The sequence below is a fragment of the Triticum aestivum genome, chromosome 7A (genome assembly GCF_018294505.1).
Source record: "Triticum aestivum cultivar Chinese Spring chromosome 7A, IWGSC CS RefSeq v2.1, whole genome shotgun sequence".
Taxonomy (NCBI): Eukaryota; Viridiplantae; Streptophyta; class Magnoliopsida; order Poales; family Poaceae; genus Triticum; species Triticum aestivum.
Genome location: NC_057812.1, coordinates 696,732,017 through 696,804,105, shown reverse-complemented (window position 1 = coordinate 696,804,105; position 72,089 = coordinate 696,732,017). Strand labels below are relative to the sequence as shown.

General features: G+C 45.1%; 4 protein-coding genes and 1 pseudogene across 4 annotated transcripts; 3 read left to right on the top strand and 2 right to left on the bottom strand.

Annotated features, from left to right (window-relative positions):
• Positions 1-26,237: 26,237 nt before the first annotated feature.
• LOC123154906 (bidirectional sugar transporter SWEET6b) lies at positions 26,238-28,495 on the top strand. Its single transcript, XM_044573519.1, has 5 exons — positions 26,238-26,412; positions 26,497-26,713; positions 26,817-26,978; positions 27,845-27,964; positions 28,062-28,495. The coding sequence occupies exons 1-5, from the start codon at positions 26,333-26,335 to the stop codon at positions 28,224-28,226; spliced, it is 744 nt and encodes a 247-aa protein (XP_044429454.1). The 5' UTR covers positions 26,238-26,332; the 3' UTR covers positions 28,227-28,495.
• Positions 28,496-32,964: 4,469 nt separating this feature from the next.
• Positions 32,965-37,668, top strand: LOC123149431 (uncharacterized). The gene is given in 2 exon segments (XM_044569086.1): positions 32,965-34,235; positions 37,025-37,668. Coding segments are annotated over 2 exon segments (1,878 nt in total). The 5' UTR covers positions 32,965-33,001.
• LOC123149432 (uncharacterized) lies at positions 35,195-36,844 on the bottom strand. The gene is made up of 2 exons (XM_044569088.1): positions 36,514-36,844; positions 35,195-35,618 (listed from the first exon to the last, which is right to left on the bottom strand). The coding sequence occupies exons 1-2, from the start codon at positions 36,626-36,628 to the stop codon at positions 35,386-35,388; spliced, it is 348 nt and encodes a 115-aa protein (XP_044425023.1). The 5' UTR covers positions 36,629-36,844; the 3' UTR covers positions 35,195-35,385.
• A 4,918-nt stretch (positions 37,669-42,586) lies between the features above and the next one.
• On the top strand, positions 42,587-56,556 carry LOC123153763 (uncharacterized; annotated as a pseudogene).
• Positions 56,557-61,395: 4,839 nt separating this feature from the next.
• On the bottom strand, positions 61,396-63,970 carry LOC123154905 (heptahelical transmembrane protein ADIPOR2). The gene is made up of 3 exons (XM_044573518.1): positions 63,156-63,970; positions 62,927-63,074; positions 61,396-62,338 (listed from the first exon to the last, which is right to left on the bottom strand). The coding sequence occupies exons 1-3, from the start codon at positions 63,467-63,469 to the stop codon at positions 61,667-61,669; spliced, it is 1,134 nt and encodes a 377-aa protein (XP_044429453.1). The 5' UTR covers positions 63,470-63,970; the 3' UTR covers positions 61,396-61,666.
• Positions 63,971-72,089: the final 8,119 nt, after the last annotated feature.

Sequence of the window (72,089 nt, the reverse complement as noted above, 5' to 3'; positions counted from 1 at the left end):
CCAGCATACTCAACACACAAATCTGGGGCACTCGATATTTCCTACATATTCTGGCACAAGTCATGCCAAAATTCACAGAAAAATCCGGCATGACCTTTGCTAAAATAGGACATATCAAGCGCCTGAAATTTGCCGGAGCGGAGATGAATCAACACTCCGGCAAAACATAGGCCACTCAGAGGTGTAACCTGCAAACATGACCGGCCACTTGGATATTGAGAAACACAAGATATACATTTCAAAATATCTTATAGGACTCAAATTAGCATGCATTCAATAAGCAAAAGTAAATCATCTCATGCGTCCGTACATCGTCGAATATTATCACTAATACATCCCAAATAGTGTCATACATATAACATCACTAATACAACTAAAACCCTAGCACACGACGGGTATCGGCGCGGGCGGTGGACACCCACAAAGAAGGAACCATCACGGGATCATAGCTCCAGTGAGATCCCTGGAGAACCTGCCAGGTATTGGAGAACCTATGCTCCAACGCAAACAAGTAGCGACGGACGTGCACGTCCTCCTCAATGACACGGTGACGCACCACCTCCGTGGAGTCCTCGAGCCTCTGGACCGTCACTGGCCCACGCGACTGCCACCATAGAAGGTTCGGGTCAACGACAGGCTGGCTCCTCACCAACCTGCGCCCCTCGGTAGGTAGCGCCTCCCAGTACCACCCCGGCGGAGCCCAGTCCCGAACATGGCCCATCTGGTCAAGCAGGTGTCGTCCTCCGCCGACTCGACGACGAGGATGCGGGACAGGCATCGTCCACGTTGATGCGAGAAAAATTGCTTTAACTAAAAAAATAGCAACAAGTTCTTACTAACGAGTTCTATTAATTCAATTAGTTCTTACTAAAAATAAACTTACTATAAATAAAAATAAACTAATACCTAATTAGTACCTAGTTCTTACTAACTAATTAGTACCTAGGAACTACTGCCCTAATTACCGTATAAGTAATTAACTAACTAGCACTAAAAATAGCCTAGGGTTCATACTAACTAGCACTAAATAGCTAGGGTTCATACTAAGCAGAGAAGAGGGATTGGAAGGGGAGAGTGCTTACAGAGGGCGGGGAGAGAGATGGGGTCGAGGGAGACGGCGGCACCGAGGCGCGGCGAGGCGGGGTCGGGGGAGACGGCGACGAGGCGGGGTCGGGGGAGATGGCGGCGAAGCGGGGTCGGGGGAGACGGCGGCGAGGCGGGGTCGGGGGAGACGACAGCTAGATGGGGTCGGGCGAGACGGTGGCGAGGCCGAGGCGAGGCGGGGACGGAGGAGACGGCGGCGAGGCGGGGTCGGGGGAGACGGCGGCGAGGCAGAGGCGACGAGGAATAGTAGAGGAGAATTGGGGGAGGAAGCAGAGGAGAGGGAATCAGGCCGCGCGGGGGGTTAGGTGAAAATAGCTTTAACAGTAGCGTAGGGAGGCAAAACGCGCTGCTGCTAAATTCCATAGTAGTAGCGCTGTTCTGTTCCTGCCGCGCTACTGCTAGGCGGGTAGCAGTAGCGCCTCATTTTAACAAGCGCTACTGGTAACATTCTGTGTATAAGGTTATCCCTAGTAGTGCAAGCATAACTCCAACACCGTGTTCACTTCCCGGACTCAACCGAGAAGAGACCATCACGGTTACACACGCGCTTGGTGCATTTTAATTAAGGTAAACTTTAGGTTTTCTACAACCGGACATTAACAAATTCCCATCTGCCCATAACCGCGGGCACGGCTTTCGAAAGTTCAATCCCTGCAGGGGTGTCCCAACTTAGCCCATCACAAGCTATCACGGTCAACGAAGGATATTCCTTCTCCCAAGACAATCCGATCAGACTCGGCATCCCGGTTACAAGACATCCTGGACAATGGTAAAACAAGTCCAGCAAAGCCGCCCGATGCGCCGACAATCCCGATAGGAGCTGCACATATCTCGTTCTCAGGGCAACACCGGATAGGTCAAGCTAGGAGTAAAACCAACCCTCAAGTTTCCTCGAGGTGGCCCCGCAGGCTGCCTGTTTCGGACCAACACTTAGAGAAGCACTGGCCCGGGGGGGTTAAAATAAAGATGACCCTTGAGTCCGTGAAACCCAAGGGAAAAGGCTAGGTTGTTAGTGCAAATGGTAAAACCAAGGTTGGGCCTTGCTGGAGGAGTTTTATTCAAAGCGAACTATCCAGGGGTTCCCATTATAACCCAACCATGTAAGGAACGTAAAATCCGGGAACATAACACCAATATGACGGAAACTAGGGCGGCAAGAGTGGAACAAAACACTAGGCATAAGGCCGAGCCTTCCACCATTTACCAAGAATATAGATGCATTAATTAAATAAGAGATATTGTGATATCCCAACAAAAATATCCATGTTCCAAACATGGAACAAGCTCCAATCTTCACCTGCAACTAACAACGCTATAAGAGGGGTTGAGCAAAGCGGTAACATAGCCAAACAACGGTTCGCTAGGACAAGGTGGGTTAGAGGTTTGGATTAGCAATATGGGAGGCATGATAAGCAAGTGGTAGGTATCGCAGCATAGGCATAGCAAAAGAGCGAGCATCTAGCAAGCAAAGATAGAAGTGATTTCGAGGGTATCGTCATCTGGCCTGAGATCTCGCAAGGAAGAAGAACGAGTCCATGAAGAAGACAAACGGACATAGTCGACCGGTTCCTCTCAAACGCGGCGTTATTGGAACCAACCCGAAGAAGCCACACCGGAAAGAAGCACACAACAAAGTAAACAACCAACGCATGAACATGGCATGATATGCGGGATGCGGTATGTGGTGCATATGCATGATTTGGAAAGGAATGATTTAACCTGGCCTCAACTTGGAAATCAAAGAGTACCACTGGAAAGGGGAGGTGATTTCGGTCGAAATCGATATAAAGATCACCGGAATCGGATGCACGGTTTGGAAATGGCAAGCAAAACAAATATGGCACCGGTCTGCGATAAACAGCAAGTAGCCATTTAAATGCATCAAGATAAATATGCTACAACACTCAAACATAGCAAAAAAATACATGGTAGGGATCCACTCATGATGCTTGACAAAAGATGAACACTGAGCTACGGCTAATTCAATCAATAGCAGGTTAAAACAAGCATGACAAAAGAGCAAAAGATTACTGGTTTCAGACTTAGTGAAAAACTGAAGAATGGCAAAACAGTTAACAAGTAGGCATGTTTACGAGCTCGATGCACTCACTAAAAGGCATGTCATGCTAAACTAAGCATACACCCAGCAAATAGACATGGCATAGAAGCTAGACATGGCAAGAACAACATCATAGCATGCATGGATCAACAACAACAAGCTCGGCAAAATTGCTAAACAAGTTAACAATCTGCCAGGAACATTTTATAGCAAAAGTAGAGCTCGATTGACTCAAGCTAGGGTGCTCCATATTTTCAAACAAAGACATGGATGGATAGAGCACCACAATATCTACAAAACATCCTTACTGATCATGCTCAAAAGAGGCACGGATCACTAGGAAACAACATGAACATATGGCATAAAAACAATAACAGGACAAGGACTTAGTGAAATTCTAAGTCCCTGAAATCAGCAACATTGAGTAAGTTACTTTGCATGCTTGTGCTAGTCACCACAAAGATCACAAAAATACATGTCATACACCCCTGTAAAGATGGCATGGCATTCTTCAAAACACATGTAGAGCTCAGGATCATAGCATGCACACATTAATCATGGCAACAATGACAAAAGTGCATTTGCTGAAACAGATCTGAAACTATCGTCACATAGCCCTCTTCCAACAGCATTTCGGGCATCAATATGATCTCAAATGAAAATGATGCAATGAGATGAAATGATGTACTCGTCGAGACGACCATTTTGATATGCTACACGCATGAATCGGAGCCACGATGATGAAGTTATGATGCGATGAAAAATGCATAAAATTACTGGGACTTAGACGAAATTTAGACCTCTTCGAGAAAGTCAACGGGATCGGATGGAGCGGGATGACGAGATCCGGATCGGGAGATGCGTGTTTGGATGGATGAAGGGGTGGATCAGATCCACCTTGTCTAGATCCGACGAGGGGCGGTTCCGGCGAGGTGACGGCGGGGCGGCGCCGGCGAGAGGCGGCGCATGGCGGCGGCGACGCTCGGCAGGGAGGCGTAGAGGCGCAGTGCGGATGCCGAGGCGGTGAAGAGCGGCGAAGGCGGCGGCGCCAGCGAGCCGGACTGCGGCAGCGGCGATGAGAGCGAGGCGGCGGGGCTGGAGCTCGGTGGCGGCGCGGGGCGAGGTGCAGCCTCGGGGGACGGATGGCGGCGCCGGCGAGCAGGTCCAGCGACCGCGGGCGAAGGCGGCCGGCGGGGTTCGGACGGGGCACCCGCGAAGCACGGCGGCGGCGAGATGGGCCGGGAGGGCCTTGCCCGGGCCCCGGCAGGCTTCGGCGGGTGGAGGGAGGCACGGCTGAGGTGGCGCGTTTCGATTGGCGCGGGAGGCGGTGGCGGGTGACGTGGCAGGCCCTCATTGGCCGGAGTGAGGTGGAGGGCGCAGCGGACATGTCCGGCCAGCGCGGGAGGAATTGTCCGGCGGCGCGCGGAGGAGGAGGTTAGGGTTTCATCTGCGCAAAAATTCCGGGAGGGACACATATTTATAGGTAGAGGGAGCTAGGAGAGTCCAAATGAGGTGCGGTTTTCGGGCACGCAATCATGATTGAACGACCGAGATGATGGAGGGGGTTTAGGTGAGTTTTGGGCCACTTTGGAGAGGTGTTGGGCTGCAACACACACGAGGCCTTTTCGGTCCCTCGGTTAACCGTTGGAGTATCAAACGAAATCCAAATGGCACGAAACTTGACAGGCGGTCTACCGGTAGTAAACCAAGGCCACATGACAAGTCTTGGTCCAATCCGAAAATGTTTAACACCCGCACACGAAAAGAGGTAGAAAGGGACACCGAATGACATAGGAGCGCCAGATTGCAAAACGGACAACGGGGAAAATGCTTGGATGCATGAGACGAACATGTATGCAAATGAAATGCACATGATGACATGATATGGAATGCATGACACACAAGCAATGACAAGGCAACAACAGCGAATAACTGGAAGACACCTGGCACATTGGTCTCGGGGCGTTACAGTGATCTTCAACTTAAAAGGTTGGAAGAGATTGAAAGCAATGTCAGAAGCTTTATTAATTTACAATTTGAGCATAATAATTTCTTTAGAAACGAGCTCAAGGAACAAAAAGGCTTTATGGAGTACATGAATAAAGAACTTGATGACATGTCTAAGGAATTTTATGGTTTAAAAACTCAAATTGCTCATTTTGAAAAATTAATAGCTGAAATTTCGGATAAACAGGCCACCTTAGTTAATAAGATGGCCGCCAAGCCGGAAAGTTTTTATGAGAATAAAGATGAAGATCTAAAAGTTATTGATGTGTCCTCTATTAAATCTTTGTTTTGCAATATGAGTCTTGATAATGATGGCACTGGAGATGATTCAACTTTAGTTAGAAGGCGTCCCAAAAATTCGGAGTTTTTAGATCTTGATGCTAAAATTGTTAAAAGTGGGATTGAAGAGGTTAAAACTTTAGATAGCAATGAACCCACTATCTTGGATTTCATGGAATTAAATTATGATAATTGCTCTTTGATAGATTGTATTTCCTTGTTGCAATCCGTGCTAAATTCTCCTCATGCTTATAGTCAAAATAAAGCTTTTACTAAACATATCGTTGATGCTTTGATGCAATCTTATGAAGAAAAACTTGAGTTGGAAGTTTCTATCCCTAGAAAACTTTATGATGAATGGGAACCTACAATTAAAATTAAAATTAAAGATCATGAATGCTATGCTTTGTGTGATTTGGGTGCTAGTGTTTCCACGATCCCAAAAACTTTGTGTGATTTGCTAGGTTTCCGTGAATTTGATGATTGTTCTTTAAACTTGCACCTTGCGGATTCCACCATTAAGAAACCTATGGGAAGAATTAATGATGTTCTTATTGTTGCAAATAGGAATTATGTGCCCGTAGATTTCATTGTTCTTGATATAGATTGCAATCCTTCATGTCCTATTATTCTTGGTAGACCTTTCCTTAGAATGATTGGTGCAATCATTGATATGAAGGAAGGGAATATTAGATTCCAATTTCTGTTAAGGAAAGGCATGGAACACTTCCCTAGAAAGAAAAATAAATTACCATATGAATCTATTATGAGAGCCACCTATGGATTGCCTACCAAATATAGCAATACCTAGATTTATCCTCGCTTTTATGCCAGGCTAGGGGCGTTAAACGATAGCGCTTATTGGGAGGCAACCCAATTTTATTTTTGTTTCTTCTTTTTGATTCTGTTTAGTAATAAATAATTCATCTAGACTCTGTTTAGACGTGGTTTTATGCTTCTAATTAGTGTTTGTGTCAAGTAGAACCTTTGGGAAGACTTGGGGAAAGTCTTTGCGATCTTGCTGTAAAAAACAGAAATTTAGCGCTCGCGAGAATTGCTGCCATTTTTTATTGGACAGTGCTATTTAGTTAATTATTTTTTCAGATGATTAATAGATAAATTCCTCACATCCAGAAATTTATTTTAGAATTTTTGGAGTTTCAGAAATATTCAAAACCTACAGATTACTACAGACTGTCTGTTCTTGACATATTCTGTTTTTCGTGTGTTGTTTGCTTATTTTGATGAATCTATGGCTAGTAATAGAGTTTATGAACCATAGAAAAGTTGGAATACAGTAGGTTTAACACCAATATAAATAAATAATGAGTTCATTACAGTACCTTGAAGTGGTGGTTTGTTTTCTTTTACTAACGGAGCTCACGAGATTTTCTGTTAAGTTTTGTGTTGTGAAGTTTTCAAGTTTTGGGTAAAGATTTGATGGATAATGGAACAAGGATTGGCAAGAGCCTAAGCTTGGGGATGCCCAAGGCACCCCAAGGTAAAATTCAAGGACAACCAAAAGCTTAAGCTTGGGGATGCCTGATACGTCTCCAACGTATCTATAATTTTTTGGTTGCTCCATGCTATATTATCTTCTGTTTTGGACATTATTGGGATTTATTATCCACTTTTATATTATTTTTGGGACTAACCTATTGACCCAGAGCCCAGTGCCAGTTTCTGTTTTTTTTCCTTGTTTCAGTGTTTCGAAGAAAAGGAATATCAAACGGAGTCGAAATGGAATGAAACCTTCTGGAGAAGTTATTTTTGGAAGGAAAGCTACCCGATAGACTTGGAGTGCATGTCAGGAAAGAACCGAGGGAGCCACGAGGCAGGGGGTGCGCCCACCCCCCTAGGGCGAGCCCTCCACCCTCGTGGGCCCCTCGTGGCTCCCCTGATGTATTTCTTCCTCCTATATATCTCCACATACCCTAAAACGATCGGGGAGCACAATAGATCAGGAGTTGCGCCGCCAGAAGCCTCCGTAGCCACCGAAAACCAATCTAGACCCGTTCCGGCACCCTGCCGGAGGGGGGAAATCCCGCTCCGGTGGCCATCTTCATCATCCCGGCGCTCTCTATGACGAGGAGGGAGTAGTTCTCCCTCGGGATTGAGGGTATATACCAGTAGCTATGTGTTTGATCTCTCTCTCTCTCCCGTGTTCTTGATTTGGCACGATCTTGACGTATCGCGAGCTTTGCTATTATTGTTGGATCTTATGTTTCTTCTCCCCCTCTACTCTCTTGTAATGGATTGAGTTTTCCCTTTGAAGTTATCTTATCGGATTGAATCTTTAAAGATTTGAGAACACTTGATGTATGTCTTGCCGTGTGTATCTGTGGTGACAATGGGATATCACGTGATTCACTTGATGTATGTTTTGGTGATCAACTTGCGGGTTCCGCCCATGAACCTATGCATAGGGGTTGCCACAAGTTTTCGTCGTGATTCTCCGGTAGAAACTTTGGGTCACTCTTTGAGGTTCTATGTGTTGGTTGAATAGATGAATATGAGATTGTGTGATGCATATCGTATAATCATACCCGCGGATACTTGAGGTGACATTAGGGTTTTGGTTGATTTGTGTCTTAAGGTGTTATTCTAGTACGAACTCTAGGGCTGTTTGTGACACTTATAGGAATAGCCCAACGGATTGATTGGAAAGAATAACTTTGAGGTGGTTTCGTACCCTACCATAATCTCTTCGTTCGTTCTCCGCTATTAGTGACTTTGGAGTGACTCTTTGTTGCATGTTGAGGGATAGTTATATGATCCAATTATGTTATTATTGTGGAGATAACTTGCATTAGTGAAAGTATGAACCCTAGGCCTTGTTTCCTAGCATTGCAATACCGTTTGTGCTCACTTTTATCATTAGTTACCTTGCTGTTTTTATATTTTCAGATTACAAAAATCATCATCTACTATCCATATTGCACTTGTATCACCATCTCTTCGCCAAACTAGTGCACCTATACAATTTACCATTGTATTGGGTGTGTTGGGGACACAAGAGACTCTTTGTTATTTGGTTGCAGGGTTGTTTGAGAGAGACCATCTTCATCCTACACCTCCTACGGATTGATAAACCTTAGGTCATCCACTTAAGGGAAATTTGCTACTGTCCTACAAACCTCTGCACTCAGAGGCCCAACAACGTCTACAAGAAGAAGGTTGTGTAGTAGACATCAATGCCCTGGAAGGCATCCCCTCTTTCGTCTTCGTCTATCGGTAACTTTACTTGGGGCTATATTTTTATTCACCACATGATATGTGTTTTGCTTGGAGCGTCTTGTATGATTTGATTCTTTGCTTTTTAGTTTATCACAATAATCCTCGCTGTACAGACCTTTTGAGAGAGACACACATGATTCGCAATTTGTTAGAATACTCTATGTGCTTCACTTATATCTTTTGAGCTATATAGTTTTTGCTCTAGTGCTTCACTTATATCTTTTAGAGCACGGTGCTGGTTTTATTTTATAGAAATTATTGATCTCTCATGATTCACTTATATTATTTTGAGAGTCTTAAACAGCATGGTAATTTGCTGTAATTGTGAAATTAATCCGAAGGTGATAGGCATCTAAGATGAGCATAATAAAAACTTCCATATTGAGTTCATTGAATATCATGAGAAGTTTGAAACTTGATAAGTGTTTTGAGATATAAAGGTGGTAATATTAGAGTGTGCTAGTTGAGTAATTGTGAAACTGAGAAATACTTGTGTTAAGGTTGGCAAGTCCCGTAGCATGCGCGTATGGTAAAAGTTGTGTGACAATTTTGACACACAAGGTGTTCTTTTATTGCTTTCCTTATGAGTGGCGGTCGGGGACAGGCGATGGTCTTTTCCTACCAATCTATCCCTCTAGGGGCATGCGTAGTAGTACTTTGCTTCGAGGGCTAATAAACTTTTGCAATAAGTATATGAGTTCTTTATGACTAATGTGAGTCAATGGATTATACGCACTCTCAACCTTCCACAATTTTCTAGCCTCTACGGTACCGTGCATTGCCCTTTCTCGCCTTGAGAGTTGGTGCAAACTTCGCCGGTGCATCCAAACCCCGTGATATGATACGCTCTATCACACATAAACCTCCTTATATCTTCCTCAAAACAGCCACCATACCTACCTATCATGGCATTTCCATAGCCATTCTGAGATATATTGTCATGCAACTTTCCATCGTTCCGTTTATTATGACACGCTCCATCATTGTCATATTGCTTTGCATAATCATGTAGTTGACATCGTATTTGTGGAAAAGCCACCATTCATAATTTTTCATACATGTCACTCTTGATTCATTGCATATCCCGGTACACCGCCGGAGGCATTCACATAGAGTCATATTTTGTTCTAAGTATTGAGTTGTAAGTAATAAAAGTGTGATGATCATCATTATTAGAGCATTGTCCCATGTGCGGAAAGGATGATGGAGACTATGATTCCCCCACAAGTCGGGATGAGATTCAGGACTAAATAAAAAAATAGGCCAGAAAAAAAGGCCCAAGAAAAAATAGAGAGAAAAAGAGGGAAGGAACAATGTTACTATCCTTTTTCCACACTTGTGCTTCAAAGTAGCATTGTGATCTTCATGATAAAGAGTCTCCTATGTTGTCACTTTCATATACTAGTGGGAATTTTTCATTATAGAACTTGGCTTGTATATTCCAATGATGGGCTTCCTCAAAATGCCCTAGGTCTTCGTGAGCAAGCAAGTTGGATGCACACCCACTTAGTTTCTTTTGTTGAGCTTTCATACATTTATAGCTCTAGTGCATCTGTTGCATGGCAATCCCTACTCCTCTCATTGACATCACTTGATGGACATCTCCATAGCCTATTGATTAGCCGCGTCAATGTGAGACTTTCTACCTTTTTGTCTTCTCATAACCCCCATCATTATACTTTATTCCACCGATAGTGCTATATCCATGGCTTGCACTCATGCATTGCGTAAGGGTTGAAAAGGCTGAAGCGCGTTAAAAAGTATGAACCAATTGATCGGCTTGTCATCGGGGTTATGCATGATGAGAACGTTTTATGTGACGAAATTGAAACATAGCCTAACTATATGATTTTGTAGGGATAAGCTTTCTTTGGCTATGTTATTTTGATAAGACATAATTGCTTTGTTAGCATGTTTGAAGTATTATTGTTTTTATCTCAACATTAAACTTTTATCTTGAATCTTTCGGATCTAAATATTCATGCCACAATAAAAAGAATTATATTGAAAATTATGCTAAGAAGCATTCCACATCAAAAATTCTATTTTTATCATTTACCTACTCGAGGATGAGCAAGAATTATGCTTGGGGAGGCTTGATACGTCTCCAACGTATCTATAATTTTTGATTGTTCCATGCTATTATATTCTGTTTTGGATGTTTTATGGGCTTATTTATACACTTTTATATTATTTTTGGGACTAACCTATTAACCGGAGGCCCAACCCAAATTGCTGTTTTTTTTTTGCCTATTTCAGTGTTTCGTAGAAAAAGAATATCAAACGGAGTCCAAACGGAATGAAACCTTCGGGAGCGTGATTTTTGAAACAAACATGATCCAGAGGACTTGGACTGGATATCAAGCAATCAACGAGGAGGCCACTAGGCAGGGGCGCGCCTACCCCTGCGCATGCCCTCCACTCTCGTGGGCCCCTCGTGGCTGCACCGACCTACTTCTTCCTCCTATATATACCTATGTACCCCCAAACCATCGGGGAGCACCACGAAAACCTAATTCCACCGCCGCAACCTTCTGTACCCGCGAGATCCCATCTTGGGGCCTTTTTCGGCGCTCCGCCGGAGGGGGCATTCATCACGGAGGGCTTCTACATCAACACCATAGCCTCTCAGATGATGTGTGAGTAGTTTACCGCAGACCTTCGGATCCATAGTTATTAGCTAGATGGCTTCTTCTCTCTTTTTGGATCTCAATACAAAGTTCTCCTCGATTCTCTTGGAGATCTATTCAATATAATCTTCTTTTGCGGTGTGTTTGTCGAGATCCGATGAATTGCGGGTTTATGATCAAGATTATCTATGAGCAATATTTGAATATTCTCTGAATTCTTTTATGTATGATTGGTTATCTTTGCAAGTCTCTTCGAATTATCAGTTTGGTTTGGCCTACTAGATTGATATTTCTTGCAATGGGAGAAGTGCTTAGATTTGGGTTCAATCTTGCGGTGCTCGATCCCAGTGACAGTAGGGGAAACGACATGTATTGTATTGTTGCCATCGAGGATAAAAAGATGGGGTTTATATCATATTGCATGAGTTTATCCCTCTACATCATGTCATCTTGCTTAAAGCGTTACTCCGTTCTTATGAACTTAATACTCTAGATGCATGATGGATAGCGGTCGATGTGTGGAGTAATAGTAGTAGATGCAGGCAGGAGTCGGCCTACTTGTCACAGACATGATGCCTATATACATGATCATACCTAGATATCCTCATAACTATACTCAATTCTATCAATTGCTCGACAATAATTTGTTTACCCACCGTAATACTTATGCTATCTTGAGAGAAGCCACTAGTGAAACCATGGCCCCAGGGTCTATTTTCCATCATATTAATCTCCCGTCAACAAGCTAATTCTTGCGTCGTTTATTTTGCTTTCTTTACTTTTAGTCTTTATCATAAAAATACCAAAAATATTATCTTATCTTCTCTATCAGATCTCACTTTTGCAAGTGGTCGTGAAGGGATTGACAACCCCTTTATCGCGTTGGTTGCAAAAGCGTGGCCTCCTACTGGATTGATAACTTGGTTCTCAAAAACTGAGGGAAATACTTACGCTACTTTGCTGCATCACCATTTCCTCTTCAAGGGAGAACCAATGCAGTGCTCAAGTGGTAGCATGGTCGCTTCTCCTTCGTTCCCGTGTGCTAGACATTTTGGTGTAATGCACTCGGGGAAAAAAGGAGGAGCGATCATCACCAACGGTCAAATGTATACACCACGTGAGCTGAGAGTTTTCAAGAAAAGACTCGGCAGACCGATAATCAACCCGTGATGAATAATAATGATCTAATTGAAGGAAATATGCCCTAGAGGCAATAATAAAAGTTATTATTTCTTTCCTTATATCATGATAAATGTTTATTATTCATGCTAGAGTTGTATTAACCGGAAACATAATACATGTGTGAATACATAGACAAACAGAGTGTCACTAGTATGCCTCTACTTGACTAGCTCATTGATCAAAGATGGTTATGTTTCCTAGCCATAGACATGAGTTGTCATTTGATTAACGGGATCACATCATTAGGAAAATGATGTGATTGACTTGACCCATTCCGTTAGCTTATCACTTGATCGTTTAGTTTGTTGCTATTGCTTTCTTCATAACTTATACATGTTCCTATGACTATGATATTATGCAACTCCCGTTTATCGGAGGAACACTTTGTGTGCTACCAAACGTCACAATGTAACTGGGTGATTATAAAGGTGCTCTACAGGAGTCTCCAAAGGTACTTGTTGGGTTGGCGTATTTCAAGATTAGGATTTTTCACTCCGATTGTCGGAGAGGTATCTCTGGACCCTCTCGGTAATACACATCACTCAAGCCTTGCAAGCATTGCAACTAATAAGTTAGTTGCGGGATGATGTATTACGGAACGAGTAAAGAGACTTGCCGGTAACGAGATTGAACTAGGTATTGATATACCGACGGTCGAATCTCGGGCAAGTAACATACCGATGACAAAGGGAACAACGTATGTTGTTATGCGGTCTGACCGATAAAGATCTTCATAGAATATGTAGGAGCCAATATGAGCATCCAGGTTCTGCTATTGGTTATTGACCGGAGACGTGTCTCGGTCATGTCTACATAGTTCTCGAACCCGTAGGGTCCGCACGCTTAAAGTTCGGTGACGATCATAATTAGGGTTTTTGTGTTTTGATGTACCGAAGGTTGTTCAGAGTCCCATATGTGATCACGGACATGACGAGGAGTCTCGAAATGGTCGAGACATAAATATTGATATATTGGAAGCCTATATTTGGATATCGGAAACGTTCCGGGTGAAATCGGGATTTTACCGGAGTATCGGGGTTTATCGGAACCCCCCAGGGGTTAATGGGCCTACATGGGCCCTAAGGAAGAAGAGGAGGGCCGGCAGGGCAGGCCGCGCGCCCCCTCCCCCCTAGTCTAAATAGGACAAGGAAGGGGGGCGCCCCCCTTTCCTCTTTGCCCCTTCCCCTTTCCTTCTCCAACAAGGCAAGAGGGGGGAGTCCTACTCCCGGTGCGCACCCCTAGGGTCGGCCGCACCTCCCCCTCTTCCTCCTTTATATACGGGGGCAAGGGGGCACCCCATGACACAAGTTGATCTTCGTGATCGTTCCTTAGCCATGTGCGGTGCCCCCTTCCACCATATTCCACCTCGGTCATATCGTAGCGGTGCTTAGGCGAAGCCCTGCATCGGTAGAACATCATCACCATCATCACGCCGTTGTGTTGATGAAACTCTCCCTCAACACTCGGCTGGATCGGATCTCGAGGGACGTCACCGAGTTGAACGTGTGCAGAACTCAGAGGTGCCGTACGTTCGGTACTTGGATCGGTCGGATCGGGAAGACGTACGACTACTTCCTCTACGTTGTGTCAACGCTTCTGTTGCCGGTCTACAAGGGTACGTAGACAACACTCTCCCCTCTCGTTGCTATGCATCACCATGATCTTGCGTGTGCGTAGGAAATTTTTTGAAATTACTACGTTCCCCAACAGTGGCATCCGAGCCAGCTTTTATGCGTTGATGTTATGCACGAGTAGAACACAAGTGAGTTGTAGGCGATATAAGTCATACTGCTTACCAGCATGTCATACTTTGGTTCGGCGGTATTGTTGGATGAAGCGGCCCGGACCGACATTACGCGTACACTTACGCGAGACTGGTTTCACCGCCGTGCTTTGCACACAGGTGGCTGGCGGGTGTCAGTTTCTCCAACTTTAGTTGAACCGAGTGTGGCTACGCCCGGTCCTTGCGAAGGTTAAAACAGCAGCAACTTGACAAACTATCATTGTGGTTTTGATGCGTAGGTAAGAACGGTTCTTGCTAAGCCCGTAGCAGCCACGTAAAACTTGCAACAACAAAGTAGAGGACGTCTAACTTGTTTTTGCAGGGCATGTTGTGATGTGATATGGTCAAGACATGATGCTAAATTTTATTGTATGAGATCATCATGTTTTGTAACCGAGTTATCGGCAACTGGCAGGAGCCATATGGTTGTCGCTTTATTGTATGCAATGCAATCGCGCTGTAATGCTTTACTTTATCACTAAGCGGTAGCGATAGTCGTGGAAGCATAAGATTGGCGAGACGACAACGATGCTACGATGGAGATCAAGGTGTCGCACCGGTGACGATGGTGATCATAACGGTACTTCGGAGATGGAGATCACAAGTACAAGATGATGATGGCCATATCATATCACTTATATTGATTGCATGTGATGTTTATCTTTTATGCATCTTATCTTGCTTTGATTGACGGTAGCATTATAAGATGATCCCTCACTAAATTATCAAAGTGTAAGTGTTCTCCCTGAGTATGCACCGTTGTGAAAGTTCTTCGTGCTGAGACACCACGTGATGATCGGGTGTGATAGGCTCTACGTTCAAATACAATGGGTGCAAAACAGTTGCACACGCGGAATTCTCAGGTTAAACTTGATGAGCCTAGCATATAACAGATATGGCCTCGGAACACGGAGACCGAAAGGTCGAGCGTGAATCATATAGTAGATATGATCAACATAGTGATGTTCACCGTTGATACTACTCCATCTCACGTGATGATCGGACATGGTTTGGTTGATTTGGATCACGTGATCACTTAGAGGATTAGAGGGATATATTTCTAGGTGGGAGTTCTTAAGTAATATGATTAAATGAACTTAAATTTATCATGAACTTAGTACCTGATAGTATCTTGCTTGTTTATGTTTGATTGTAGATAGATGGCCCGTGTTGTTGTTCCGTTGAATTTTAATGCGTTCCTTGAGAAAGCAAAGTTGAAAGATGATGGTAGCAATTACACGGACTGGGTCCATAACTTGAGGATTATCCTCATTGTTGCACAGAAAAATTACGTCCCGGAAGCACCGCTAAGTGCCAAGCCTGCTGCAGGAGCAACACCAGATGTTATGAACGTCTGGCAGAGCAAAGCTGATGACTACTCGATAGTTCATTGTGCCATGCTTTATGGCTTAGAACCAGGTCTTCAACGACGTTTTGAACGTCATGGAGCATATGAGATGTTTCAGGAGTTGAAGTTAATATTTCAAGCAAATGCCCGGATTGAGAGATATGAAGTCCCCAATAAGTTCTATAGCTGCAAGATGGAGGAGAATAGTTCTGTCAGTGAACATATACCCAAAATGTCTGGGTATCATAATCACTTGACTCAACTGGGAATTAATCTTCCTGTTGATAGTGTCATTGACAGAGTTCTTCAATCACTGCCACCAAGCTATAAAAGCTTCGTGATGAACTATAATATGCAAGGGATGAATAAGACTATTCCCGAGCTCTTCACGATGCTAAAAGCCGCGGAGGTAGAAATCAAGAAGGAGCATCAAGTGTTGATGGTCAATAAGACCACCAGTTTCAAGAAAAAGGGCAAAGGGAAGAAGAAGGGGAACTTCAAGAAGAACAGCAAACAAGTTGCTGCTCAGGAGAAGAAACCCAAGTCTGGACCTAAGCTTGAGACTGAGTGCTTCTACTGCAAGCAGACTGGTCACTGGAAGCGGAACTGCCCCAAAGTATTTGGCGGATAAGAAGGATGGCAAAGTGAACAAAGGTATATGTGATATACATGTTACTGATGTGTACCTTACTAATGCTCGCAGTAGCACCTGGGTATTTGATACTGGTTCTGTTGCTAACATTTGCAACTCGAAACAAGGGCTACGGATTAAGCGAAGATTGGCAAAGGACGAGGTGACGATGCGTGTGGGAAATGGTTCTAAATTCGATGTGATCGTGGTCGGCACGCTACCTCTACATCTACCTTCGGGATTAGAATCTCGATAGTAGTGATACACATATTCATAATGTTGAAACCAAAAGATGCAGAGTTGATAATGATAGTGCAACTTATTTGTAGCACTGCCGTTTAGGTCATATCGGTGTAAAGCGCATGAAGAAACTCCATACTGATGGACTTTTGGAACCACTTGATTATGAATCACTTGGTACTTGCGAACTGTGCCTCATGGGCAAGATGACTAAAACGCCGTTCTCCGGTACTATGGAGAGAGCAACAGATTTGTTGGAAATCATACATACAGATGTATGTGGTCCAATGAATGTTGAGGCTCGTGGCGGATATTGTTATTTTCTCACCTTCACAGATGATTTAAGCAGATATGGGTATATCTACTTAATGAAGCATAAGTATGAAACATTTGAAAAGTTCAAAGAATTTCAGAGTGAAGTTGAAAATCATCGTAACAAGAAAATAAAGTTTCTACGATCTGATCGTGGAGGAGAATATTTGAGTTACGAGTTTGGTCTACATTTGAAACAAAGTGGAATAGTTTCGCAACTCACGCCACCCGGAACACCACAGCGTAATGGTGTGTCCGAACGTCGTAATCGTATTTTACTAGATATGGTGCGATCTATGATGTCTCTTACAGATTTACCGCTATTGTTTTGGGGTTATGCTTTAGAGACAGCCGCATTCACGTTAAATAGGGCACCATCAAAATCCACTGAGACAACGCCTTATGAACTGTGGTTTGGCAAGAAACCAAAGTTGTCGTTTCTGAAAGTTTGGGGCTGCGATGCTTATGTGAAAAAGCTTCAACCTGATAAGCTCGAACCCAAATCGGAGAAATGTGTCTTCATAGGATACCCAAAGGAGACTGTTGGGTACACCTTCTATCACAGATCCGAAGGCAAGACTTTTGTTGCTAAATTTGGAGTTTTTCTAGAGAAGGAGTTTCTCTCGAAAGAAGTGAGTGGGAGGAAAGTAGAACTTGATGAGGTAACTGTACCTGCTCCCTTATTGGAAAGTAGTACATCACAGAAACCAGTTTCTGTGACACCTATACCAATTAGTGAGGAAGCTAATGATAATGATCATGAAACTTCAGATCAAGTTACTACCGAACCTTGTAGATCAACCAGAGTAAGATCCGCACCAGAGTGGTACAGTAATCCTGTTCTGGAAGTCATGCTACTAGATCATGATGAACCTATGAACTATGAAGAAGCGATGGTGAGCCCAGATTCCGCAAAATGGCTAGAAGCCATGAAATCTGAGATGGGATCCATGTATGAGAACAAAGTGTGGACTTTGGTTGACTTGTCCGTTGATCGGCAAGCAATTGGGAATAAATGGATCTTCAAGAAGAAGACTGACGCTGACAGTAATGTTACTGTCTACAAAGCTCGACTTGTTGCGAAAGGTTTTCGACAAGTTCAAGGGATTGACTACGATGAGACCTTCTCACCCGTAGCGATGCTTAAGTCTGTCTGAATCATGTTAGCGATTGCCGCATTTTATGATTATGAAATTTGGCAGATGGATGTCAAAACTGCATTCCTGAATGGATTTCTGGAAGAAGAGTTGTATATTATGCAACCAGAAGGTTTTGTCGATCCAAAGGGAGCTAACAAAGTGTGCAAGCTGAAGGAGTTCATATCCAAGCTGAAGTGGAGTACATAGCTGCTTCGGAAGCAGCAAATGAAGGAGTCTGGTTGAAGGAGTTCATATCCGATCTAGGTGTCATACCTAGTGCATCGGGTCCAATGAAAATCTTTTGTGACAATACTGGTGCAATTGCCTTGGCAAAGGAATCCATATTTCACAAGAGAACCAAGCACATCAAGAGACGCTTCAATTCCATTCGGGATTTGTCCAAGTGGGAGGCATAGAAATTTGCAAGATACATACGGATCTGAATGTTGCAGACCCGCTGACTAAGCCTCTTCCACGAGCAAAACATGATCAGCACCAAGGCTCCATGGGTGTTAGAATCATTACTGTGTAATCTAGATTATTGGCTCTAGTGCAAGTGGGAGACTGAAGGAAATATGCCCTAGAGGCAATAATAAAAGTTATTAGTTATTTCCTTATATCATGATAAATGTTTAGTATTCATGCTAGAATTGTATTAACCGGAAACATAATACATGTGTGAATACATAGACAAACAGAGTGTCACTAGTATGCCTCTACTTGACTAGCTCGTTGATCAAAGATGGTTATGTTTCCTAGCCATAGACATGAGTTTTCATTTGATTAACGGGATCACATCATTAGGAGAATAATGTGATTGACTTGACCCATTCCGTTAGCTTAGCACTTGATCGTTTAGTTTGTTGCTATTGCTTTCTTCATAACTTATACATGTTCCTATGACTATGAGATTATGCAACTCTCGTTTACCGGAGGAACACTTTGTGTGCTACCAAACGTCACAACGTAACTGGGTGATTATAAAGGTGCTCTACAGGTGTCTCCAAAGGTACTTGTTGGGTTGGCGTATTTCGAGATTAGGATTTGTCACTCCGATTGTCGGAGAGGTATCTCTGGGCCCTCTCGGTAATACACATCACTCAAGCCTTGCAAGCATTGCAACTAATAAGTTAGTTGCGGGATGATGTATTATGGGACGAGTAAAGAGACTTGCCGGTAACGAGATTGAACTAGGTATTGATATACCGACGATCGAATCTCGGGCAAGTAACATACCGATGACAAAGGGGACAACGTATGTTGTTATGCGGTCTGACCGATAAAGATCTTCGTAGAATATGTAGAAGCCAATATGAGCATCCAGGTTCCGCTATTGGTTATTGACCAGAGACATGTCTTGGTCATGTCTACATAGTTCTCGAATCATAGGGTCCGCACGCTTAAAGTTCGGTGATGATCGTAATTAGGGTTGTTGTGTTTTGATGTACCGAAGGTTGTTCGGAGTCCCGGATGTGATCACGAACATGATGAGGAGTCTCGAAATGGTCGAGACATAAAGATTGATATATTGGAAGCCTATATTTGGATATCAGAAACGTTCCAGGTGAAATTGGGATTTTACCGGAGTACCGGGGGTTACCGGAACCCCCCCCCCGGGGGGGGGGGGGGGGGGTTAATGGGCCTACATGGGCCCTAAGGAAGAAGAGGAGGGCCGGCCAGGGCAGGCCGCGCGCCCCCTCCCCCCCTAGTCCGAATAGGACAAGGAAGGTGGGGCGGCGCCCCCCTTTCCTCTTTCCCCCTTCCCCTTTCCTTCTCCAACAAGGCAAGAGGGGGGAGTCCTACTCCCGGTGGGAGTAGGACTCCTCCAGGCGCACCCCTAGGGCCAGCCGCATCTCCCCCTCTCCCTCCTTTATATACGGGGGCAAGGGGGCACCCCATGACACAAGTTGATCTTCGTGATCATTCCTTAGCCGTGTGCGGTGCCCCTTCCACCATATTCCACCTCGGTCATATCGTAGCAGTGCTTAGGCGAAGCCCTTCGTCGTTAGAACATCATCACCATCATCACGCCGTCGTGTTGACGAAACTCTCCCTCAACACTCGGCTGGATCGGAGCTCGGGGGACGTCACCGAGTTGAACGTGTGCAGAACTCGGAGGTGCCGTACGTTCGGTACTTGGATCGGGAAGACGTACGACTACTTCCTCTATGTTGTGTCAATGCTTCAGTTGCCGGTCTACGAGGGTACGTAGACAACACTCTCCCCTCTCGTTGCTATGCATCACCATGATCTTGCGTGTGCGTAGAATTTTTTTTGAAATTACTATGTTCCCCAACACTAATTTAGTTTTTGTAGTACATATATTTAATTGTACAAGTTTAATCTTTGAATTATGAACATAGGAAATGTCGTACTCGGACGACGAAAGTCTCCCGGGAGAATGCGACAGGTGCAACGATGACCGAGGTCTATGCGACAGGCCTCATTGGATGAAGATCGGCGCTTCAGCATTAAGCTCCAGGGGACATTCAATGTTGAAACGGTACGCAACGACGACAAGTGTTTTTTTCGTAATTAAGCACGACTTCAACTATTTCAACGTGTAATTTTCATCTTTTACAATTCGACTAGCTTATCCCATGCCATGCAAGATGTTATGTCTTGGAGAGGATGGGTTTTGAAGACCATGAAAGTTTCGAAACAAAGAAAATTCACCTAAGGGCCCATCATGGTATGGATTTTGAAGTAAATATGTACAATTCTCAGAGCGTAACCCATTTTGGTTGCTTGGGAAGCACTTTGCAAAATGTATGGCTTTTATAAGGATATGCTTGTCACCATGGATCTTGGTGATCCTGACATCGAGCAAGACAATATGGACATTTAGGTCCTTGTTGATACGCTTTCAATTCTACCGCTACATGGGTTTCTCAAATATAGTTATTAACTAATTTATATTGTTTATTTCAAATAGTTGACAGCTTATTTTTATTCTTCAAACAATGTGCGGAAGATGGTAGACAGAACCTACTACACCGATGGCTCCGACTTAACTTATCAGGAGAAAAATCATCTGATCGCATTTTGTACTGAACTTTAGAATTACAATATCTATTATCAAACTCCTCCACATTATGGTCAATACGTGCCACTAGTGCACGTATTGAACCACGGTAACATTCATGGAGATGCCATGGTAAGATTTTTTACTATTACGACATCCGTGCATCTTTTGCATACTTCTAAAACTGAACTACATTGCTAACTACGAAGTTATTACTATGTTTTTCAACAGAAAATCCCGAAGGATTGTGTGCCTCATCTGATATATCAGAATGGTAGCCTTGATGTTTTGAACATACAGCCAGGTCATCCTACAAATCTCACATGTCCATATCGGATTTCTAAAACTAGTGAACACATGGTAATCAAAGAACGGAAAAAATATATGAACAATTATAAGGAGGTTCTTGGAAGCAACATTGTTCGAAAGGCAAGAATTGGAGACAAGATAATCTTCATTCTCCATAATGGAGAGTCAGGGGCTATCTTGTTTTATACTTTTTTACCTAAAAGAATATAGTACGTCCTAAGAGAATATAGTAGGTCCTAAGAGAATATAGTAGGTCCTATGAGGTACAATGTTTATTATATGGTACAATGTGTTAGAGTTGATGATGAGGAGTAGTTGTGATTATGACTAGTGACCAACTTGCTATGTGATGTCTCATTGATGATCATGAGGAGGTGTTATATGACAATGATATATTATGATGATAAGTTGTTAATGATATGATGATGATGATATTTATTATATCATTGGGTGAAAGAACCGCGGATTAGTTTCAAGTGGATGTCCATCCGCTTGAAACTACTCCACGGTTCTTTCATCCAGTGATGTAATAACTCATTATGATGTAAAAACAAACTCTAAATTGTTGTTGTATGAAAAATTGTATAAAGATGTATGAATACAACATGAAATAAAAAGGAAATAAAATACGGAATAATAGTAGTAGCGCGGGCTGGGAGAAGCGCTACTAGTAATTACCAGTAGCGCTCTTTGGAGAGAGCGCTACTACTAAGTCGATATAGCAGTAGCGTGGGTTAACCCACGCTACTGCTAACCTTTAGCTGTAGCGCCGTACCAGTAACGCTTTCACCCGTGCTACTGATAGGCTTAAAACACGCACTACTGCTAAGCTTTTCCCTAGTAGTGTAGAGTTGCTCTTTTGCACGTCATGCCATGACACAGAGATAGTATTAGCCAAGTTGTAATGTAACAAAATGCCATCCACATATGACTGAAAATTTCCATGGGTAGATGGGTACAAAAATGAGACTATGCTTTCTGTGCCCACTAGCCCCAAACATTCTTTGATGTGTAATGTGATTTGCATGCGGGGTTTTCCTTATTTTGCAAAACAAAAATGGACAGGGCGGTAGCAGCCAGGCATGGAGAATGCCATCGTGAAATACGACAAAACTGGATGATTTGGATTCAACTTGTCCACTGCTACCCCTATAACCAGGGCCGGCCCTGAGGGGGGGCAGGGGGGGCGGCCGCCCCGGGCCCCCAAGATCGAGGGGCCCCTCCCCAGGCATACATGTAAGCTACGGCCCAATATATTTCCGGTCAGCAAAAAGAATCAGCGAGGAAAGGGATCCAGCGATCGATTCGTTCGTTCCTACTAGTTACTACGTACACGTCGAGAAAAAAGGAATTGATTCATCCTTTCCGATTCTTTCCTAGGTTAGTACGTGCATGCCGAAAAAAAAGGAACAGATTGATCCCATTCTATTCCATCACGCACGCATTTCACTCAGCGATTCTCATCTCAGCGGCCACTGATGGTTATTTCTTCGTGACTGCGAGTTCACCGCTCCTTTTCCCTTTCCTTCTAACTCGAATTTTCCACACAAATTCAGATCGACCGCCTATTTCAATTCCCTAACTCCATGGGGCCGTCGGAACCCTGCTTTGCTCTCCGTCCATCGACGATTCAACCATCCGAGGTATATCCTCTATTCATATTGCCTTGTCTTCTAGATGAATAGCTGGCACATTGGTATTTTTCAACAATTGTCAATTGATGCAATTTATTTATTTATTTTCAGCATTGGTAAGAAAGTTGTAGATGAATTAGTACAATCATAGTAGCCGGAAACGGGAAACGGTAGGCCGTCCCTCGATCCCGATTCATCGACCCGGAATAGGATTCGGGAACGAGGTCGGATTCGGTACGATTCGATGAAGATTCGGTGTCCCCGCAGCCTGCCCCTCGATTCAAGTTCCAGGATCCAACAGCCAAAACGCCGTCGTTTCTTTTCTCAAGGACTCTTCATTCTTCCTCCAGTTCATTAATTGCAAGGGATCCATTAACAGCAAGGAATGCTGACCGTTAGGGAGTCGTCGTTCTTCAGGAACTGCGTTCCTCGACCCATGGTACCGTACCGGGTTCATCGTACCCAAACAGATTGGATCGCGTCCCTGCTATAAAAAAATCATTCGAGAGATGTATACCCTCGTTGTACCCTATTTTTTTCAGCCACCGACTCTCGTCCCACGTTCCCGTTCCTCGTTCCCACCGTACCGGAAACATGGCAACTATGAGTACAATCACAACGTGGAAATATTCATATTTATTTTTCTAAGAGAGTTGTCATAGTTGCCATGGAGGAAGGGCAACCAACTAATGGCAATTCAGAATTTGATCAGCGGGAATAAAATATCGAAACCAACAACAACGATAACAACGTAAGTTGCTCTGAGCATGTAGGTAATTCATTGGATATACATGCACAGTCAGCTAGTGATCATGAATAACCAGTTTATACTACTGATATTTATGAAAAATTGGGATAATCTTGATACAAATACAAGAAACATCTTAGTTGAGAAAGGGTCCATGAGAGAGGACAAAAAATGGCATACCATCTAAGATGTTATTCAAATTCTCATTATCATAGGAAATTAAGCAATGGGGAGGAACATGATAAAAACGACTATTTTATTCAAAAGATGTCGACAAAGCTTTTTGCTTCCGCTGTAAGATCTTCAAGTCTAGCATTAGTAGGAGTTTAATCCAAAGATGTTGATAAAATTTTTTGCTTCTACTATAAGATCTTCAAGTCTACCATTAGCGGGAATCAGAGATCCTTAGCACATGATGGATTAGGACATTTTTAGGTAATATGTATAATTTGTTTGATATATACTGATTTTGGATGGTTGTAGGTGTTAATGGTATTATTTCATACATATGCATATTAATTTGTATTGTTATGGTGTCTACATTAAGGGCCCCGGATTTTAATCTCGCCCCGGGCCCCCAAAATCTCAGGACCGGCCCTGCCTATAACGACAGTATGTGAAGGAACATATGATACACGTGTATAGGAGTAATTGTTTGGTGCAAAAAAAAACAAATTTCCCATGTTTACATTGGTTTTTGTTTTTCATGCCGAACAACACAAAAAAGAGAAAAACATAAAGAGCCAATTTCAGTACTGAACACAACAAAATACTTACCTTGCATGTGCATGACATAAAGAGTTTCAGCAGTTGATGTCAGGGACTGGCATGTGACAACTTTCACTGTGAGAAGATGGACTTTCGATAAAAGCTGCATGAGAAAATAATTGCCATGAACATATCATTACAATTGCATAAATGGAAAATACCCATTATATAATTGAGATCATGTAGATTTCCTGTTGAAAACATATTGTTACAATTTGCAATGGAAAAGCTAGATGAAAAAGGGAATTATTCTGGTAATGTCTTTTAAATTTTGAAATATTGGGGAAATTGCCATCATAAATTGAATGAAATTAACAACAATGAATTTTAGTGGGCATTGAGAGAATGTTTTGCCATCTAACTTTGTAAAAATTAGAAACAATGTGTGTGCTCTTCGGCATACAACTTTCAGTCGGTTTGCTTGCACTTGATATCATGACAAAGAAACATTGAATAAAGAGTAGAAAAATATGTTTTGCTACTGTGTACTGCAATAATTTGCCATCACCATGGTATGTTAGTTGCCAAGGGAAAAATAAGGGAGCTTCAGAAAAGGTTTACTACATGGTATTGCAAAAACTTGACATGCAAAAATAACGTTATTTGCCATGTACATATAGTATAATTTGCCAAGCAAAGATGACAATATTTGCCATGTACAGCAAAAAGAACCTAACATTGATCCTTGTAGAAAAATGCAGGGCCTCCTGTTTCAACTAAGGATGCCTGTCCTACACAGACTACAAGGCTAGCACAACCAGTTTTTTCAGCGCAACACAAGCCGTCATAACAGATTGTCGCAAGCAACGCACAAACGCGCACATTGCAATAACATTAGAGGCAACACATGCGCCAAATGAGTGGCAGGCGTCCAACTGGGATGAAAATCACTCTGAGACGGTGGTGTACCCACCGCCAAGCACTGAAATTAAGCTTGGCACCTTTGAGGAAGCTCAAAACTACTATCAAGAATATGCAAAGTTCCACGGGTTCTCAATTCGCATAAATCATCGCCAAAACGTCAAGCCAGGGGAGTACAGCAGGGGCGAGCTAAAGTGCTACAAAACGGGGGGAAACAAGAACGATGCAAACAAAAGAAAAACTAACAAAGGGGATTCAGTGGTCCTGGAGCGCAAAAGGACCGCTACAGAGGAGACATTATTGAGTAACAAAGTGAGTGTGTTTTAGCTTGAAAAAAAGCTACCGGAAATCCTTTAAAAAACTGCCAAAATTCATGTGAATGGAAGCAAATTTTTTTATGATTTTCTTGATAGACTAGCAAATGCATCTGTGTCACACTGCTAGTAACATAGATCTATTACAAAAGTTGAGTGAAAGTACAAAACACCCCAAACATAATAAAAAAATACGGGGTCAAACATAATAAAAATTTAAATCTAGCTTCTTGGACAACCGAACAAACCAGATGCTTTGCTTATTTGCTTTTGCCTTTTTTTCTGCTGTCTTTCCACATCTATGTCAAATCGTACATCCTTGTGCATCACTTTTGAGCGGGCCTTGCATTCATCTATCCTATATTTATTCGGTGTCTTGCAATGTCATGTTATTGGTACGGATGTGGCCGGGCACGGCACTTGCATACGCGGAGGTTATGCATGCCCCCCATGTTCTCTCAGTTTCCCGATCAGGGCATGCACGCGCGCACGTTACACCCAAGGTATGATGCAGTCTGACCCACGAGCTAGACTCGGATTTTACCCAGCCACGAGGAGCCAGTCTAACTAACCATTAACCCCTAGCCATATCCATTGGGGGATAGCTTGGGGAATGCGAACCCCGCCACGCAATAAGCTAGGCCTCTCTCATCGCCCCAGCCAGTTCACAACGAACATCGCTCCTCTTCCTCAAGTCAGCCGTCTCCTTCCCGGCGAGCAAAATGGTCTCCGCCGACGCAGCTCGCAACATCGTCGGCATCATCGGCAATGTCATCTCCTTCGGGCTCTTCCTCTCCCCTACGTAAGCCCCTGCCCTCCTCTCCTCCGCGGCCTTTGTCTGGAAGGTGGCTGTCGGCAACTTGTTTCTTTTGCCTTGCCGGTGCAGGCCAACGTTATGTCGGATCTGCAAGGCCAAGGATGTGGAGGAGTTCAAGCCGGACCCCTACCTCGCGACGCTGCTCAACTGCATGCTCTGGGTCTTCTACGGCCTCCCCATCGTCCACCCCAACAGCATCCTCGTCGCCACCATCAACGGCATCGGGCTCGTCATCGAGGGCGCCTACCTCATCATCTTCTTAATCTACTCCACCAACAACAAGCGGGTACGTACTACGTCCCTCCTAATTAATCCCCATGGCTTGTTGGTTTTTGTATATATAGAAGAAGATGTGGCCCTAACCCATGCCCCTGCGTGTGTACGTGCAGCTGAAGATGCTCGGCGTGCTCGCCACCGAGGCGGTGTTCATGGTGTGCGTGGTGATCGGCGTGCTCCTCGGCGCCCACACCCACGAGAAGCGCTCCATGATCGTCGGCATCCTCTGCGTCATCTTCGGCTCCATCATGTATGCCTCCCCGCTCACCATCATGGTACGTAAAATGATGATCTACTTTTTTTAATTGGTGGGAGGTGTTGTTATTTTGTAGAGTTTTATTTTGCACTCAGTTAGTAGTTGCGTGTTAGGCTACCCGTATCATATCTAGTATCATGCATGTCAACAAGGCAATTTTGTTGAGGTGACATAAAAATTAAATGAAGAAAAAGAGGATTGAGTATCATAATAAATGTTATGCTACTCTATGACATATATGGCAATAAATAAGGTCACCTATAAGATACTAAGATATGATACTATGAATTACCAAGATAGTATCAATACACTAGTATCATATGCATGATACTAACTTATGATACTAGCCATTATAAGCAAACTTAATGCCGCACGTGTGGCTAACCAACATTGTCCTCTCCTTATGGAATGTACTTGTAGTCCGTATGGCTAGCGCTAGCAAACGAAACAACTTTCTGTTGCAACCGCCAAACTCTCGTGTTAGCTATTGAGTGACGTTCATGATCTAACTAAAACCTGTGATCCAGCGCTTCATCACAAATATATGTGCGGTACCTAGGGGATGCAATGCATGGAGATATAGATCATATGTTCCCACTGTTGTAATCTTTGCCTTTTTGTGATCCTTCCCTTTTGCCAACTCTATGAGTTGATGATGACATGATGTCGAAATCGAAGAAAAAGGATACCGCACCAGCCACTAACATCGGGGTTTCATGAATCCCGTGGGTCATGCCTTCTAGGTGTAGGGTTCATCTTTGTACTGCTGTTAATTGACCATGGAATTTGTTTACTCATCATCTTAATCATATATATTTAATGACTTGGCCTTGTGCTTGTAGCAAATTATGAAAGTACTAGTAACTAATACTGTACTGCTTGCAGGGTAAAGTGATCAGGACCAAGAGCGTGGAGTACATGCCATTCTTCCTGTCGCTGGTGAACTTCCTCAATGGGTGCTGCTGGACGGCCTATGCGCTCATCAAGTTCGATCTCTATGTAACGGTCAGTACATACATACACATCCCAGAAAGCTCCAAACCCAGACTTACACTTTGCATAGATCTAATCAATTGTGGTGCCTTCTTTTAACTATGTGCAGATCCCCAATGGCCTTGGCGCTTTTTTCGGCCTCGTCCAGCTGATCCTCTACGCCTGCTACTACAAGTCGACCCCGAAGAAGGAGAAGAACGTCGAACTGCCCAACGCCATCAACAACAACATTAGCGGAGGCGGCGATAACGTCTCCGTCACCGTCGAGAGATAAAACCTGGCTTTGCAGCAGTAGCAAGCCCGCCGTCGCCGATCAAATCCGGCCCACCAACGGCTGAGATTTTAGCCAAAAACATGTTGAATAGTTATGAATTCCTGGTGACGCTTCAGCAAGTGTGGTGCTAGCTAGTACCATTTGTTAGGCAGAGTCGTCTAAGTGTGCCTTTGTTTCGTGAACCATTGTCGTCTGTATAGTGCAAAACTGATGGAACAATGTATACGTAGCTGAGTTGTCCCAGATAGTGAATGAGACCATGCTTGTCACCTGCTCTCTCAATCTACTCTGGTTGGCGCGCAAAACATGTCTGGGCGGAAAGGAGACACGGGCTTCCTGGCTGACTGCTGCCCTTTTCACGTGACGATGCCTGCTTGTTGCTGCTCAACGTACGCTTGTACTGGCAACCTTTTCCTGTAGTGTGTGTCTAGTGTAGCAGTACATCAAATTTGGGCGTTAGAAGTAATAAACAAACCGCTAAGTTAAACTTGGACCTTATGATTTCTACATAATATGCATGTATATATAGAAATCTTGCACCGGAGCCTTGCTTTGTTGAGCTAGGGAGGCAAGAGGGTGTTGCCTTTTTCATTATAAATATCGATATGTTACCCGCAAAAGAAAAACAGATGTCATCTTGGGTACAATATTTCAGAGGGTGGTAAGTGGCATAATCCACAATTTCGGAAAAATTCATGTGTGAAGATTGATTTTGCAGTTGAACTTGAATATCAAATTAAGGCCGGTGCATGATGAACCCATGTTTCTACTTGGCTTCCCATTGCGTGATTATTTCATTACTGTTTCTCATTTGGTGTGATACTATCTTGTCTAATTGGGTTAGTTCGACAAACTCGGGGCACGCACGTCTGGGGGCCCACATGCATACGGCCATCCATTTGCTTCAAGATGCCTGCCCGCACTCGCCTAAAAAAATGCCTGCCCCCACAACTGTTGTCGAGCTCATGACGGCGCCACCTGGTCTCATCGATTCCAGCCTCCCTCAGCCCTACGGCCGCCCAAGATGAGCCTCGCCACTGTCTGCCGAGCTCGAATAGGAGCCAGGCGACGTGCAGCAAGCCACATCGAGACGGACCGAGTTGTCGGTGCTCGTGCGTTGCTGCGCCGCCAAACTATCTAGCATGCCTGGATCCCCTCCTACATCGCCTTTCCTCTGCCTCCGGCAAGCGTCTCGGCCCCGACGACCTCCGTCGGCTTAAATAACCTCGGTTCCTCGGCGGTGATTGGATCCACCTCCTGGCCTCCCCACTATCGGATCTTCATGTTTCATTTGGTTTCGAAAATTTAGATACCCAGTTTTACGTCTGCTGTGAAAAAAAAACACTAAATCTTCTCTCTTCTCACCTAAATCAGTTTTTAGGTAGCCAAATTCTAGGCTATCCCTTGGAGATGCCCCAAAGAAGCGACATGCATGGGAGACCATCATGGCATATGCACCGCATAGCAACATCAGATATTTCTGGACAATGCTTAGTGAACATTCATACAAGTGTCTAGGAGTCATTGCTATTAGTTGCTTATTTAATATTGCCTAATTGAGACTTTTAATATGTTAGTGTGAACCTTTGTCCACTTGGAAATTGGAACCTTAGAACGTCTTCTTCAGGGTCTTATTGAGTTTTTTTAGGCTGCATGGTTGCCTATCTAAGCTATTTTGATATTTCTTGCAATATATATATCTATTTGTCTGCCATGGATGCCCTTATAAACCAGAGAAATTATCTCTAATTTTGAACAATTTTCAGAGGCCTTCTATCTACTTGCCAAAATATTATGGAGCAATGTGAATCTTACACTTGACCAAAATGAATTACAGTCTTCTATGCAAGTGGTTGTGGAAGTTGTGAAGTACCATCGACAATTGGAAAATGATACTTTACTAGAAATATCTTCAGCAGGCGTGTTTTGGCCCAGTGGGAAAATGGTTCCGGTGTTTCTCACTTATGACAGAGCTTGATTGGGTGGGGGTCATATCTTTCCGAGATACATAAGAAAACAATTGGTTATGGAGCTATAAAAATGCATTGGGAAGATGATTGGACGGATGGGGGGATGGGATCTATCTCCCCAATTCTCTAGGCTTCATAGCGTCACATTTTCAAAGAAGAAGACAATCAAGAATATCATGGATGATGATCAGATAGGATACCTTTTAGAAGAATACTTATGGACGAAGTGGCATTATAGTGGTTACAACTTGAAGAAAAAGTTCAATATTTGCAAACGAATGATGAAGAAGATAGTATGATTGGAAATTAAACAATGGCAAGTTATGTGCGAAATCACTTTATTATCTTCAACTCATAGCAGGACTAGTGGCCCACTACAAACATCTTTAGAAGCTAAAGATCCCTTTGAAAATCAGAATTTTCCTTCGGTTGAGACTGAGAAAGAACATCTTAACACAAGATAATCTCATGAGAAGGAGATGGAGAGATGATGAGCATTGCCCTACTCTATGAAAGAGATGGTGAACCATCTTCCGTTTTAGTGTTATTTAGCAATATTCATCTGATAGGTGGTGAATTGTGAGCTTCCAGAGGGCACCATCCGACGTTGAGGATATGCCCGGCAGATGAATTTTCTCTTTTGTAATGGAATCGTGAAGCTTGCTCCTTGGTTGGCAGTTCTCATTTACTAGTTCATTTGGAAGACACCCAATAATTTCTTTGGTCGCAAATTTCTTGATGATCATGCTTCCATCATTTTTCTCTTTGAGCAATTATATTAACTTTTGGACGATATTACATAAAAGGTGTGGATGAAATAATCATGAAGAAGTGGCTTGGGCTTCTTTTGCTAGTTCTTTGGGCATTGATTGTTGAGTTTTTTTCTCTGGTGTTTAGGAGGCTTGAAGGAAGCCCTAGTGTGTCTAACACGGAGAAGGAACAGAAGGGATGGATGAGACTTTGGAAGTATAAAATACTGGGGAAAATTGTAATTTTCTCATGGAGGCTGGCCTGGAAAACATAGAAATACGGCTACAAAATCAAAATGCACAGCCTACGGGAGAGATGATTTGTGAAGACATTCTTTTTGGAGTATCAATTACACAATGTGTGTGGGTACTGGTAGACAGGGACACGTATGCGAGAATTCAGAATTGTGGAGAGCCTAATGCGAAAAATTGATTGTTTGCCATGGAAGAGGAACTGGATCATAAAGAGTACTAACTGACTTTTCATGCGATGAAATTGGGGCACACATATTTTTAGTTGTTCAACATCAAATGTGTCTCACATATATCTTACACCCACATATTCAAAAAAATTGTAAGATTGATTTGATTTGAGCATGGGTAGGGGAAGGCAAGGAAAGTTTTGATTTAGTTGAGGTTTTGGTAAGATTTAATTTTATTTGGTTATGGGTAGGAGAAGGCAAGGAAAGTTGTGACTTAGTTGAGGTTTTGGTATGATTTGATTGAGTTAATGCAAGCACATGGTTTTTGGGTGGACGGGTGAGACCTAAGCCCTGAACGATGTACAAACTCCCCTTTAATTAAAGATGTTACTATGATGGTTACTCTATGAGCGTTACGGAGGGCGAAGCGTGACTTAATTCACGAAAACATCTGCCAAAGTCCTTTGCATAAGCAATTTTATTACATGTTTCTTGGATGAGCTTGTTGCACTGGAGGATGGGGAGATACAAAAAACCATGAGAGAGGTTCGTGAACAGAGAAGCAAGTGGATTCCGCCACCACTAGGTGTGGTCAAAGGGAACTGTGATGGAACATTTTCGACGGAGAATAGAAGATGTGTAGCAGTTGTTATATCCAGAAAAGAAGATAGCTTGTTCATGGGAACCTCAGTACAATTTTTGGATAGGATATTAGATTCGGCATGTGTTTAGGTCACGACATGTCGTGAAGCTTTGTTCATGCGGCAACACCAGAGCATAGGAGCGGTTGTCATTGTATCTGATTGTGCAAGTGTGGTTGGCAGCATCGAAAAAGGAAGTTGAGGCAAAAATTTAGTGGTGATAGAAGAAATCGGAAGTCCGAAGATCGCGGTGGGTGATCTATCATTTCGACATGAACGTGGTGACCCAAACTTTGATGCTCTTCAAATAGCTAGAAACTCTCTTGTTTTAATGCGAGGCCGATACATATGGTTTCTGGAACCCCCTGACTATGTCAACATTGTTGTTGATCAATGAAAGGTCCAGTGTTTTCGCAAAAAATTAATCTAATCAGGTGGTCCTCCTCTCTCTCTCTAAAAAAGGTACTTTTTTTAGTGGAAAAATATTTATCTGGCTTGGGGCTGATCCTTGGTATATGGCTTAGGAAAACCATGGATGATATGCAATCATTGAATACCTGTGAAACAAATGGAATCTTGATTCTTGTACATGGCTTAATAAGATTGAGCAGAATTGAATTCAAAAAAGTTTAGCAGAACTACGTTAGAAATGTACATGTCCCTGCCAAGGTTTTTTTTTCCTCGATTCCGGTTTTTTCTGGGAGGAACCAGAAAAAACGGTTTCCAGAAGATCATGAATTCGATAACACTTGCGTCAAAATATATTAACGTACAAAGAAAGAGATGCATATATGTGAGATAGGAAAATAAAACGGCTCTATACTAAACCTTCCGAGGATAAGGACCGGCTTATAATTAGCAAAACCTTCCACAAATGGCGCGCGATCCACCGCAAAATCCGTCTCTTCTAAACTAATCACGATATTTACGATCTTAAAAATCCCCCCAAACCCAGAGCCAAAACCCTCACCCAGACCAAACCGATCGATCATCATGGCGGCGGCGGCGGCTGCTGCGGCGTGCCGCAGGGCCGTCTCCTACACCCTGCGCGGTCCGCCGGCCGAGAGCCTCGCCGCAACGGTAGCTGCGGCCGCCACTGGCGACCAGTTCGTGGACCTGCTCGACGCCAACTTCAACAAGCCTGCCCCGGCGCTGCCGGCGAAGACGCGCACGGAGAACAACTCCCCGACGTTCGCCACCTCGGGTGACCCCTGCCTCGACTTCTTCTTCCACGTCGTTCCCGACACCCCGGCCGAGACTGTTTCATCTCTCCTCGCAAACGCCTGGGCCGCCGATCCTACCACCGCGCTCCACCTCGCCTGCAACCTCCGCGGCGTGCGCGGCACCGGCAAGTCCGACCGGGAGGGGTTCTACGCCGCCGCGCTCTGGATGCACGGCTCCCACCCCGCCACGCTCGCCCTCAACGCGCGCCCGGTCGCCGAGTTCGGATACCTCAAGGACCTCCCCGAGATCCTCCACCGCATCATCCATGGCGGTGTCGCCACCACCGCCAGGACACCAAAGAAGCAGTGGAGCGAAGACGCGGAAGAGTCCATGTACGGGGGTACTAGCGAGGCGCTCATTGCTGCCAGCCTGAAGCGCGACCAGGAGGAGGCCGCCCAGGCCGCCGTCGAGCGCAGGAAAAAGCGCGCGGATGCAGCGGCGAGAGCCGTCGAGAGGTACGCCCGGGACCCGAACTACCGCCTCCTGCACGACATGACGGCCGACGTGTTCGCCGACCTCCTCGCCGAGGACATGAAGAAGCTCTCGGATGGCAACATCGACCTCTCGCTCGCCGGAAAATGGTGCCCGTCGATCGACAGCTGCTATGACCGCTCCACGCTCATTTGCGAGGCCATTGCACGCCGCCTGTTCCCCAAAGGCTCAGCGCCTGATCTTGCCGAGGACCTGCCGGACGCGTACTATGCCTACCGCGTGCGCGAGCGCCTCCGCAAGGACGCGTACCTGCCGCTGCGCCATGCCCTCAAGCTCCCGGAGATCTTCATCTCGGCGCGCGCGTGGGGCGAGGTGGTGTACACACGCGTGGCCTCCGTCGCCATGAAGAACTACAAGGACCTCTTCCTCGAGCACGACGAAGATCGCTTCAACAGGTACCTCACCGACGTCAAGTCCAGCAAGGAGAAGATCGCGGCCGGCGCTCTGCTGCCGCACGAGATCTTGAAGTCCGCCTACGACAAGGATGAAGTCGCCGACCTGTAGTGAAAGCGCATGGTGCTGTGTTTTGATTTTCAGTTTGTGTTTTTTTTTCGTCCTTGGCCGAAATGGCCGAATTTCGGGAATTTTAAATTTTTCGGCAAAATCTCGGACGAAATTTCAAAATCAAAATTTGAAAATTTGGCCGAAATTCGGCCGAAATTCAAACAAGATTTGAAATAAAACAGGCCACAAATATAGCAGCGCAACAACCATCAGGTTTGATCATGTAAATTTCAGCAAATAAGCTCTAGGGATTAATAAAACTGCATCTGTCCAACATAACAGGCACACATTAGTTATAAAGTGGCCTCCAACATAACCCTTAACAGTCCAACATCAGTTCAACCATCACAGCATAGTTCAGAGTTTAAATAGTCCGGTACAGCCAACAGACTTAAAGTATTACACATAGAAACAACAGCTCCAAAAGGCAACTATCAAAGTATGACATTGAAACAGCAGCTCCAAGCTTGCCTACATCCAAAAGCTTCTTGATATCCTTAGTTATTCTTCAAGTGCCATTTATGGTTTAGAGAAAACATAGGAAGGGTCAGGATGGAGGTAGTTCTGCATCGGAATTATCTTCTGCCACTTTGTGCATTAAAAATAAAATGGACTAACAGGACAAGTGGCTAGTAGAACAATAGTCAAATTTATGCATGCTCATGAATCAAATAACAAATCTACTACAGCAATATAGTTTTTTATTCACCAAAAAGCTTCAGGAGCAAAGGTTAAATGCCTCCATATACTAGAATGATGAATTCTAGTTTACAGTTTTTACTCGAGCACAACAAAACTCTAAGGATACAAAGAAAACAACATAGACACAAACAACCCACTGTTGGCTTGGACTAGCCATTTGTCAATTGTCATACAAAAGGAAAATCAGGATGGATGTAGTTCAACATCAAAATTTTCTTCTTCCACTTTGTGCATAATGAAATAAAATGGACTAACATGGAGGTGTCTAGTGCAACAATAGTCAAGTGGTAACATTTCAGGATAACATAAATACATTGCTTAACATGACAATGAAGGCTAGGCATGGATAGAAAGTGTATACATCTAAGAAACTAGCAGCTCCAAGTAACTAAAAATTTCTAAGCAATTATCATGAATCATAAAACACTAGAAAGAAGAGACTTGCCAACAGATTTCTAAGCAACAGGGTATAGGCTGTTGACGCCCTTGGTCTTCTTCTTGACAAGCCGTACAGATCTACGGGTCTCCAAATTGCCATCTCTTGGAGGTGCGTCCTTTTCCACTTGAATTTGTGTCTCTTTTTCCACTTGCATTTGCGCCTCTTGCTGATCATGCATGGATGGAGCATCTTCCCCATCCTCACTCACCCCATCATTATCCTCACTCTCACTATCAACAAATACATTCTCTTCAAAATCACATGACAAAAGAACAACGGTCAGTTATGAAGAGTAGGTAACTAGAGAAGCAACCCTTGCTTACTTGGGTGTCCTCACATGAATGAGGAACAAAAACAGTACAGCTTAATGCTCTAGTTTAGATACTAAGGAATAAGTAATTTAAATACAACCTGATGCTCTAGTTTGCCAAAAAGACAAGTCAAAAATAATAATCTATTCTTGAGAAAGATACTGCGAAGCTTAGTTCTAGAACCACCACTTAATGGTACCGCTGAACATTGAAATTAACCATCGGTCAACATCTACTTAGTTAAATACACAACACAACTGAATTATTATTGGACGTACTGTAGATCTAAATAAATGATCAATTCAAACATGAGATGCTTCTGCAAACATACAAGCGAGTGGTTGGAGGTGATGAAAAAAACTTTAATATTGCACACAAGCATCATCTCAACAGCTCAAAAACAAGCACACACCCCAGATCTATGGAACGATTATATATTTTAGGATGTTCAGAATAACGTTTGTAACCCACTTTTTTGTTGGACCAAAATAAATAGTACCAGATCGTGAGCATCCTTAGTGAATACCAGATGCATGTGTGTTTCAGATTATATACCAAACCAAAACATTGTGAGACTCCTTGGTGACTACCAGATGCATGTATATTTCAGATTAATAATCTCACTGTTGTACGTTCAACTCATCAAGACTCACTTTTTCTTAACCCCGTATGATATATGCATTTGCCAAGCCATTTACCAGGGACCTCTCCTAAATCTAAAGCAGCACAAGCAGACACAGATTATAACCAAGAAACAAAGCAACATCGATCTGAAATTGCTCAAGAACTGAAATTGCATACACGTACTGAAACTGCATCAAGAACATTTGTACCTTTCCAGTCAAGCGGACGCCCTCCATGCTGCTGCCGCTGCCCCGTGCTACTGCCTCCGTTGAACTGGTCGGCTCGCGCTCCATCAGCTCCGTTGCCGCAGCCGCCGAGCACCATGCTGCAGTCTTGGAGAAGGGCCGCAGCCGCCGAGCTCCGTTGCCGCAGTCTTCGACAGGAAGTGGATGGGGTGGAGGCGAGGAGATGTGGAGGGGGGCCGGAGAAGTGAGCGCCTTGGCCGGAGATGTCGAGGAGGGCGAGGAGATGTGGCCTGTGCGCAGCGGCGGCGCCGCACACAGGAGGACGGACAGGGAAAGAGCGATTTAGGGTTAGGTAGCGTGGGTTCGTGGTTTTGTCTCAGCGGAAGCCTAACTGGAAGGCTCTCGAAGCTGGGCCGGGCAAAAAAAATTCAAACTGGGCCAAATTATTCGGCCGATAGGCCCATATATCGGGCCCTAGCGAGACGGCCGAAATTCGGCCGAAATTCATTTTTTTCGGCCGAAAATCAAAACGCAGGCATGGTGGAGGACCTGCTGGCGCTGGGCAAGCTCAACAACTGCCTCGCCGTGTGCGACGTGTCGGGCAGCATGAACGGCCTCCCCGTGGACGTATGCGTGGCGCTCGGCCTCCTCCTCTCCGAGCTTTGCGACGAGCCATGGCCCCACCGCGTCATCACCTTCAGCGAGAAGCCGCAGCTGCACCACATCTCCGGCGACACCCTCGCGGAGAAGACACGGTTCATACGCGAGATGGAATGGGACATGAACACCGACTTCCAGGCGGTGTTCGACCAGCTCCTGCGCGTGGCCGTCGCCGGCAAGGTCCCTCCGGAGCGCATGGTGAAGAAGGTGTTCGTGTTCAGCGACATGGAGTTCGACCAGGCATCGTCGAGGCCGTGGGAGACCGACTACGAGGCGATCACGAGGAAGTATTCCGAGGCCGGGTACGGCGACGCCATGCCGCAGATTATCTTCTGGAACCTGCGGGACTCAGACTCGGTGCCGGTGACGGCGCATCAGAAGGGGGTGGCGCTGGTGAGCGGCTTCTCCAAGAACATGGTGAAGCTGTTCCTCCAGGGCGAATACATCCTGTCGCCGAGGGCAGTCATGGAGAAGGCCATCGCCGGGCCGGAGTACCAAAAGCTCGTTGTGTTCGACTGAAGGACTGGTAAAAAAAAAGGTGAAGAGTAGGGACGCGTGTGAGTGAGCGTGACTGCTTGCAATGGTTTTCTCTGTAGCTGTTTACATTCCATTCTGCTGAAGAAATTGCAGGCGGCCAACTCTGTCTATAGTTTAGAGCTGTTCATGAAACGAACTTTAAACTTTTCATCTCATATTTGTTATTGTCTTTTTGTTTGGACAAATGCAAAAAGGAAGACGTGCGTTCTTTTTTTTCAGAAAAATGTTTTTAATTTATATAGGAAATTTGCGAAAAAGAGTACAGAGATTATTTACTTAATATAAAAACCCAAAACGTGACAATTTTGATGAGGTGACATAGAAATAAATAAAGAAGGAGAGAATTGAGTATCATATCGTGATACCAATACCGTATCATAATAGTGTTATGCTACTAGTATATGTCATGCATGACAATAAATAAGGTCATCTAAGATACTAATATTTGATATTATGTATTACAGAGGTAGTATCATACATTTGTATTATATGCATTGATATTAATGCTACTCACCATAGGCAGCTTAACCAATCTCCTCCTTACACCTTTTTTGCGAGAAATTTTTAATCTATTCATCTTCAATCATGACAGTACAAAGAACAACAGAGGTAATAAAAATTACAACCATGTTCATGGACCACCTTGCGGCGATTACAAGCATTGGAGCGACCTTGTAGTAGACAGTCGGAAAGTGCTAAGGCCCCATAGGACCAGCGCACCAGACTAGCAACCATCGTCGATGAAGAAAGGGTCAAACCTATAAACACCCAAGCGAAGATGGACGAAGACCGGATCCAATCAGATCCACCGAAGACCAGCACCGACCGAATCCCGCGAGATCCGACGGAGACAAACCTCCACACGCCCTTCGACGATACTAGACGCACCATCAGAACGGGGATAGAACGTGAGAGACATTATTCCTACTAAGGGATATAACATCGCAGTCACACGGCCCCAACAAGACGCTAGATCTAACAAAAACGAGAACGGGTCCCTCCAATGCTTGGGACCGAAATCCTCCACACCTCCATGGCCTAGAGGCCGTCGGAGATGGGACGGACCGGCGGTGGTGCCGACAGGAGAAGAAGAGCTTTTCTTGTAGAGGAGGAAAGAGATGAAAAAAATAGCCTTAATATCCTCCTTACACTTGCAAAAAAGCATCTAAAACAGGCATGGAATGCAAGAGTAAATGTGCAGATTCTACAAAAGTCGTGTTTCATTGATCGTTTTATTTGGTTACGTGCGTGTTTGGCTTGGCCAATATCGCACACTCCTCAAAGCGGCTCAGAGAAAAAGGAATGGCTGAATCGATCATTTCTGATGAGTCAGGTCAGTGCGACTGCAAAGACGGCACGCTGTTGCAAGTGGGAATCAGCGTGAGACTGCGCAGTCTTTCTCAAAGGCGTGCCATAAATGCCCTCACCACTCACTCTTCATTGTCTCCCCCATCACTCTCTTCTCAAGGTCGGCGGTTCCACTAACGTCGGCATCGCGGCAACCGTTGACGGTGGGAAGATCTAGACGGCGAACATGGGCAACACCGCAACAGAACGATTTGGACAATGTTCATCTCAACGCATTTCATCACCACTTCGTCAATGGTGGTACGCCGTGAACCCATTGTATATGTATGTAGGAGACAAGTAGTGTCCTTCAAATCCCAAGCCCATGAGGGGTTGTTTTTTAGCAGAATAAGTGGTCTTTTATACGGTACTAGTAATGTGTTCGTGCAATGCATGTTGATATTAGGTAAATATTAATTGCATGTGGATATCAAGTAGGATATCATCTTGCATGTTAATTATGTGATTAATTCTAATATTTTTATTTGGTATGATATTAATTGCACGCTAAACATGATAAGCGCTCGCCATTGGAGCAGTCTAGGTCATTGGATTGACCTCGGTTGACGGTCAAGATTATTTGGATCTGCCTTTTTGTGTCTTTTTATATTGATATAGATATATCATAGAATAAGTGGTCTTCTTTTTAGAGGTACAATAACTGAATCCCAGGGATCAGTCAAAAACGACCACTTGCAATCAGCAAGACGCTCCAAACTAAACTATGAGCATTCAAATTAGAAGCCGTGTTCATGGATGAAAATCCCATCCGTGAATTGCTTCCTTCCCCAAATGCTATTGATTTCGTGCACCATAGCTAGAGCATCAAAAGTGATATGGATTTTTCCAGGCTTCAAGATCTTGTGGTACCGTCATACGTTGTGCACACACTTCAGTGAGGGCCATGTTTCGCTCTTTGTGAAACAGAGCTTCATCTCGCCTCAAGCGACCGGTGGGATGGGCCGGCCCAATAACATGGCACCTCCCATCAGTTTCGGCCGGGTTTTGGTAAGGTTCCCCCAATAAAAAACCTCAAAAATATTTATTTATTTATATTTTCTTCTTTATTTATTTGTTTCATGTTTTTTTTTGCTTTTGGTTACTTTTCTTTCTTCAGTTGCATGTAGATTTTTCTAATACAAATTTTCTACTTATTCTTTACATGTTGTACATTTTTTATACAAATTGAGAAAAAATTCAAATAGATGAGAACATTTTTTCCATATATATATGTTGGAGCATTTTAGTAATACATGTGAAAAAATCAAATAAACATTGCATATATTTTTAATAGACGTTTACTATTTTATAACTATATGTGAAACATTTCTTCAAATACATGTTTCAGCATATTTGTAATACATGTGAAAACATATTCAAATAAACATTGCATATATTTTTCATAGACGTTGAATATATTATAGTTACATGTGAAACATTTTTCAAGTAGATAATGGACAATTTTCAGTATACATGATGAATACTTTTAAAATACAAGTCAAAGATTTTTGTATACACAAAGAACATTTTGCTGATACATGTTGAACATTTTACAAACACATTATGAATTACTTTTCAAATACAAGTTTCACTATGTTAAACATTTTTAATATATTTTGAACATTATTTTGAATGCTATGAAACATTTTTTATATTGTATTAAAAATTTAAGAATTTTATGAATATTTTTTGAACTGTAAGAAACATTTTTTGAAACTATGCGAATAATTTTTATATTTCATAAAAAATAAACATTTTTGAAATGCAGGATCATTTTTTAATTGTCTGAAGCATTTTATTGAATGGTGTGAACATTGTTTCAAAACTGCATGAAGAGAAAATTTTCACTGTGTTAATATTTTTCACATGCATGGTGAACATTTTTTAAAGGCTAAGTAAATTAATTTTTGAATCATGTGTGTTTATAATATTTAGAAATATGATAAAGGTGAAAAATAAAAAGAGAAAATTAACAAACAAAGAAGTGAAGAAGAAAGAACGAACGGTCACCCCTTTGGCTACTATTGGGCTGGTCCTATAGTAGTGATGTGAGGCGCCGACTGAGGTGAGACCTCCTCCTACCTCCATGCTGGCGAGGCAAAGCTTTGCCCCACGCTTCAACCGTCACGGAATCCATCAGATGATCAACCAATGAGAGATCATAGGTGTGGGCGGCGATAGCCGAAAGACGGAGTGAGGAGTCTAGTTAGGAAAAAAAGGCTAAAGGGGCAACAAGGTAAGGCCCAGAAATGAAAATAGACATAAACCCTAGACATCGCGATTTTAGTCACCTCGATGTTGTAGGGTGTTGCGAGGCTTCCTATTGGATGCCTGTAGGCAAAAAATGGCTGAAGTTTCGCATAGTTGAAGAATAATGGGCCGGCCCGTACTGGCGATGCATGGTTAGGGGTGTGGTGCACACCTTTGAAAAGTTCCCTTTCATTTTATTATTATTTTTCAATGGTTTTATATCAATTTGTCTTCCATAAGAACTGGTTGTTAGATTTTTCATAGAATTTAAAAGTATATAAGAACCAATTAAAATATATATACATTTTATAATTTTATCGCCTGTTAAAAAATGTTTACCATATATTACCAAAAAGTTCAACATGTAATTAAAAAACTTCAATGTATAGTATAAAAATGTTAAATGTGCATTAAAAGGTGTTCACTATATATAGTTTATACAACAGAAATGTCACCATGCATTAAAACAATGGCCACCATATATAACAAAAATGTTCAACTTACATAAAAAATGTTTAATACGTATTTCAAAGATGTTCATTGTATACTAGTAAAATTACGAAAACATATAAAAAGATAAATAAAAACATTATGAGGAAACCGAAACCTGAGGGGAATCAAGAAAGAAAGAAATAATAAAAAAGCATCTAAACCAAAAAAAGAATAAAATAAAAAATTAGAAAAGGGAAAAGGAAAACTGAAATATAAATTGAAGATAAAGAGTAAAACAACTGAAAACAGAACAAACAAGAATAAACAAACAAAAAAGCATTTTTTTAGAAACAACAAGAAAATAGTTAAACCACTCGGAATTAAACGAACGTCTAATTGGGCTAGCCCGGCAGGGAGCGCGCGTCAGGCGTCACGCCAACTATTTAACGTGTGTGGGCATCAAGTAGAGTTTGTTGGGTGTCGCATAAGCTCCTTGGGGCGTCGCCAATGTGGGCACACCAGGTACGGAAAATCCGTCCCTGCATCAGCTCAACAAGATTAACAAATATTCCATTGGCCTCCTGCTTTTCTTTTTGACAAGTTAATTTTATTAATATAAGGTGAACCAAAAGGTTGGGAAAAATTCCACGACCCTTGATGAGAAGCTAAAGGTGGAAAATGTCACTGATAAAAAGAATAACACCAAGCTTTGAAAATATGTTTTTTCTAGTCCTTCAACTGATTGTAAATGAGCCGAAGAAATGTTTTCAGTATATAGACCATTTTGGGTTTGGTCGGCGGCGGCAATTATGTCGTTACCTTCTTGGAGGCACCGCCTTGGAAGCAATGACCTTCGTAGAGTGGTGGTCTCATGGTAGTGGTGCAGAGTTGCGTCGTCGTCAGGGTGATGGAGGCCGGGGCGGCGGCTCTGGACGGTGGATGTACGCCGAGGCGGCGGCCTCGGATAGCGATGCAACGGTGGCTCTATGGGGCAGAGTCGCGGTTGTGCATTGTTTTGGTGGCGGCTTGATGCTGCGTGGGTAGCGAGGTCGTCGGCCCGGTCGATGCGCTCCAGAGGGGGCGGTCTGACTTTACGTCGGGGCGGCAGCCCCGGATGTGGTGCGACGTTCGTGGTCTGCGAGCGGTTGCCCTGAGCAGCGTGGGCTGCGGGCAGCTGGGTTGTGCGGCGTTGCTGCTCAAGGGGAGTGGTGGTATGTCGGTGCGGCGGCCCCGGAAGACGGTGCCGGTTGATTGCGCTAGGCGCGAGGGAGCGGTGGATGTCGGGGCGGCGGCCCCGAGAGAATCACTATGGCGGCCAAAACTTCTGTGGCAAAGATGATGGTAGGAGCGATGTCGGTGACGCGGCAATGGTTGCGATAGTTTGCTCTTCTCCGGCGTGTCCATGGCATTGCCTCAGTTTGTTTGTTGTTGTGGAGTCGAAACTGCGGCGGCGGGGCCCTGTAGTGTATGATGACTGGCTGCAAGTGGCCCTTTCGGCGATCTTCCGTGGCGCCAGCTATGCCTGGTTTCGTTCTTCTGAGTTCTTCGTTAGAGTCGGAGTTGTGTTGTCTGGCCGCAGGTCGGCATGTTATCGATAAGGGTGGGCTTTGCCCTGTGTGTTTCAATCTATGGGAGTGGGCTTGGCCCTTGTTGTTCCGGGTTTTGCCCGGTTTTTCGTAATTAACTGGACAATTATCTTCTGCTTATTTAATAGATAAGGCAATCTTTGCCTCGGTTTAAAAAAAAATACTACTACATTCCTTCTTCCGCAAAATAAAAATGTCCACACATTCCTTTCTGCAGAGTACTTGTCTTTGTACGTTCTCCCTAAGTACTAGTACATCTTATACATGGATTATATGCCCGTACGACCGTAGGTGTATGTTAAATCAGCAAAATAAAAATATCGCTTACATTATTAAATATTCGATGCGTGACAGCAAACTGAAAAATATATGACCTCGGAAAATCAAACTGAAAAATATGCCTACCACACGGCACCACTCGCTTTATATCATAGTTTTAAATAGCCGGCTATAGCCCCGCTATAGCTCCACTATAGCTGTTTGAGCATGTTGCCGCTAAATGATTTCATATACAATTTGCCGCTATAGCCTTGCTATATCTCGCTATAGCCCAGCTATAGCTGTTTTTAAGTGTCACCGCTATATGCTATAGCTTGCTATTTAAAACATTGCTTTATATTCGCCTCCAACAAACCGCGCCATTTCCTCCCCATTTTCTGCACACGATATACACCTCCCAAAAACCCTGAGCCAAAACCCTCACCCGAAAACCCGATCACCAACGGCGGCGGCAGCGGCAGCAACTGCGGCGTGCCGCGGGGCCGTCTCCAGCACGCTCCGCGGCCCGCCGATCGAGAGCCTGGCCACCACGGCCGAGCGCGCCGCCGCCCCCACCGGCGACCAGTTCCTGGACCTGCTCGACGCCAACTTCAACAGGCCGGCCCCGCCGCCGCCGCCCAAGACGCGCACGGAGAACAACTCCGCGACGTTCGCCACCTCGGTCGACCCCTGCCTCGACTTCTTCTTCACGTTGTCCCCGGCACCCCGCCCTCGTCTGTGTCATCCCTCGTCGCCAACGCCTGGGCCGCCGAGCCGACCACCGCGCTCCGCCTCGCCTGCAACCTCCGCGGCGTGCGCGGCACCGGCAAGGCCGACCGCGAGGGGTTCTACGCCGCCGCGCTCTGGATGCACGGCTCCCACCCTGCCACGCTCGCCCTCTGTTTCGAATCGAGATCGAGAGAGGATCGAATGAATCAACTATCAATTCCATTGAATGATTCTCGGTATATATACAAGGGGAACAGACATGATCGAGAGATGCGACTGTTCGTAGAGGGTGCAAGGGGAGAGGTGCGAAGGTTGCCAATGCAACCGAAGTATAGATTACAATGGGAGGATTATCTCTTTAATTAACCTATTAATTTAATCCTAACACTCCCCCTAATCCTTCCTTGTCTTTGCAACCGACCATCTCTGGAATCATCCTTGAATTAACTCTTCTCCAAAAACCCTGTGGGAAAAATGTGAGAAGTATTGCAGTATGATATGTTGCTAAAACTCCTTCAAACCCACTGGGAAAAATAAGGAGAAAATGGTGCAACATATAATGGTTATTTTCTCTTTTAACTCAATACGAAAAAACCCATAGAGTTCAGAGGACAATAAATATGTCGTATATACTTTCCTAAAAAACCCAGTGGGGAAAACTTAAAGTATGACATATGATCTCATGTTGATATTACCTCATTAAAAACCTTTATGAGAACCTGTAAAGTAAACTCATGAAGGGAAAAAGAGTATAATATGATGCACTGAACAGGAACAATTCAGGAAGATACTCCCCCTGATTCTTGCAAAATTCGAAGCTGTCACCTACCAATTCCATGAACACATTTCTGGAACATAGAAGTTGGTAGAAACCCGATGAAAAAATTCAGTCGCATGATTTGACTTGCAAGATATGTAATATAGTGATATTGCTTATTATGTAACCTGTTTGCATCCGGGCAACACAAGAAACATTATCGTTGAGATAATGGTTGGTGGATGTAGCCATGAGATCTGTTTCGAAGACTCTTCATGAGAGGGCTACCACACCTAGTAGGCCCACTAAGCTTGTCTATGATCTGACATAATGGGGATCTGATCGATGTACCCAATGATATCAGTGTTCACATTTTTGTGAAACTGAAAACCAGGACAAGATGTTTGATGCCTTGAAGATATCAAAAGATATTCTTGAGCACCAACCAATTGTGTTTGGTGGATCCAATGACATTTGAGTCCCAATATCTCATTTCCATCATCTCTTGGTCTAAATAGATCATTCTCTATGTCTAGAGAATGAACTACCATGAGAGTTATGGATGGATAAGATTTGCCCACAATGAATTTCTCCAATATATTTTGGATATAGACAACATAGTGTACCATAATGTATGAACGAAGGTGCTCAAGTTGTAGTAACGAGCGGTGTTTTGGTTTACCCAAATCCTTCATTTTAAACTCCATCATTTAGATGATTACATGTGTCGTCATTGCAGACACACAAACATGGACAATCATCATTGTAGGAGTAATCCTTGTGTATAAGGAACTCACTACGTCGGTTATACCAAATGTACCGACAATAATAAGCCATATGGTGACTTATTGATTTTACACAATGTATGTTGCATATTGCATTTCAATTCAGAAGTGAGATTCCATCAGGAATCAACCATATATGTCTGAATCTAGTGATCCACATGGGTATGTGATAACTACATCTATCAACTGCAGAGATAGATGATTTTGTACTGCCAATGATATAAGTTATCGGAAAGAGATTCCACCTCTGGAGAATAGTTGGGTATCTGCGTGAACCCTTGTGCTACAATGCTTGCTCTATGTTTCAATTCTTTTTCCAGAAGAAAACTGGTGTAGGTATTGCTTATGAATACCTTCCCATTATTGAGCAAGATCATTTCTACCTAGATTATACCCTTTGCTTGAGTTCAGTCCAAGTGTTGTTCACACTTTGCCATGGCCATGGTCTTTGGACCTGAATCATGTGAAAGGTTTTGCAATCTAGTTAAGAAATGTATGTCGACAATTACAGACTTTCGGTTATTTGATTCTCCAGAATCTATATATCAATATATAATTGATGGAAATATCATTACCCTTGGTGACTACTCGCAATTTCCCAATGCGATTGAGTCGGGTATTCCGATGTCCCGGTCATTGTGTGCACTCTGACCTGGGTTGGTGGAGGTTTCTCATCCACTGGGTGTATACTACCCATTAGGTGTCTGTCAACATGAAGTTGACCTGCATTTACTGATTCGGAGGCCTTGATATCCTTGCTTGCAAGAAGCTGAATCCTGATGTACTATTGTCATACTTCTCCCCTTGTTGCTTTGAACGAGGAGTTGAGTGGTTTTAGATGGTACCTCCACTCTTTCCGACATATTTTTGCAGGATTGTAGGATTGCGTGACACCTTTATAGTCAGTAAATGAATCCGGCAGGTTATTTGCAATGCGTTGCAAATCTTCTAAACGCATGGTTCAGATCTTTGAGTATGTGGATTTGAGGCAGATAATGTGTTGAACAATCCACTAATTTTCTGGCATTCTTTATGGTACTTGAAATCTCCCCCTAATGCCTGGAAATGTTCCTCATTGAATCAGCATACTAGCCTTGAATAACTCCCCATGCGAGGGGCTCGAGGTATTGACGAAAATACAGTTATTCCTCACATAGATCCCAACTATATGTTGAGGAGCCAATGATGTATGTCGGGTGGTGATATCGGTATGCAACCGAATTACCGCAGATAGGAAATACTTGGTAGATATCCACATATCAAAAACAGAGTGGAATAATATTATGCAGTTCTGTCATGAGCGTGTAAAACTGCATGACTCCAACATAAAGTTGGTAAGTTGCAATTCCAAAGTAAAGATAATACAATGAGGTTAACACTTTGGATAGGATTCTACCAAACCATTTTGAGTCTAAACACTAGGACAAATTGCTAAATTTCAATCCAAGGGCCATAAAGAAGGCACTCAAGGAGAATTTTGCAATGTTATCCATTCGATTTGCTTGAAATCGATGTCAGGATAATGAGCCAATGGTTTCGTGTGAATAAAGCACACACTTAAGACCATCATATAGATATGTTTTTTAGAACCATGGAATACCTAAATAGTCTGGTCAATGGATGGGAAGAGCCACTTCCCTCAACTTGATGCATTCAACGAGTCTGAGTGGTTCAACATAGACTTTAAGGTGTGCGAGCCTTAAAATTAGCTTCCCTGTGTTACTTGTAGCGCACATAAAATCCAAATTGTGTTAGTATTTAGCATCAAAATAATCATAAACTACTGGAATTGCTGATAGTTTTGAGAGTAGAAACATTGGACTTCCCTGAGTATAGAGTAGAAACATTGGACTTCCCTGAGTATAGAGTTTGCGGTGCATATGTCCATAAGGCACATATCATTTTTCATCGGATTGACTCCTGTAGAAATCTATATATAGACATGAAGATTCTCAAGAAAATCACTGTCAGATATATAGAATACATACAAATGAATTTGTATGAAAATGCTGATACAATATATTGTGATATACAATATATGATGACAACAATAATCATGTTCTTATTAGAACATCATAAATGGACATAAAAATAGATCACTAAGGAGACTAAGGGACTAAATGTATAGTCTCCAAACATGTCGGTTGATGCATATTCAACCCTCATGCTCTCCATGCTCATAGGGTCTCGTGACAGCTTGATGGTGTCAGGTTGAGGGTTTGAAGTGAGTTTCAAACCATTACCCTTGAGGTCCTTTGCGTCCCAGTGGCGTGGCTTGGATTGCACGCTGTAACACCCTCGATGCGACTATAGCTCCCACGTGTCGAGGCACGACTTAGAGACATAATCGCATTGAAGGCATATGTCGCAAGTTAGGCAATCTTCACAACATCCCATGTAATATAAACAATAAAGGGGAGAAAACATAGTTGGCTTACACTCGCCACGTCAATCAAGTACATAAATAACATTACATCATCCAAACACTCATGGCCCGACTACGGCACCAAAATAAAAGAGAACCCAACATGCGACAACGGTCCCGTTCACCCCCAACTGGGCACCACTACTGATCATCGGGAAAGGAAACATAGTAACGTTGAGAGTCTTCGTCGAACTCCCATTTGAGATCATACGCGTCTGCTGGAGTGGAATCATCAGGCCCTGCATCTGGTGTAATAGTAATCTGTGAGCCACATGGACTCAGCAATCTCGCACCCTCGCGATCAAGACTATTTAAGCTTATAGGTAATGGCAAGGTAAATATAAGTGGAGTTGCAGCAAGCGACTAGCAAGTATGGTGGCTAACTTATTCGCGAAGGAGAGCGAGAAGAGGAGGCAAAGCGCGAGCGAGAAACTAGAGAGCAACCTGCGCAAACATTACTCCAACACCGTGTCCGCTTCCCGGACTCCGCCGAGAAGAGGCCATCACGGTAACACACTCAGTTGAATTCATTTTTAATTAATTAAGGTTCAAGTTATCTACAACCGGACATTAACAAATTCCCATCTGCCCATAACCGCGGGCACGGCTTTCGAAAGTTCAAATCCCTGCAGGGGAGTCCCAACTTAGCCCATGACAAGCTCTCACGGTCAACGAAGGAATAGACCTCCTCCCAAGACGTTCCGATCAGACTCGGTATCTCGGTAATTCAAGACACTTCGACAGGTTAAAACAAGACCAGCAACACCGCCCGAATGTGCCGACAAATCCCGATAGGAGCTGCACATATCTCTTTCTCAGGGCACACTCAGATGAGCCAGACGTCGGGTAGGCCAGCCCAGAGTTGTCCCTGGTAGCCCCGGACATCGCTCGGTTGGACCAACACTCAGAGGAGCACTGGCCCGGGGGGGGGGGGTAAAATAAGATGACCCTTGAGTCTGCAGAACCCAAGGGAAAGAAAAGGCTAGGTGGCGAATGGTAAAACCAAGGTTGGACATTGCTGGAAAAGCTTTAATCAAGGCGAACTATCAAGGGGTTCCCATTATAATCCAACCGTGTAAGGAACGCAAAATCCGGGAACATAACACCGATATGACGGAAACTAGGGCGGCAAGAGTGGAACAAAACACTAGGCGAGAGGCCGAGCCTTCCACCCTTTACCAAGTATATAGATGCATTAAGATAACATGGCCATATAATGATATGCCAACAAGTAAATAAAAGATGTCCCAACAAGGAACGGCCTCCAATCTTCACCTGCAACTAGCAACGCTATAAGAGGGGCTGAGCAAAGCGGTAACATAGCCAATCAACGGTTTGCTAGGAAAATGGTGGGTTAGAGGTTTGACATGGCAATTTGGGAGGCTTGCAAGCAAGTGGTAGGCATCGTAGCATTGGCATAGCAAAAGAGCGAGCAAACTAGCATAGCAAAGATAGTAGTGATTTCAAGGGTATGATCATCTTGCCTGCACAGTTGTCAGAGTTGACTGGATCCTCAAAAGAAAACTCAACGGGCTCCTCGTTAGCGAACTCGTCTCCCGGCTCTACCCAAACAAGACAAACAAGCAACAAGGATACGATCAACCACGTGCAAGAACCCAAACAAGACGATGCGATGATGATATGCTATGCGGGATGCGATGCGGGATGCAAAATGCAAGATATGACAGGAAATGCATGAACCTGGCCTCAACTTGGAAAACCAAGTGTTCCACTAGAAAAATGAGACGAAATCGCTTGAAAACGATATAAAGAACGCCGGAATCGGAGTTACGGTTTGGAAATGGCAAGCGATTCAAATATGACATCGGTCTGCGATTTACAGCAAGTAGGCATCTAAATGCAACAAAATGAACATGCTACAGCAACCAAACATGACAACAAAATACATGGCAGGGATGCTCACAAGATGCTTAACAAAAGTCTAGCACTGAGCCACGGTCAATTCATCCATTAACAGGTTCAAACAAGCATGGCAAAAATGCATATGGCAAACAGATCTCAGACTTAGTGAAATTGACACTTGTCTGGAATTTCAGATCAGGTAGCCCTCTTCGGAGCAACAAAACTACAAGCTACAGGATCTGATCATGGCAAATTAAAGCATGGCATGGAGCTACTCAAAGAGCTTAACAAAAGTCCCTTAGTTACCTTGAGCCAAAAAGGACCAGAAAATACAATTGCAAGCATGTGAACATAGCAAAAACATAATCAGTTTTCAGACTTAGAGAAAAACTAACACATGCTGAAATATAACTCAAGTAGGCATGTTTACGAGCTCGATGCACTCACTACGGTGCAAGTCATGACAAGACAAGCATACAACCATCAATAAGGAACAAAATTCAAGCTGGACATGGCAATAACAATAGCATAGCATGCACGGATCAACTACAACATCACCGGCAAAATTGCAAACAAGTTGACAATCTGCCCAGATTCACAAAGTAGCAAAAGTAGAGCTCGATTGACTCAAGCTAGGGTGTTCCATAATTACAAAGAAAGACATGGATGGATAGAGCACTACAAGATTAACAAAACTCTCTTACTGATCATTCTCAAAAGAGGCACGGATCACTAGGAAACAACATGAACATATGGCATCATGAGATAAACAGCTCCAGGACTTGGTGAAATTGCTAAGTCCCTGAAAACAGAATTAGCAAGTGCACCACTTTGCAAGCTTGCACAAGTCACCACACACATCCTAAAAATACATGGGTTGCACCTCTGGAGAGATGACAAAACCCTTAACAAAACACATGTAGAGCATCAGGGCATATCATGCACACATTAATCATGGCAAAAATGATAAAAACCTAAATGGAGCAGCAGATCTGACAATTAACTCAAGTAGCCCTCTTCTAACAGCATTTCGGGCATCAAGATGAACTCAAATGAAAATGATGCAATGGAATGAAACGATTTACTCTCTGAGATGAACATTTTGATATGCTATATGCATGAATTGGAGCTACGGATGCAAAGTTATGGAGCCGCGAACATGTGCACATGGACTGAAATTTCTGGAACTTGGTGAAAAAACGACCTAGGGTTAGGGTTTACTGTTCACGCCAGATCTAGATCGGGATCGCACGGAGCCCGAGGTTCGTCGGCCGGAGGAGTCGCCGGAGGGGGACGCAGGGCGGCGCCGGGGAGGTCGGAGGAGGCCGGGGCCGGCGGCGCAGGGCCCGCGGTGGCCGGAGCTGGGGCCGGCCGGCGTCACGGGGCCGGGCCGACGTCGAGGCGGACCGCGGCGGCCGGCACGGAGGCGGCTTGGCGGCGGCGGCGGCTGGGGGCGGCGGTGGCTTGGCGGCGACGGCGGCTGGCGGCGCGAGGCGGGAGGCGGCGGAGCGCGGCAGGCGGCGAGCGCGGTAGGCGGCGGCGGGCGGGAGCGGGCCGCGGGGGCCGGATCTGGGCTCCCGGGCCGCGACGGCGGCTTGGTGGCGGAGTGCCACATGGTGGCTCCCGGTTAGGGCGGCGACGACGTCCGGCGCGGGGCGGACAATGTCCGGCCGCACGAGGGGATTTTCTAGGGTTTCGGGGAGGAAGGAGATCCGAAAACGGAGGGGTTCTATTTATAGGCATAGAGGGAGCTAGGGGAGTCCAAATGAGGTGCGGTTTTCCGCCACGCGATCGTGATCGAATGCTCTAGATGATGGAGTAGAGTTAGGTGGGTTTTGGGCCAAATTGGAGGGGTGTTGGGCTGCAACACACATGAGGCCTTTTCGGTCCCTCGGTTAACCGTTGGAGTATCAAACGAAGTCCAAATGATACGAAACTTGACAGGCGGTCTACCGGTAGTAAACTAAGGCCGCTTGGCAAGTCCCGGTCCAATCCGGAAATGTTTAATCCCCACACACGAAAGAAAGCTAGAAATGACCACCGGAGGAGAACGAAGCGCCGGAATGCAAAACGGACAACGGGGAAAATGCTCGAATGCATGAGACGAACACATATGCAAATGCAATGCACAAGATGACATGATATGAGATGCATGACAACGACAACAACACACGGAGACAAAACCCGAACCCGAGAAAATAAATATAACTTAACGCCGGAAATGGCAAGAGTTTGAGTACAAATAGGGAAAGTTACATCCGGGGTGTTACACACGCGCTATCCCATGGGATGCAAGACTGATCTTGATGTCCATAAGCCGCTTAAGTAAGTTGTGGCCATTGAGGGCAAGTGCCTCAAATTGTTAGCCATCTATTATCTACAGGGGCAAGACAGAGATAATTAATTTAGAAGAAGTAAATTAAAAACCATCATGGTTTTGTAAAAAGAATGCAAAAATTTGACTCAAGTGTATAACTTGAAAATGCTCAACCTCAGTTGTGGAAACATAACACATTGAAGATCATACAGATCTCATAGTAATAGAGATAGTCTGCACATGGGCAGTAGATCGAACTCATTACCTTGTGTTTTCCTAATATAATGAGGGAGATGTTATTGTCAAAAATTTACAAGTTTGTTGTGCGGGAGAAATAAATCTTGACCGCTGTGACATGTTCATGAAGAATGTCAATGTGGTAAACACATAGAACATATCATCCCCGGTGAAAAAGCGGTAATTTATTTATATTACAGACTGCGTAATATAAATACATCGTAATGTTGTAAAATTAATAGATTTCAAGAAGGTGGCTCGAAATCATTAGTGTGAATATCAAATAGCTAAGGATGACACCTTGAATTTTGCATATGTATTTGCAAAAAATTAAAAATCTCAATTGCAAATAGATGTATTATTCTCGACATGTAGCGAACATGGAGATACATACATTCCGGAATACATCATACTCAACAAAAATACACCACTATTATAATGAATAGTAATGATGTTGCAAACTTGATGCTCAAGTGAAAAACTTGAATTATATAGACCTCAAATTAAATGAGATGATCTTGTATCAAGTTTCAATATAATTCAGCAGTGTGAATTAATATTTTACGAGAGAAAATTAATCTCAATCGCAATGAGACTGTTTTGCGAGAGAAGAAAATTCTCAATCACAAATCAATAGTCTAGAGGTACTAAATTTATCTTTGCAAGAGATAAAAAAAATCTCAAGCAAAGCAATGTTGTTGTATAGGGAATTGCAATAGCAAACGCATTGAACATGTTGAATATCAACACACACATTTCTGGAATATTAAAACTCAACAAAAAATGGGTGAAATGCATATCTATACATACATGGTCTAAATATGACAAGTGCTAATGAATAGCACTAGTAGTTGTACCATGTTGAATTATCCTGAAAAGTCCAAGAATTAGCCGCAAGACTTATAGACACGAGTTTTGGCCTATTGTGGAAATAGGTAAAGCAACATGGGCTATAATTCAAAACTCGCGAAGAGATAAGGCTTCTTATCTCTTTCTCCCGTGTGGACGTGTGGTTCTACATCAGAGTTTAGAACTCTTGAACCAAGCCCCAGTGATTGCCATCGGGAGATAGTGGTCGAGGACATCGCCGACACTGCTGCTTGCGCGTGCAGGCTGTGGACCACGGGCGTTCTGCGCCGGAGGGCGTCGGCATGCTGTGCGTCGGAAGTCGGGAGCACACGTCAGGGTCGCCGTGTTCCGAGGAGCCAGGCGTCCAGGGACCTACGCTGGGAGGCGTTGGTCGCCATCGCCAAGGCCATAGGCCGCCGGTTAGAGCCTCTTCTGCGACGAGCCGGACGAAGCACCGCCGCGCTTGGCATTGGAGGCCGAGGCATTCTTGGCACCGTGTCGATGGGGCGAAGCCACAAGCCAGCCCTTGGCTTCTCCGTCGAAGGGAGGAGTGCCGACAGGTGCGCTATGAGCGACCGTGGCCTGTGGAGACGGGCTGGGCGCCGCCGCGATCTGAGCGTCGATGGTCGTTGGCCACCGTTTTCTTCGACTGCCGTTGCCTCTTTCGTTCGCGAGGAGCCGCGATTCAGGCCCGGGGGAAGCAGCGATGGAACGCCGGGCGCCGTGCCGCCGGAGGTCGTCAGGCGGGCGCCACCACACTGCTGCCACCGCGCGCTGGCACGCCTGGTCTGAGGGCCACGACAGCGTCGAGGGCTCAAGGTTGAAGGCCGGTCCTCGCAGAGGAGGGCACCACGCGCTGAGGCCGTGCGCCGGCTCTCTTCAAGGAGAAGAAGAGAAAAGGTGAGCGGGCGTTGCCGGTGGTGTCCTGGGGGCGCTAGGGCCTCCACCGTCGGTAGCCAAAAAGGCTAGCAATGGCCGGGAGGAACGACGTCGCGGCTGTTTCGCTAGCCACCGGCAGGGATTTGCGCCGCGCTGATGAAGTCGCTCTGCGGGAGCGTGCTAATAACGTGTTTCGAATCGAGATCGAGAGAGAGGATCGAATGAATCAACTATCAATTCCATTAAATGATTCTCGGTATATATACAAGGGGAACAGACACGATCAAGAAATGCGACTGTTCGTAGAGGTGCAAGGGGAGAGATGCGAAGGTTGCCAATGCAACCGAAGTATAGATTACAACGGGAGGATTATCTCTTTAATTAACCTATTAATTTAATCCTAACACCCTCAACGCGCGCCCCGTCGCCGAGTTCGGCTACCTCAAGGACCTCCGCGAGATCCTCCACCGCATCATCCACGGCGGCGTCTCCACCAGGAAGCCGGGGAAGCAGGCCCGCCTCGCCGCCGAGGGAGGAGGGCTCGTGGCCCGCGCGCACGCCTACCCCGCCTACGCTCGCTTCGCCCGTTTCCGATCTCGTACGCGTACGCCGAGCCGCGGCCGGAGGATTGAGGTGTCGGGGCTCGCGCGCCGCAACAAGAAGCGCACGAGGAGGGCGCGCATTGCAGCTAGCCAGAGGCGTGATCTGGAGGAGGCCGCCCAAGCCGCCGTCGCGCGCAGGAAGAAGCGCGCGGACGCCGCGGCGACGGCCGTCCAGAGGTACACCCGCGACCAGAACTACCGCCTCCTGCACGACATGATGGCGGAGGTGTTCGCCGACCTTCTCGCCGAGGACCTGAAGAAGCTCTCGGAAGGCAACATGGATCTCTCGCTGGCCGGGAAGTGGTGCCCGTCGGTCGACAGCTGCTACGACCGCTCAACGCTCATCTGCGAGGCCATCGCGCGCCGCCTCTTCCCCAAGTGCTCGGCCCGCGATCTTCCCGAGGACTTGCCGGACGCGCATTACACCTACCGGGTACGCGAGCGCCTCCGCAAGGAAGCGTACGTGCCGCTCCGCCATGCCCTGAAGCTCCCCGAGATATTCATCTCAGCGGGCGAGTGGGCGAAAGTGGTGTACACGCGCGTGTCCTCCGTCGCCATGAAGAACTACAAGGACCACTTCGTCTACTACGACCAAGCGCGCTTCGCCCGCTACCTCGCCGACGTGGAGGCCGGCAAAGTGAAGATCGCGGCGGGCGCGCTGCTGCCGCACGAGATCCTGACGTCCGCCTACTTCGACCCCGAGGTCGCCAACCTGCAGTGGAGGCGCACGGTGGACGACCTGCTGGCGCTGGGCAAGCTCAACAACTGCCTCGCCGTGTGCGACGTGTCGGGCAGCATGTCCGGCCACCCCATGGACGTGTGCGTCTCGCTGGGCCTCCTCCTCTCGGAGCTCTGCGACGAGCTGTGGCGCCACCGCGTCATCACCTTCAGCGCGGCGCCGCAGCTGCACCACGTCGTCGGCGACACCCTCTGGGAGAAGGCCCAGTTCATCCAGCGCATGGAGTGGGGCTTCAACACCGACTTCCAGGCGGTGTTCGACCAGCTGCTCCACGTGGCCGTCGCGGGCAAGCTGCCGCCCGAGAGCATGGTGAAGAAGGTGTTCGTGTTCAGCGACATGGAGTTCGACCAGGCGTCGGCCAGGCCATGGGAGACGGACTACGAGGCCATCACCAGGAAGTACACCGAGGCCGGGTACGCCGACGCCATACCGCAGATCGTCTTCTGGAACCTGCGGGACTCGAGGTCCGTGCCGGTCACGTCGGAGCAGAAGGGGGTGGCGCTCGTCAGCGGCTTCTCCCAGAACATGCTCAAGCTCTTCCTCGGCCCAGACCCAGAGGAAGAAGAACAACAAAAGGATGAAGAAGAAGAACTACAAAAGGGAGACGGGAATTCAAAACAAGAAGAAGAACAAGAATTGAAGAAAGGAAAAGAAGTCACCATGACGCCGAGGTCCGTCATGGAGAAGGCCATCGCCGGGCCCTTGTACGAGAAGCTCGTCGTGTTCGACTGATCGACTACGTGCTCTCTGAATAATCAATCGGGTGTGCTAGTTTATGTTTTCTGCTCTCTCAACAATTTGAAGCGATTTTGCTTTCAAACCTAGCTAGTTTGTTATCTAATAAATCCTCTGTCGTGTCTCATGGACGGGCGTTTGGAAATGGACACGAATCTCGTAATAATTCTATCCTTTTTTAGAAAACAAATCTATCATTTCCCTGGATTTTTGCTGTGCTCTGTGGTCTGTGCAATTTCGTAATTTGTATTAGAGATTTCATGATTTTTATATGATTCCTGTCTGGATCCAAAACATAATTATAAATCGTGTATGCCTTCGTCAACATGGCCTTATAAATGAATTAACATTATTCTTCTTTAGAGGAATTGTCATGTTTTATGTTATTCATGTGGAAATGGGAACCATTCATTCATCTAGTATTTGGTAGAGATGCATTCTTTTTCTTAAATGATAACGTCCACACGTGTGGCACTTATCAACAAGCCCACACGTGCTTGATGCCGTTTGATTCATTTGCACGAATTTTAAAGCAATTGACATCTGGGTGAAGAGCCATGTAAGCACCCAGCGTCGTGTGGGTGTTATTATTTAGTGTCACACGTGTGGGTGCTCCTCGCCCGAACGACCCTCTTCTGAACATGTGGGTGAAACTGCTCTTCGCCCACATAACGCTCACATGGTGATACATGGCAACTGCATGTGTGCATATGTGGCAACTAGTTAATCGCACACATCAACTATGGTTGACCATACATGACAACTATGGTTTAACCACACACGACAACTACAGGTGTGCATATGTGACAACTAGTTAATCACACACGGCAACTATGGTTGGTTATACATAGCAACTATGGTTTGACCACACGTGGCTACTTCAATTAGTTACACATGGTACTATATTTAATGAAGCAATTTTAAGATGCTCCCTCCTACCCCCCCCCCCCCCCCCCTCTTTTCATATAAAATGTAAGAAGGTAAGACTTAATCAAACTCACTACTTGATACAATCAACGGCTCATATATATTATATACTCTTACCTCTCATATAAAAAGAGGGGGTAAGAGGGAGCATGTTAAAAGACCTCTTAATGATACATGGCAACTACAATTAATTACAAATGGCAACTAAAATTGATTACACACGCGTTCGCGCTCATGGTGTCGGGGTGAGCAGTTGCCACACAGGGTCGCGTGGGCTGTTTTAGCTGCGCCCAAACGTATGGGCAGTTTTAGTGTTCGCCCACGCAAGGTTGTTTGTGCAGTTTTAATGTTCACCCGCACAAAGTCGCGTGGGTTGTCTCCTGAGATGAGTCGTGTGGTCGAGTATTCATTGTGCCACACGTGTCGAAGTTATCGGCGTTCTTTTAAAAAAAATAGCATATATACCCGTGCATTACAACGAGAGAAGTAGTTGACATCTCCACCGAGACGTATATCAATGCGACACAACAATATTCCCACCGTGCCACCTGACGGCAATAGAAAGACGTAGGCTGAGGTCTAGTAAAAAATGTGCACCAGTTGAAAACTACTCCCTCCCTTTAGGCCTCATTTGGTAGAGGTGGATCGAGTTGGTTTTCAGCAGATCTTCCTCGCGTGGCCCAGAAACCTCGCAAAAGCGCGAGACACCATTTGGCACGCGGGGTTTCCAAGTCCCAACCCGTCCGAACCCCCTCCGATCCCCTCCTTTCCACGCGGTTCTCAGCCCTCGAGGGGGGACTCGGGGATTTGGAGCAGACACGCTGCCGCCGCCAGCTCAACACACCGCCGTCCGACTCCTCTTCAAGACGCCATCGCCTGACGCCTCGACGCCGGCATACCTCCTCCGCCCGACGCCTTGACGCCAATTTCTTCCAGGCTGTAAGTCCTCGCCTTCGCTCACCCCACCTCCCCTCCTTTCCGGTTGTCGTCTAGGTTTCTTCCATCCGCCCGGCCATGGCTGCCACCTTGTCCTCCGCGGAGAATTCGCCAAGCACGCCTTCTCCGAGGGCATCAAGGCCGTCACTAAGTTCACCTCCTCTTAGATTGTGTTGGTTGTTTCTAGTAGCAAATTACTGTTGGTTTAGTTGTTGACTGTCAACTTTGGTTATCTGCAAGTAGTAGTGGTGGTGGTAATTCTGGATCCGGACTGCGGAATTGCGCCAATGTTTCGTTGGCTCGTCGGTTGCAAGAACTGAATTATGTGCAGTGATTTTTTTTGGCAAATGAAGATCTAGAAAACAATCTTGTGTTGTTGCTTCTTATATATTTACTGATTTCGGCTGTGATTTAATTAATGCTTATTTTTCGAACTTATCTCAGCTATGTGATTGTGCTTAAAATTCCTGGCCCATCGCGTATAGATTTTTGTTTCATCAGTTTGTGCAGAACCCAGTGTTCTGCAGCCCTTGTCTTAATTGTCTCTTGTTGTTGTCAATCGCTGACCTATGGCACTATCATATAATCGAGGTACTGAGGATAAGAGCAACCGTCGATTTGTTTGCCATGGCTTGTTCCTGTTATGGTAGTAATTAGCATTGCCATCCATTAGCAATTAGCTTTGCTTGGCGCTTGTTGGTTGTAAGAACACTGAGTGATGATTTGTCTCACATTGAGGTTCCGTATTAATGCAATGTTTCAGATTCCTGAATCATCCAGATTGTTTCTTGTAGTTGCATTAGGTGCAGAAAAAAGTGCTCCTGTGCTCTCTTGTTCTGGTTTGTGAATGTGTAGGAGTCAATGGAGTCCATAAGCAAATAGTATCAGTCAACTAGTATCTCAATGGTGTCAACTGAGATAGGAACAGACTTACTTGAATCCTTGTAGCGAGACATCCAATCGAGTAGAGTTACCAAAACATTGAGATATGCTACTTTGTAGCAAGCTCGTGTTCTCTATGTAAATCATGGCAGACAACGACTCTGAACTTGCTGATGCTTGTTCGGTATTGTTTTCAATGATTGTAGATGCTCGTTTTGCATCTACTAGTATGCTTTCATATGTATTACTCCCTTTGTAAATAGAATTAATGTTCATCTAGCAAAGCTATTTGCTGTAACAGTTTTTCTGAAGGCACTCTAATATTCATCTCTCTATGTTTCGTCAGGTTCTCAAGCACCAAAAGAAGCAATAATAAACAAGGTGGATGGATAAATTTCTCTCAGGTTCTCATAGCCAGATGATCATGATACCAAAAGATGGATATATTTGTCTCCAAAAGTACAACTAATCTTGAGCTATTCTAGAAGTACTTGTGTTGCAAAATTATGTTGTGCATGTGATGAACTGTTGTTGTTGCGAAAGATTGGACTTTTAAATGTTCTACACCATGTTATGTCAATATATGACAAACCCTCTCTATCAAACAAAAATTTTAAACAAATAGGATTGTGGAAGGAGGGGTTTTGGGGAGTCAAGGGGTTTTGAGGGGATTGGCTGGAAGGAAGGGATTCACCAAATCCCCTGAATTCCCCCCTCCTCAAACCTCCCCAATCCACCTCTACCAAACGAGGCCTTATTGGGATTATCTCACGAATCACCAAAGTCTTAAAAAGTGAACTACTAACGCAAGATTGATGAACTTGGCAAGGATTAATTCATTAATTACAAGGCCTCTCTCGTAGCAACAATCCCGAAATATAATGTTACTTACAAGCCCGCTTAATTCATATGGAAGTGACCAGTCACTCAAATCAAATACTAATTAGAGCCAATCAACCATGCTAGCCCACAAATACATTTAACATTAACATGTGTGCATGTCACCTCCTTTATCATGTCTTTCTCTCTTTTTATTGGCACGTGCAGCCATTAACACTATTTGTAGAGTTAATTCCATTGCTCCCTTTGTTCTTTGGTTCATGAAGTAGCTTGCCGATTTTCAAGCAATTTACAAGTATATATAAATTGGTGTAATCTCGTGCAAAGAATCAAGGTGATACTATTGAAAGTCACCCCTTGCGCGCACACCCACACGTTCCTCATCGAGTTCAGTAGGGCAGCGTGGCTAAGTGGACGCACAGTGCGAACCCTAAACAGCGCTGGCCAACGAACCTCTTTGATCAATTCATCCACCTCTCATGATAGATCAAGATCTTCCTCCTCGCCATACAGATTCAGTCCTTCAAAAGCATCTTCAAGATTCGGATCTTGTCCATAATGGTCCCAGTATGTTTCATCTGCATCTTCCCGATCTGGCTTCGCGGTTTTTGTGATCCCCTCGTCTACATCTCCTTCCGCCACGGACGGACCTGGCGGCTCCAACCCGCCTCCCGACCCCTTCACACATCGCAAGACCTCCTCTCCTGCAACTCCCTTCTTGCCTCCCTCGCCCCCTGGACTGCCTTGATCCGCCATGCACTCGCGAAATTGGGGTTAGTCGGCCTCGACTCACCGGACAACGATGGGGAAATAACGATCTCTGACGATCTGACGTGAGAGATTGGTGGACTTTGGCGGCGCCGCCGAAGGAAGGGGTGGACCATAGGAAACCCTAGGGGAATAGGTGTCTAGCCAAACCCTAGGGGAAACGATAAGTACAGTAAAAAGCAAAGTATAACTCAGCTAAGCACAAACAGAACACATCACCAATTACTTTTATGAAGCAACCTAACATGAACACGAACCCAACATTCAAGGTAACAAAATATAGCACCCTAGCGTGAAATTGTGAGATGAAACTACTCGTTAAAGGAAATTTCAAACGGTCGACCGTCTACGATGAGTTTGGCAAAATTCATTCAAAATAGCTCCAAACATGAACATGAAGTTGAACATTTATGGTCAATGAACTACAAACCTCGCATAAAAGGACCACAGTGTTAATGTCCATATGACATTGTTCATGCATCCTGCTTGTGGGTGCTATTCTATAGGCAGGCACAGATTCAGATATGAACTATGATTTGGCCATAAATTTGCATTACACCATTAGTGTTCGTAGCCAAAAGGAACAGAGAATTCATATACAAGTATTAAAAAATCGTAGTGCTCGTCCCTTTTCCTGTTGCAGCTCAGTTGCTGTACACCATACAGCATTACAGAAATACAGAGTACAGACTGACAGTAAGAAGGCAAGAGCGCAAACATCATCTGATACACGTTCAAAGAATCATCTAAGCTAGGTACACGAATCAACGAATCAATGGCACGCCCTACGCCTACGCGTACATGAATAATGAATATCGCATCCTACGACGCGCGGCGTCACAAGAGCGCCGACGCGGCCGCGGCCAGGGCGTCGCGCCAGCCGATGAGGATGGCGGTGGCGGCGTAGTGCGTGACGGCGCCGACGAGCACCAGCACGTGGAAGATCTGGTGGCTGTGCCCGACGCAGTCGAACATGCCGGGGCGCCACCGCTCCGGCACGCGCGCGACGTAGAACCCGGCGCCCGTGGCGTACACGAGCCCCATGGCCAGCTCCAGCGACAGCGCCAGGTAGCACTCCGGGTGGCCCCAGTTGAGCCAGAGCGCGTGCAGCGCCGGCACGACGCCCGAGAGCCCCATGGACACGAACAGGCCCGCGCGGAGGTGCCGGAGCCGCGGCGACGAGCGCGCGGGCACCAGGAGCGCCGCCACGACGAGCACGCCGAGGAGCGTGATGGCCGAGAGGTAGGCGAGCTGCGCTGCGGGGCTGCTGAGGAAGGTGTAGTAGACCGGCGGGAAGAAGGAGGCGACGATCATGACGGCGATGCCGGCGTAATCGAGCTGCCAGAAGAGCCGGTTGAAGCGGCGCGAGTGGCTCGCCAGCAGGTGTGCCGCCGCGCTCACCGACAGGCACGTCATGGCCCCCGACACGAACACCGTCCGCGGCCACCGCGCCACCGCGTGCCCCGCGCCGCCCATGCCCGACGCCAACGCGCTCTGGATCGCCATGCTCTGCTCGAACCAAAACAGAATTAACCATAAGAATCGGCAGTATACTACTACAACTACATTGTAGCTGGCACGACAAGTTCAATTTCTGATCAGTCGTTGCGGCTGCCGGTCGTTGGACTCATCGGATTTCAGACAGATAAGCTCTGATTAGTCTAGGACCAGATAATGCGGTTCGTTAATTAACCGCCACAACCTCCCTCCGACACACAGCTGCCGTCCAGCTCGATCGATCAGTGTGTGCCTGCTCACCTAAGTTAGTTTCGTTGTCGATACAGAGCATGCCCAACTGTGTGTATAGCTAAGGTGTCCAGCTAATTATTTTTGGGCCAGTTTATGATGCTACTCCACTTGGATTTCATGGAGGAACAGAGCAGGTAGGGTTGAAGAATTCTCCTCAGTTTATAATTTATATTGCTACTCCATCGTGCAGCGACGACCCAGCGAGTAAAGATACGAGTCGATTAGTACTAGAATTAATTGTAGTCTGTTCTGACCCAACTACTGAGATGCGATCTCAACAAAGAAAAACTATAGTGAAGATGCGGGAGGATTAGTCGTCGAGTGAGGACAGAGTTTTCGTTTTCTTACCGAACTGTTGTTGGTCGCCAACGACGACGCGTTGGCCGACGTCATCACCATTGTCATGAACCCCGGCGCCGCGGCTGCTCCGGCCGGCCGCCACTCCGTCTGGCCGGCGACAGCGAGGCCCAGGAACAGGAAGAAGCCCCCCAGATGGCTGCGTCAACAACCGGAGTCATGAACTAGAAACACAATGCAGGAAACAAGAAGCAGAGGATGAAGAGAGGGGAATACATACGTCCAGACGTTGAGCGTCTCGTTGTGCCAGGCGAAGACGCTGCGGAGCGCGTCGCGGACGGACCACTCGCAGCGGTAGCCGCCGCGGATGAACTCGTTGTCGCGGAGGTAGTCCGGCAGCTCCTCGAACCGCTTCAGCCGCGGCAGCCCGCCGGCCCACCTGGCAGCCTCCTTCCCCAGTCCCTCCGCCGCCGCGCTCGACAGCGCCACCAGGTCGCGGCCGTCCTCCTCCGACTCCGGCGCCGGCGCGTGCCCGCAGCACCCGCGGTGGCGCAGCGCCGTCTTCGTCGTGGTCGTGGTCGTCATCGTCGCCATGTGTGCCTCGATCGTGGCCGGCGCGAGGGGAGGAGAGGGGAGGAGAGCGGCTGGCGACGGGAGTCTGAGGTCGGGGCGGGCACGGCGTTGCTCGGAGGCCGCGGGGCGTGCTTATATGGCGCGCGTCCGCAGCTCCGAGTGGACCCTGGAAAGAGGTTGTGGCAGCGCACGGGCCGGGATGGACGGCGCGGATGGATAGATGGTTGGGAGTTTGGCGAGCTGTCGGGGAAGAAGAGGATGGCGCGAGGACGTGTTGCCGCGGGGTGATGGGCCACGGCGGCGGCTTCTGGTTTCTCGTCTCCCTCTAGATGACGCACCGGGGGGCTTTGACCTTTGACTCATCGCCTCCACTGTGCCATCCAGATCGACTTTGGTTTTGCTTGGCAGGTCGTACGGCAGCGAAAGCTCCAAAAGAAACTTGGAGATATGCATAGTGTGGGCCCGCTGAGGTTTCGTGCGGGCAGCCGGCGGCCACCGGGTAGGGTAGCTCGCCGGCGAGCAAGCGGCAGTGGGGTTAATTAGGCGGGCGGGCGGGCCCTGCAGAGCAGATCTTAGTCTGTAGGCTGGGCAACCACTGGCTCAGGCTCACTCGTGTACTCAATTCGGGCGAGGCAGAGACCAATGTGAGGAAGACGCACAAGGAGGCGTACGTCAACGCGGTCCGCACCACAAGGCACGATTGCCGGCTACGATTTTATTCACCACGGACCACGAACTGTCACACGGGCCGTGGACCAGGTGGCAACACACGTGCGTGTGTGTGTGATGATGGTTAAAATGGTTGGTTGGAGTTGGAGTAATCGGAACCCACACAAACCCGTTTGGAAAGTTTAGGCGTCCCAGAAACAAAACGGGATTGCTAAATCTCAGTCAAAAGTATCAGTCGGTGCTATATTCATGAGATTTTACATGAAAGTTTGTGCATTTTTTTTAATTTTCTCTTTCTTATTTTTTGGTATATGTTGTGTCACTTCACTCAGACTTAATTAAGTATCGGTCATCCGAGATCTACCCACCCCAAAACGAAATCTCATGCGCTGGCGCACGCTTGGGATTTTTTCCACATGTTTCTTGGTCTTGTTTTTTTTTTGGTTTTTGTCTAGTTTTTATTAGGTTGTGGTGAAACAATAATTGTTATTTGGTAAGTGGTGTTTTTTTCGTGAAGCACAACTATGCTTTCAAAAAAGGAAAAAGCACAGACGTACTTTCATCAAAAGCAAGTATATATGTGGTTTCACCAAAAGCGTGCATGTGCTTTCTTGAAAAGGAAAATAAAAACACCGAACATGCATGCATGAGAAGCACATATGTGCTTCCCGAAAAAGAACATAGTTGTGCTTCTTGTAAAAGGAAAAACTACAGTGTATGTTTTCACGAGAAGCACAACTTTGCATATCAAAAACGGAAAAGAACAACATGTCCATCTACGAGAACAACTCCCAAAAAGAGAAAAGCACAACTGTCCTTCCTATACAAAAGTGAAAAAGCACAACTATGATTCATGTTTCTTTTTTCTTTTTGGGCGGATATTAGTTTTTTTTGGTTTCAGTTATTGGTTTTTTTGATTTTTGGATTTTTTTGAAAAAAATAAGTTTTCAAAATCTATTAACATGGGATCTACTTCCGGAGATCTTGATGCGAGAAATCAAAGATGAAAACGGTTCGTGAGTTGGACACGCGGTTCAAGAAATAAAACATTTTTAAAAACCGAATCTACGAAAAAGGAAAAACTCCCAGGTCACAACAAGTGGCACACATGCAATGCATGGTTTGTCATTATCAGAGAAGGTGAGAGTGACCTTTGCAAGGGGTACCACTTAATTAGTGATTTCGTGCAATGGTTCGCTCGATGCAACCTCCCCAAAGTGAACGAAATCGTTTACTAGATCGAGCTCCTCATGCCCGCCCCCAGATCTAACGATCGCTGAGTACTGGGGTTCAAATTTTTAAGTGTGCTAGTGAAGTGTTTCGGCGTGCTCCCCAACAATTACGACATATGGACTTTGTGGGCCGGGTTCCGTTGTGCTTCTGTTGGCCCCACCCATTCCAAGTTCTATAGCAGACCGTCTGGGCCCCATGTGAAACCTAGGCCTCATGGACTCACGGTCCACAATGTGGCGGGCACATCGAGAGGCTAACTTCATAGAGCAACTACAACTACCCGCTTCCAACGGGTAGAAGGATAACAGGACACTACAAACCTGGCCCGCTTGTGCCCCGTGGCCTACTCCAACGAACACATTTTTTCATTTTCTATCTATGTTTGTGTTGTTCATATGGAGAGGCAAGTGGTAAAATTTGAAGTTGTGAATTTGTTTTTACTCCAACGAACCACCTTTTTTTCTTTTGTTTTTTTCTCTTGGTTGAAAATTGCAATTCATCAGGTTATAAGTTGTAATTAGAAATTTTCTCGGTTGTATTTTTTTGTACCACACGATTTCTATGATCACTTATTGCATTTTTTCCAAAAAATATTCACTATCTCATCACAACTAAAGGAGACGCAACAATATATTTTACTCCGCTCAGTTTGACATTTCACATCCATTGCCGGAGGAGCGGGGCTTAACAACACATGACAATGCATGGGTAACCCAAATCCATCAACACCAAAATAAATAAATTCCTATATTCAGATATAGTTGCATGTTCCCCTAAAAAAACTATATTAGCCATCAGACAATATGTTATCTACGTACATAAAACCTTCAGTCTGATTACAATAAATCTTGCTGAATTTTTGCATGAAATAAAATTATGTGAATTATGGGATTTGTTAATTCTCATCTAACTGAAAAATATTTATCTCTAATCTAAATTTCGTACCATCTGATTCTGAAGCTCCAAGATTTCTTTTCTTTTTCCCTTTTTAGGAAATTCATGTTTTCCTAAGCACATACTCGTATGGTGTGACCGTTTGGCTCGCACAACCGTTGTGCGTTTTTGCGTCATTCTCTAAGTAGGCCATTTGTGTTTTTTTTTTGGGATGTGTCTATTTCTGACGTCTTGTCTCTTTTTCTTCTACTTTTCACTTAAAAAAGATTTGTTGGTAAAGAACGCATGCAAATAGTGTTTAGTTAGAGAGCGTTCTTCAAATTATTTTTTGTGTTTGTGTGAATTTAAATTATTTTTTTGCATGGCAAGATGTAATATAAATGGTTGTGTTGCTGGTTACATATTATATATATGAGAAAATTGCTTCTATACCATCGACAACCTCTGCAATGGCTTATTTACCATCCAACAAAGCTTCAGTGCTTATATACCAAACACAAACAAAATCTATTGCCTATATACCACTAGCAGTTAGTCTAGTGTTAACTCAATCCGTTAAGTGCCCAAAATGACCATCTTCCCCTCAATGGCAAATAAGCAAACAACTGTAGAACATGTCCAGAAAAAAAATTGACAACATTCCTCCTCTATTTTCAGCATTCCAGCAAAATTATAGTGATTATCTAACAAATCCAGGATATAAAAAATTCCAGCAACAGAGTAATATACTCAAGAAAATTCACATCATTTAGAAGACATTCATGAAACACCATATTAATTCTCACACAATCAGTACCAAGTTTGCATCGTCCAGAACCAAAATACCATAACCAAAATATGCTGTTCACACAAGCAAGTCTCTAAATAAAATAGCATACACATGAAGAGATGCGATACAGAAATAATACGCAAGATTTTAGAGCATTTCACGGTTTCAACTTTTTTTTGCTTCGACTGGCCATTGCTTGGTTGTTAGGCGCAGCTCTCTTCTTGCTTCGAGTTCCCATTGCAGGGCTGTCAGGCGCAGTAGATATCACCTTTGATCTACATCAGAAAAGTTGATTACATACTTAGCCATTGCTAGCCCTTTGCCACGGAATACTTTTGTATATTGGACCTTGATCTTGTACTTGTCATGTAGCCTCCTGCGTAATTCCATCGGCCGGACACTAGGATCTTCTTTTACCCAGTCCATGCCTTTCTCACATACCCATGCCTTTGAAGCATTTTTCTGCTTCTTTTTCTTCTTTGTGCTAGAACACGTGTGCTCCTGCACATGAACTTTGACCTGCATTAAATAAACAATGGGAAAAACTAGTGTCAGTCAACTGCATTTCATAACAAAACATCATTGAACAAAATTATGCAACTAAAATACCTCCATAGTTTCTCGGTCATCCAACCTCCCAACATGAATTCTCCATTTACAGCCCGTCTTGTTCGCCCGGCGACAATAAGCCCTGAATCGAGTAGGTTCACTTTTTTCAACCTTAAATTCGAACTCTTTCTTCACAGCGTATGTAGCAATTGCCAACCTAAGCTCTTCAATGTTGGGGTACTTTGCGCCAACATGCATTGGCGGGTTTTCTTTGTCATAGGCAATTTCTGGAATAGCATCCGGTCTAGCATCTTCTGCAACCCATTCCTCATCATCGCTGCTATCCTCAACATAATCAGTATTTGGTATATCTTTTTCTCTGACCTCATCATCACTATCGGAACCGACACTGCCAATTGAGTATTGGTCCTCCTCATCTACACCAACATGTTCATATTCTTCATGGGGATTGTTAAGATATGTATCTGTTAGGCATACACTAGCTTCATCCATGACATTACTTGGTTGACTAGGTAGTGCTATAGATGGTGTCTGGTTCGAAGGAGTACATGGAACATCAACATTATCACCTCTCTCAGAATATTTGATGATCAAATGGCCACTTCTATTCTTCTCAAAACAGTCAAACATTTTCATGCATTCTTCATCATTTGACACAGAGATATTTTTGCCACTAATGGAATCAACATACTCAAGAATTATATTATCCTCTGAGCATAAAGCAAAAGAAGAAGTTCCAGCAATACAAGCCAGCAAATCCTTCATACTTGTCCTAGTACCCTCAATAATCTGCCAACTAAATGTTGAATCCCCATTGATTTTTGATTCACTGCCACAAACCTTGACCTCTATTGTGTAAGTACAAGACTCCAGCAATACAAGCCAGCAAATCCTTCATACTTGTCCTAGTACCCTCAATAATCTGCCAACTAAATGTTGAATCCCCATTGATTTTTGATTCACTGCCACAAACCTTGACCTCTATTGTGTAAGTACAAGACTGGATCATCCTGTGGATGATGCAAACCATGTCAATTGTGTATTCTCCTACCAAAAACTGCATAAAAAGAGAGAGAGCCCGAGAAATTACCTAGCACAAATAGCAGAGAGAGAGGTTGAGCCGCATTCGTCTGCCATGCCTTCCTCCTCGTCGGGCATGGAAATCTGGGGCGGAGGGGCTGATGCGAGTGCGCCAACAGAAGAGTTGATCTTGCGAAGAGCATCGGCCGTCGGCGCCACTGCCCTACTCCCCACCTCGCCGGAATCCCCAATCCTAGGGTTCTGGGCGACATGGCCGCTGGGAGAGGTTGCCGCTGCTAGCCCATTTGCGGAGGCCATCGAAGACGCGGTAGACGAGAGGGATAGAGGCGCGGCGGCGGCGGGACCGTGCGGCAGGGGCTGGGGAAGCGCCGGCGGCGGTTCCGCCATTAGGCGTCGCCTGGATAGGGTCGAAGATGCGGTGGGCGAGAAGCCTTGAGGCGCAGCGGCGTCGAGATTCTGCGGCAACAGCGGGGGTTGGGGGAGCGGCGGCAGGGGCGATGGTGGCGTCGGCGGTGGTTCCGCCATTGCCGCTCGCTGGATGTTGCCGCTGCGCGTGCGTGCGTGGGGATGGGGAGGGTCAGGTGTGCGTGCGTTGAGTCGTGGTCTTGGAGAGTCAGGTGCGGGGGCGAGTTGTTTTTTTAATCTGCAGCGAGGGTAAAATTGGATTTTGCAAGAAAACTGAGAAGAAAACGAAGACTTGGTAACGGGAGACTAACGGCGATGGCAAATAAGCAATAGATTTTGTTTGTGTTTGGTATATAAGCAAAGCTTTGTTGGATGGCAAATAAGCCATTGCAGAGGTTGTCGATGGTATAGAAGCAATTTTCTCTATATATATTACAAATGCACCCTCGAAATGCCACTAGTCTTGAATTTTTTTCCAGTTACAAGTATATCCTCTACATGTTGTGCTTATTTTGTTTATTTCTTGCAAATCCCTCTCCAGCTTCTCCTATCTATCCCTTCACGCTCATGATCCGCCGTAATAACTTGGTATTCTGAGACACTTTTTTCCAAATTTAGACATGTAGAAGATTATGTAAAACTTATGTCAATTCAATATTTATGTTAAATTTTTTACTTTTATCATCATTTATACTAACAGTAAATAAGTGTCTCTTGTTTATTGACACAAGATTCAATATAATATTTACTACTATTTCTGTTATATCGACTTGAATTAAGATCACTTGGTGGTTAAGTAACATGATAGTTGACACTAAACACTTTCCTGTGCTACACTAACAAATATTTGTTCCTGGTAATTGTAATATAAGATATTTAAGAAATCTTATTTAATTTAAATCTTAGAAATCTAATAAAATTGCATTCATTGATAAACAAATTAATGAGATCTAATGTTTTATATTTGTGTTTATACATAGTTGCACCGAGATATCCAAATATCTTGGTAGAATATTCTAGGCCGATGGGAATACCTCGACAAACGTTTATGGAAGTTAGTACTATTACTAACGTTAGTTCTACTTAGAACATGGTAATAATACAGTCAACTGTTGGTTATAAGATGTTGCCATATCGTCTATAGCCAACGTATATAGTCACTCATACAACAAGGTTAACTATAAGGTTGGCTATAAGATTGACTATATAGGATTAGTAATTTTTTTCTCATCTTCTCCCTATCTCTTTATTCACATTTATTGAATCTGCCTTGAAGCACACATATAGCTAGACTCTTGCATGAGAACCCTCACTGGACTTACTTTTTCATGTTTCTCTACTCCATATAGGCAAAATTGCCATGTAAGCGGGCTATAAACCTGCTATTGTACTTGCTCTTAAATATATAACTTTGAGTTTTTGTCAACGTTAGCAGACTTGATAAAGTGGGTAGACTCGATAAACACTTTTTACGGAGTCAATTGGTGGACCTAAAAATCATTGACTAAAGGGACAAAATCTTCATCAAATATGCAACGCCGTCTTCATCGTGGTCATCGTCGCCATGTGTGTAGCAAGCGGCTGCGTCCATGCTCAATCGTGGCCGGCGCGAGGAGAGGAGAGCGGCTGGCGGTGGGAGTTTGAGTTTGGGGCGGGCACGGCGTTCGTCGGAGGCCGTGGGGCGTGCTTATATGGTGCGTGTCCCTAGTTCTGAGCCGACCACGTGCCGGGGCAGAACAGAGGCTGACTCATGGGCCCGGGCCTTGATAGGACACATTATCCTAATCACATTACACATAAAAAACTTTTTCTAGTACGTACGTAAACCGGATTAGAACTGGCCCGATGAGATATATCGAAAAAGGCTTTCGCTCCGTTTTATGTAAGTATAAAGTAAAGATCAACAGTACAAACGCACGCCATCACGCTCTGATGGGATTTGGGTTAGGTCACGTGCTGGAAGAGAATTTTTATTGAGCTCAAAAGAGAAGAAAAATATTATGGACTCGGAGCGCTTAGACTAATAAATCTCAGCGTTGACATGTTCCTGGGGCGGGAGATATAAATGCTCTGGGTTTATGGATGGATGGGCGGCGAGGATAGATATAGATGGTTGGGCGGGGAGGTTGGCGAGCTGTCGAGGAAGAAGAGCACGAGGATGCGCGCGAGGAACGTGTTGCCGCGGGCGTGATGGGCCACGGCGGCGGCTTCTAGTTTCTCATCTCCCTCTAGATGACGCACCGGGGGCTCTGACCTTTGACTCATCGCCTGGCCACTGTGGATCGAGATCGACTTTGGTCTCTCAAGTCGCGTGGTAGCGAGAGTTCCAAAAGGCAAAAGAAAACGTCGAAATAAAATGTGGGGCGTGATGAGGTGGAGGCGTCTGAGGTTTCGTGTGGGCAGCCGGCGGCCACCGGGTAGCTCGCCTGGGAGCTAGTGGAAGTGGGTTTAATTAGGCGGACAGGCGGGGCCGGTAGCTGCAGGCTGTAGTAGGTTGGGCAACCGCTGGCTCATCCGTGCACTCAATCCGGGATTCCGGGCGTGGTGAGATAGTGAAGGGATGATCGTGGACGGAGGAGGCGTACGTCAACGCGGCCGGCTCCGCACCACAAGGCAAGGCACGATTGCCGGCTACGATTTTATTCGCCACGGAACAATGACCGGCACGCCGGCCCGTCGACGAGGTGGCAACACACGTGCGATCATGGTTAACATGGTTGGTAGTGGAGGAGTAGCTTATTACGACAAAAACAGGTCCCTCGCCTCGCACGTACTCCTACATTACAATGCAGGGCACGATAGGTCCTCGCAAGAGCCGGCAATGACGTGTGCGATGAGGCTTGGACGAGGCCCCTGCGACGTCGGCACCGGCCGGCGCCCCAGCCGTCCACCGGCGGCACCACCGTACTAGGCATCATAAATACTTGTACCATCGGTAAATACTTGTATCATACCTGATGCGTGAAGTGATACTGCAATTGTGATGATCTCAAAGGTCAATTCTTCAGAAAAGATAACACAATTTAGACCAACCAGTTTGTATAATATGGTGTACAAGGT

Excerpts from the sequence above, each read along its gene's own strand:
- LOC123154906 (XM_044573519.1), top strand. The coding sequence starts at position 26,333 with ATGGTCTCCGCCGACGCAGCTCGCAACATCGTCGGCATCATCGGCAAT. Across the intron at positions 26,413-26,496 it reads GGGCTCTTCCTCTCCCCTAC|GCCAACGTTATGTCGGATCT; the intron begins GTAAGCCCCTGC and ends TTGCCGGTGCAG. Across the intron at positions 26,979-27,844 it reads CCTCCCCGCTCACCATCATG|GGTAAAGTGATCAGGACCAA; the intron begins GTACGTAAAATG and ends TACTGCTTGCAG.
- LOC123149432 (XM_044569088.1), bottom strand. The coding sequence starts at position 36,628 with ATGGTGCTCGGCGGCTGCGGCAACGGAGCTGATGGAGCGCGAGCCGAC. Across the intron at positions 35,619-36,513 it reads GCGTCCGCTTGACTGGAAAG|AGAATGTATTTGTTGATAGT; the intron begins GTACAAATGTTC and ends GTGATTTTGAAG.
- LOC123154905 (XM_044573518.1), bottom strand. The coding sequence starts at position 63,469 with ATGGCGACGATGACGACCACGACCACGACGAAGACGGCGCTGCGCCAC. Across the intron at positions 63,075-63,155 it reads GAGACGCTCAACGTCTGGAC|CCATCTGGGGGGCTTCTTCC; the intron begins GTATGTATTCCC and ends TTGTTGACGCAG. Across the intron at positions 62,339-62,926 it reads TGGCGACCAACAACAGTTCG|AGCATGGCGATCCAGAGCGC; the intron begins GTAAGAAAACGA and ends TGGTTCGAGCAG.